Source organism: Tasmannia lanceolata, unplaced genomic scaffold, assembly GCF_043159265.1.
Source record: "Tasmannia lanceolata isolate RefF3 unplaced genomic scaffold, GAP_Taslan_0.1 ptg000013l, whole genome shotgun sequence".
NCBI lineage: Eukaryota > Viridiplantae > Streptophyta > Magnoliopsida > Canellales > Winteraceae > Tasmannia > Tasmannia lanceolata.
In genome coordinates, this window is record NW_027518690.1 from 14,808,083 (window position 1) to 14,880,171 (window position 72,089).

Genomic DNA, 72,089 nt, shown 5'->3' on the forward strand with positions numbered 1-72,089 from the left:
GCCAACATCAGTGGCCAATTTTTAATTTCATGACTCTTTGACAACGACCCAGAAAGTCACTTTCACGACCATCAGTGAAAGGAATTTGTTGGGTCTTACAAGGAGGCATATATGGCAACATGTCTGTGAGATCAAGACCGTTGATCTTGAAGAACATGGTGAGGCAACCAATCTAAAATCTATTTGGCCGTCCCTCTGATTTCTGTTCAGAGCAATGGTTCCGACCATGTAAACGAGGCAGTAGGGGCCAGTAAGTCTCTTTTAGGAAGGAAATCAAGACCATTGATCTTGTAGGGGGCCATGCTTGTGAAATCAAGATCACTGATAATGTAGGGAACACACATGGTTTTGGCCCCACCCGGAACAAACATCCCATGCCTAAGATAAAGGAATGAAAATCAACAGTTTTAAACCCCCTTATTTTTAGCAAAATCATAAATAAGGCTTGATCAATCAAGGGCCTGGGATCATCTGATCAAGTGCTCTCAGGGCTGATCACGTAAATGAGCCAGAAGTGGACCCCCATAAATATCCTTCAGAGACTATCTCAGGTGGGCCCATCATGCTTGATCATGGTACAAAATACTCCCAGATCACATGTTCGTGATGATCCAACCATACATGCTGATCATGTTGTGGCAATGAATTTTTTTTACTGTGGTCCATGAGCTGACATAAATGATCTCAATGCGGATTGAGGTTCCTGGGCAAAAGGATAGCTATCCTTGGAAGGTGGGTATGTTCTCAGAAAAGTGGTAGGAGACAATCTGGTAGCTCACATGGCACAATGTTGCAAAACTGGATCATCAAATAGTAAAGATCCTGGCCCATCCACATGACATTGGTGTGATCTAATCATTCAGAGACCATCTCTGGTGCAAATTTGCAAACTTGATAAGAGTGATTTTGGTACTTGAAGCCTGATCCTGGCCCATCCACATGACATTGGTGTGATCTAATCACATCACAGAGATGAAATGATCACTAAATCACATCTATCAGATGATCCCAAACAGAATATAGCAAAATTAGCAGTGGTCCACATTCAATTTCTATGACAGGTGGTCAAGTTGAGAATTGATGGGTGTAAATATAAACAGCCAAACCTGATATTCTGACTAAAAATGTGATTCAAGAAAGCAAAACAAATGTGCACCATGGAGAGATACAGAAGGCATCAAATCTGACAAAAGAAAAGGAAGAACTTCCAATTCAGCTAGAAGACATCACACATGAATTGACTCAATAAAACATAAATTAATCTCAATTTGCATCTCAAAATACCCCAAGTGTAATAACAAAGGGGCAGTGATATTGCTCTGCGTATGCTAGAAAAGATGCTTATGGTATTAAAACATCATATGACCTGATGGAGTTTGATATGTCCTCTATTATAACCGTGTCAGTGTAAGCAGCATCTTACTAACTCAATTCAGCTTCAAGCAGAGTTGGATATGTCCTCTATTATGCCTTTCCCGTCAAAAGCGTCAAAGAAAAAGAAGTTCTTGAGAGGATCCCCTTTACCCGATATCGCTTTAATGACTTCCTGAAAAATTCAAACAGCAAATGTATCAAAACAGAGCAGCAGAATGAGATTAACAAATCTGAGATTAAAAAAAGAAAGATAACCGTGATCTGCTCGAACACTTTTGGTCTTTGTCTATAGAAAAAAGCCATAGAAAAGTTCCCAATCCATGGTGGAGCAATTGCCTTTCAGAGGCTTGCAAAAGGAGAATTCCTCCCTTGGGAATCTTGCAAGTGATGAAACAAAGGACAAATGGTGAAGATACATTGAGTGTGGAATCCACACCCTCTTATCCAGTCTAAATGGGATAGGTAGAACTTGCTAAGGAGATCTAAAAACGATGATAGGTTGTCAATTTCAAAGTCTAACAACCCAATCTATTGACAGATCCCCCTTTCAAACACTAGCCCCTCTATAGGTTGCTAAAAGATACAGATCCGGGTAAGCATAGTGTAACAAAGACTATCATAGCCATAAATCTTCTTGAAACCTAGTACTCTCGCCCCTTCCAACTCCAAATCCATCTTTGATTCATACAAGGACAAAAGACGTAAAGGTGGATTCCTTCACTCCCCTCCTCCCCTCTTTTTTCTCCCACGACTTTATGTCATAGTGATTCTTTTTTCATATATGTAACTCCATAACCATTTACCCAAGTAGAGTTTTCGTCCTCAACCTTAGCTTTCCAATCCCAACGCCACATTGTTTCTTTGATCTACACACGTATCTCATACGAAACTTCATTCTCTCATTAGATTCTTCTCCTTACCAAAGAAAATTGCGTTGTTCCTGTAAAGTAGGGCAGCTTTTCATCCGTATCTTGGTGGGCCTAGTTCTTTCTAGTTACGTGTAGGAAGGGAGTAAGCATCTGAGCTAGTTTCATCACCAAGTTGTTTCAATTTATTTGCAATCTTAGTGGATATGTTGAAGAGAGGCATGAAATAGAGCAGAAAATTAGAGCAAAAAATTATAAGCACTGTGAATCAAGTTAATGAGACTAAAATCTTTTAGCTCAATCGCACCTTCACTATTGTGATAATTGTAATAAACATGGTACTGCTTTGCCAATCTTCCTCTGTTGTGGAATTCCGTAAGAAAAGTCATCACATCCTTTTTAACAACTTCCCAATATCTATGATAGAATGCCATTGTAACACCATCCGGTGCGGAAGCTTCATCTTTCCTCATGCTAAAAATAGTAGATCTCACTCATCAAATTTGTTTTCCAACTTCTTTTGTCATGATCTATGTTACACGGATTCTTCTAAATGGGCGATTTACCCATGTCGAACACGTGTCCGATTCTATAACTTTAGGATTCAGAGACACTTCTATATCTGTTTTGTTAATTTTTTAAATACCTACAACCAATTTACAATATCACATGTTTTGAGTTTTATCTATCTAATAGGAAGTGTTTTATATATTTATTTAACCTAACAAAATTTCCAATATATTACCTGTTATATCAGTACTATCATGCAAAAGAATCAGAATTAGATTCGATTAAAATATATTGGTGAATCAATGAATCCATTTTTTGGCGTTAGCCGAATCCGACACAATGTTACCGGGATCGCCCTCCGACCCGCGATCCGGGGTCGCCGACCCGAAACATGGGTCGTTTGTGAACCGGATAGCCAAAAATGGCGACCCGGGCGACCCGCGGGATGGGGAAAGATGCATAGATAGGTAACACTTTAGTGGACTAGGAAAAGAGAGTTGCACAATAGTTTATTAGTTTGTTCATGTTTTTACTTTCTTATTTGAGAACCGGGTAGTTATTTTCCGTTTGCTTTTATTCAAGATTGAGAATGCAATATATGTTGGTACTTAATCTAGTGATATTTGGAGATCTTCAAATTTTATATATTATGGATTGGATTGGAACTAGAATTTTCGTTTTGAATATATATGAATAGCATACACGAGGTTTTTGGTTTTGTTTATTAAATGTGTGTGTGTGTGTGTGTCTATATATATATATAGAGGAAAGTGTTGGTGAGCTTAAGCGCCCAATCACATGGGTCCCACATTTTCTGTGGTGATCCAAACCATTCATTTGCAAGGCCCTATCATAGATAGGGTGTGTACCAAAAATCAACTCCATAGGATCATCCTAACCCATCCATTTGTGGAGGTCAAAATGGACAGACATTATTTGTCCACAAATCTGCCCATTTTTGTCCTCCACAAATGGAGGGGTTAGGATGATCCTATGGAGCTGATTTTTGGTACACACCCTATCTATGATAGGGCCTTGCAAATGAATGGTTTGGATCACCACAGAAAATGTGGGACCCATGTGATTGGGGCGCTTAAGCTCACCATAAGTTTGGTGAGCTTAAGCTCACCAACACTTTCCTCATATATATATATATATATATATATATATATATATATATATATATATATATATATATATATATATATATATATATATATAGCACCAGAGCGACCCAAATTTGCGTTCCAAATCGACCAACGAGCCGAAATAGCAAACCGACTTAGCCTACCCTCATCGTACTGCGTACCGGGCTACCATCGTACCCCGTATCCGTTCCCGTACCGCGTTCCAGGTAACCTTGATCCGACACTAGGTACCCATGTTAGATTCCAACACTCATACCCGTACCCATGCAACATAGGTCTTGATTGATGTGTTTGAACTTTGAACTCAATCCCAGAAGTTTAGGCCTCTGATGATGTTATTTAGAATATAATTTAGAGAAAGTTTGAACAATTAAGTTCTTAGACAAACCGTGTGTAGTTTTTTCCTTTACATATCATATAATGTATATACTACCTACATAGTTTTATTGTGCCTCTAACTATATGGATACACCTCTATATATTTTATACTTACATGAACTAATATTTCTGTCATGCAGGCTGATTGGCGTATCAGTTATGCTATTTTTTAGTGTCAGACAGGAGACAACTCCCATCCATGTTTGAGGATGTTGGAGAACTGTCTTAGAGGCAGGTTCTAACCCATGAATGTTTCTAATCCAATAAATTGAATTCTTCATCCAAAACTACGAATCATCTCACTGGAAATAAGTAAACAAACTACTAAGATATAGAGGAAAGGGGTTTTCATTCTCAAATATGGGGGTTATCATTTTCTACCTCATAGCTCCGGTGATGAATCTCAACATGGTATATAATCCAGCAAGTTCACAAATGAAGAATATAAGAAATTAGAGATTCTATAGGATCAATGTAGAATAATATAAATTATTGATGATCACAGCCAAGATTTTAAATTTCGGTTTCGGCTGAAATTCCGTCAAGGAATAAAATATTATATTTAAATTGCAATTTTGACCTCGGTCAAAATAAATTTGGTACGTTTCGGGAATTTCGGTTTCGGAACGTTTCGGGAATTTCGGTGTTGACAATTTCGGATTTCGGTCGAAATTTAAAACCATGATCACAGCAAGATGACAGCTTCACTTATCTAAAGGTCATAAAATGGGCATCCACACCATCCGTTGGAGCAAGCAATAACAAGTGTGGGTGCTCCACACTTCCCATTTCATTTCAAGCGTCCCACAACTCCCGCCAATAGGATGGAAAAATACTCACCTTTTTACCCTTATAACAAAATTTTGTTGTACCTGGCCAAGAATCCCACCAACGATAGCACATACTGGTGGGTGCTCTGTGGTACCCACTAGAAGCCGTTCCAGGAGACCAACGGGGATATGAGATTCATTCAGTGACTGCATCATACCAAGAGAGGTTACATGTCAGAAGATGTGACACTCCAATATGTTAATCAAAATTAATTCCCACCAGAAGATAAACAAAATAGACCAAATCACCTGGGCCCCACAAAGCTCATTCCTCAGCTCCAAAACTCTAGGAAGATCAGCAATTGATGTTTCACCAGGATTTCGTCCCTCAGCCAGCTCAAACCTTTCTATCACTGCATAAGAACCAACAATGTCATACCATTCAAAAAAAAAAAAAGAACCAACAATGCCATTGCATTGGCCACTGGTTGGGACAGAATGGCTTACATAAATCAAAACTCTTGAACCAGAAAATTGTAGAATGTAATGTCGGAAATTGCTTATGTAGCCAAACAAACAAATGCAAGAGAATGCACCTTATTTTAAGTACAACATGTATCAGACATTTGGGCCGAACAGAATGCATAAGATGGGTGTGTGAAACAACCAATTACTCCAAAATCTTAAGCTGTTAGAGATGGCGTTATTTAATCTTTTATGCATTAACACTCCCCCTCACGTGTGGCCCCTCTTTTTAGGGTTCCCCTACACGTGGCACATGTGACCCCTCTTTTGGGTTGGCCATTGCATGCGGATTTCTAATATCAAGGAGTTTTCAAGCCAGGGCAATTGTTCCGATGCCATGTGAAACAACCCATTGCTCCAAAAGCTTAAGCTGTTGGAGATGGCGTTACTTAATCTTTAATGCATTAACAGAGTGCAATCAGTAAGTAAATTATATTTAGCATCAACATCAGCTTTCCTCAACACATTAAGGTGAGAAATGCCAACTGAAGGCTTTATGGAATTCTCAAAAAGTGAAATAATATCTGTAATAAAAAGTCCTTATAATGCGGACAGCCATGCTTGCACAAAACAAATACAGTGGGCAACACAATATTGGGTGATCTAAACCATTCATTTTTTGGGTCCCATGGTAGATAGGCCGTGCCAGAATAATCTTCTCCGCAGGATGATAATAACCCTCCAATCTTCGGAGGTTTAAAATGGAGAGAAATTATATGATGAAAGGCCATGTAAACACTTAAAGGTAGTATGATAGAAGTACCACCCTTGATATTTGATCCAACAGCAGCTCCTCAAAAGGTGATCTGTTGTTGGATGAAACATCAAGTATGGGATGATGACTACGTGTTCATACAGCCTTTCATCATATAATTTCTCTAAAATGGATGGCACGGTATAGAAACCCGCATAGATCAGGGTGTTAGGATCATCTTATGGAGAAAATTTTTGGGCCACGGCCTATCTACGTCGGGCTCCAACAAATGAATGTTTAGATCACCCAATAATGTGGGCCCCACTGTATTTTTTTTCTACACTTGCATGCACGGTCGTCCACCATATAAAAACTCCTGTAGTAAATAAGACGTGATTTTTCACTGTAATGCAAATGGCACAGAAAATAAGAAACCGTAATAGAATTATAGAATAAATATGTTAGTAAAGCAGAACCACAAAAAATACAAATAAGTCTGACGGTCGCATTTGTCCCACACTGATGTTGACAAGTAACAATGTCGACATCACAGAGCAGAATAGAACTCTCACTGGGAAGTGATAATTTCTACAAGTGCTCTGGATAAGCATAACATATGAGGGTTCAGAAAGAATTCCATAAAATGTATAAATTGCAACTGGATGATAAGCCAAAATGGAAAGTAACCTAATGTTATATATTTTTTAATACCATAAAATATAGCATATACCCATTAGATAGTCCAAATCATATGCTAAAAACAAAAGTTCTGACATAATGTTGAAAGGAATGAAAATTAATCCCATTGCAAGTTAGGAGTCTTCTAGTGCCATTTTTATGCGCATATGTGATGTGCAGATTGTAGGCCCGATAAGAGGCATATTTGCCCATTAGAACTTTTAGGGATTTATTTCCATGTTATTTAGTTTTTAGGATTCTTATTTCCATGTTATTTAGTTTCTAGGATTTTATTTTCCATGTTACTTTTAGGGCTTTTATTTTCCATGGAATTTTAGTTCAATTGCCTATACATAGGCCTCATGTATTAAGGATTTTAAGTTTTTTTTATTAATTGAATTGATTGAGATTTCTTCCCTCTGAAGATTATTCTTCCTCTTTCTCCTTCTATTCTACATCAATATGTGAAAGAGAAGAATAACATATCCATTCATGAAGCATTAATAACAAGAAAATGGAGCACTCGCTGTACCAATGGAGCCAAAGGAATCCATGGTTTTAAATTTTGAGCGAAACCGACATGAAACAACCGAAATGTTTCCATTTCCATCCCACCAAAACTATACTGAAACGGAAATGCATATTAAAACTAAAACTAGAAGTGTAATGGTGGTATACTATAGCAGCGTGTGTTTCATAATTATATTTATATGAATTACATATGAAGATGTGGTGTGTGCATTATATATAAATATTTATATGAATTACATATGAAATGTAGTATGTACCAAAGTTACCATGTTGGGAAGCGAAACGTGAAATGGAATGGGGAAACGCGGGGGGAGGGGGTGTCGATAGAGGATAAATGAGAATCAAAGAAGTGACAGAAAATTGAAGGGGAAACGCCTTAGGAAACACATTAGAAACATTTTGGAAATGATAGAGAAATGGCTAGGGAAAAACAAATGAAACACAAGAAAATAGAGATATGTGAGAAATACACCTAATTCGGTTTTATTTTTATTTTAGTTATTTTATATCTTATTACCCTAGTTTTTGTTTTGATTTGTATTTCTGTAAGATTTTGTGTGTTTTTGTGTGTTTGTAGATTTGAAATTTCTTTATTTCAAATTTTTATGAGCTTTTACTCATAAATACATCCTTTCATAACATTAAAAAAAATACATCAATTCATAATTTTTATTTAAATTAGAGTCAGATATCTATGATTTATGTATGCTCTTTAATTTATTTATTTTTTAGAAGAATGTTTTACTTCTTTTTTTTTTTTATTACTATATACTATTTGATTCCTCTTTAATATGCATTTTATAATATTTTGGTATGACTTCTTAAAAAATGATTCATGTACGTTTCACACATGTTTCCCATACGTTTTTCACGCGCTTCATGCATGTTTCACATAAGTTTCACGTACGTGTTTCGGAAACATTTCCCCAAATTTTTTGTCACATTTTGTAAACGTTCTCGAAATGCATTTCCCGGGAAATGCATTTCTCACTCCCTTAAGGTGTTTCTGACAATTATGGAATGTACTGAATTATCAGACATGCGTGAAGGATGTGCACGATTATGGAATGGGTTCTTCGTGAAGTCATCAAAACAAGAAGCTTCTTCTTCTTGAATCGGATTCACAAGTTGTGTCAATCATTCGTTCAAGATGTCAACTTGTCTCCTCAGTTGGTCAATCTCATCTTGGTTGTCCTATGGTGGATTGAGTAGTGCGGGGGCTGTTCAGTGTCTTCTTCTTGGAAAATTGATCACGAACTGTGCAAACCCTAATAGAATTGCGCTCTGATACCAACATTATGTTGACAAGTTGGAGAGATTTAGATCTCGAATATAATCAATCATATCTGTTAGACCCTCAATCTGAATGCCCGTAAAAAATCAAAATGAGACTAACACAATCAGAAGAAAAGAAAAGAAAAAGAAAAAAAAACAATGACATTATCACAGAGCTGACAATACAATCCCAAACTCATTAAATGAAGACTAAGACAATCAGAAATAGAAAAACTATGACATTACCACAGAGCTGACAATACAACGGCAAACTCATTCTCACAAAATTATCCCTTTCACTTATTTATTTTTCTGTTATAGAAAAACTACGACATTACCCCAGAGCTGACAATACAACGCCAAACTCGTTCTCACAAAATTATCTCTCACTTATTTATTTTTCTGTTATTTCTCTTCTACAATAGGAAAATTGAATTTGTATTTAAGTCTTAAAAAGCTTTGAGACTAAAATAGGATAAGAAATAAAAAACCAAAAAATAAATTTCCGAACCATAAAATGGTAGGAACTATTTCAATCCACTTGCAATTCACTGTTCCTATTTTGATTTTACCCCCCATAGTGTATGAGATAAATGTAGGCATTTCGATTAGGCATCTTCATCTCTCTAATCCCAATCATAATCTCTCTCTCGATCATCTATTTCATATCCTTTGGATCCTGATGTACGTAATTGGAAGTAACCAATTAGGTTTACAAGACCAATTTGTTCTCGTTCGACCTCAAAAGTGCCACAGATTTGTTGCCTATGAAAGTCGTCCAGAACATGTTCAAGAAAAGGATACTGAAACCGATGAAGAAGCAAACAACGACTCGTACCTCATTTTATCATTTTAACATTTAACATCTAATTATATTTCAATGGTGGCAGGTACACTTTGTTCAACATTCTTATATTGGAATCTAATGTAATTTACCAATGCTTTAATAATATTTTTTTAATATTACCAATGCTTTAATAATATTAGGCTTGTGTAAGTTACAAACCTCTCATAGCAAAGTACAATTTGGTCATCTTTCTAGGAAGACTTCTCCAAGGTATTGCAACCGCTTCCTGCCACGATGAATATTAAGAGGTATGTAGATATTCATAACAGACAACCACACATCAAAGTATAAATCTAAGCTAATTGTATGTACAAAAGCATAGAGACATTTATGTTTTATAGCCTTGAAAACACATATATATATATACGCGCACACACACACACACACACACACACACACACACACACACACACTAGTGAGAAAACCCGTGCGATGCACGGGGTGAGAAAGGAAACAATTAATCAGGAAAAGTAGTTTTTTCGTAATTGTCATATTTTTAAACCTCTGCTGTGTAGTTTTTTCCGTAATTGTCATATACAGGTACACTTTTTCGGTACTTTTTTCCGTAATTTTTCTACTTGACAGCATTTTTTCTGTAATTTTCCTCCAAAACTTTAGTACCTAATGATTATTATTGCTAGCTTCTTTCGGTACTTATTACTGCTAGCCACCTTTCCAGAAATAGTATTTTCGTGCAGTTTTCACCACGTCTAATAAGACAAATCTCTCAACACATACAATTGCAAAGGATGGGCGAGAAGTAGCCTTTGGAGAAGGTGGCTAGCAAATACCTATAAAACGAAAGATGGAGAAGAAAACGACACGAAAGAATGATGCAAAATTACCGTCGACGTGTTAATTCCACAGTTTTTTCAAATAATTCAGAAAATTCAAACCTTTTCTCTTCTGCTATATATATACTAGTAAAAAGCCCCGTGCGATGCACGAGCCGACAAAGAACTGTACAGACCACATCATAGGTTGATCCAAACCGTCCATGTGATGGAACACAACATCAATAGGTTGTGCCCGTAAAATCATTTCCATAGGCTGATCCTAGCCCTCCAATCTATAGAGGTTTCCATAATATGTTGTTCCTCTTAAGGTGCTTGAAATTCGTAAATATTTTTAAAGGTGTCCGGAATTCGTGATATCCTCAAAAAATTATTCAGAAAATGTAGTTTTTTCGTAATTGTCATATTTCTATACCTCTTCTTTGTAGTTTTTTCCGTAATTGTCATATACAGGTACCCGTTTCGGTACTTTTTTCCTTAATTTTACGACTTTCAAGCACTTTGTCCGTAATTTTCCTCCAAAACTTTAATACCTAATGATTATTATTGGTAGCTTCTTTCGGTACTTATTATTGCTGGCCACCTTTCAAGAAATAGTATTTCCGTGCAGTTTTCACCACGTCTAATAAGACATCTGAACACATACAATTGCAAAGGATGGGCGAGACGTAGCCTTTGGAGAAGGTGGCTAGCAAATACCTATAAAAACGAAAACGACAGGAAAGAATGATTCGAAATTACCGTCGACATGTTAATTCCACAGCTTTTTCAAATAATTCAGAAAATTCAAACCTTCTCTTTTGCTATATATATATATATATATAGGGAAAGGTGTGCGTACTCGGTCGAGTAGATAAGCTTATCTACTCGGTCGGGTTAAAAACAGTGGTGGCCCACATTTTTGGGGTGATCCAAACCATTCATTTGAAAGGCCCTTACCTAGATAGGGTGTCCACAAAAAATCAGCCCCATAGGATCATCCTAACCCATGCAACAGTGGAGGGAAAATGGGGGAAAATGGACAAACACAGCTTGTCCACAAATCTGCCCATTTTTCCCTCCACTGTTGGATGGGTTAGGATGATCCTATGGGGCTGATTTTTTGTGGACACCCTATCTAGGTAAGGGCCTTTTAAATGAATGGTTTGGATCACCCCAAAATTGTGGGCCCCCACTGTTTTTAACCCGACCGAGTAGATAAGCTTATCTACTCGACCGAGTACGCACACCTTTCCCATATATATATATATATATATATATGAGGATAGAGTTGCTGCGCTCGAGCACAAAAACAGGGTGGGGCCACATTTTGGGTGGGATCCAAAGCATTCATTTGATGGACCCTTTCATGGGTAGGGTGTCCACCAATAATCAGCCCCATTGGATCACCTTAGGGTGTCCATTTGTGGGGCCAAAAATTGACAGATTTGTGGACATTGTGAAAACTCAAAGATTAGAACCATCCCTTTGATGTTGTAGTACTCGAGCAAAGAAATGTGTGCCCCATGTCATCACCATGGCTTTAAATTTCGACCGGATTTCGGTGGGGACCGAAACCGAAATATGCCGAAATTCATTATTTCGCCATTTACCTAATTTCGGCCGAAATTTCGATTATGTGCCTTTTTTAATTTTTAAAAAAAAGTGTTACAAAATTTCGGCCGAAATTCGGTCCGGGATTTCGAACCAAATTACCAAATTTAGGACCGAAATTTCGGTTTTCGGTGGGGTTCGAAACGGTTACCGAAACCAAAATTTTAAACCATGGTCATCACCACCAAGTTAACTTCCATATGCTTCATTCATTTTTTTTTTTAAAAAGAAGCTTTCGTAGACTTCCTGTTGTACATTGGACATGACATGTGTATCATAGTTTTTGGTCAAACACAAGGGTTTGGGGGTTCTTCTGATTGAAAAAAAATCCCCATTTTTTGGGGGGTAAACGCAGATTTTGCAATTTGAGAAACCCTAGAGTTCTAGATGGCAAGAATTAAGGTTTTAGAAGCATCTACGATTAAAAATGAAAGAAAAAACCCTTCCATATGTAGGGGAAATTATGGTTTTTCTCCGACTGAGAAACCCTATGCTCTTGTCCAAGATAATGATTTGAGAGAGAGAGCAAGAGATAGAGAATGTTGCCAGCAAGATTGCTACTCAACGAGGGATACTACACACAAAGACGTGGGATTTTCTCAAGTGTTGTTTGCTAACTCTTCGGTCAACTCAATGAATTATTGAATTGTAATTCTAAAATTTTCTACGCATGGTAGAGAACTTTAGAAGGAATCTAAGCCATATTCGGTACTAAAATAAATTGCAAATTCAGGCAGAGTATTCGCCAGACGCCACAACTTTCCCGCTTGTAATAAAAAAACAGAATTTGCTATTTGGGTGGACATCTAAACATACCATGAGATTGCAATGTAGTGATATTAGGACATTGGAGGTATATTTCCATGAATTTTCAAAAAGAGCATACAATTATAGCTTTGTGTGTACAAAAAATCAACCCCAGAGGATGTGGGATCCATTTGGGCAGCATTAATGAAACCTCCCAGGTAAATGAGAAAAAAAATCAAATAATTAATTCCACGTCCTTTTGCGGACACCGAAAGACCAAAACTGATATTTATGATAACACCACAAATACATATTTTTTAGCTTATTTTTAATGATAAAGAGCTTTATTGGGGGGGGGGGGGGGGGGGGGGGGGGAATGAGGAACAAGGGGACCAACCCCATGACCGAGATGGTCAGAAGAAAAGAAGGAATGAAAAGAAAATGTATGCAGCAAAAGACCACTCGAGAGGGAAGAAAATCAAAGAGCTCTAGACTCTCCCGGTAGACTCCTTCCACCTTGCAAGTCTGTCAGTATCCCTATTGGCCGACCTTCAAACATAATGGAATGAAATGGACGAAGCTGCTACTTGGTCCATAATCTCGTCAAACCATTGCACAAATCACCAAGGAGGAGAGCGGCTACCCTTCAACCACCTAATCACATTTGGAGAGTCCCCTTCCACTATCACTCTATCAAGGAGGGATGCATCTAAGGTTCTTATACCTTGGAGGGTGGCCCTAACCTCTACCTCATTGGAATCTGCTATCCCAATGGGGCTTGAATAGGCCCAACTCGTCTTTAGAAGGACACCTACTCCTGGTGGTCCAAGGTTCCCAATACTAGATCCATCGAAGTTAAGTTTTAGCTGCCTGGGTTCTAGAGGTTCCCAATCTTGAGAGAGGGAATCTCTTAGCTCCCCACTACAGCAAATCTCCCTCTACCCATGCCATATGTCATATGCCGAGACAAACATGAAGCTAGGAAGCATCCTAACCCAGGATATTGTTAATGCTATGATACTAAAAAAGATGAAGTGAGAGCTTTTAACTTGACCTATAAACACTCGGGCATTTCTCTCTTTCCATAACACAAAATTGTGGCTAGCAATATTACATTCCAAAGTCATGGGTATGCTCCCCAGTGACGTGAGTTCGAATCCGCCGTAGTAATCCGATGCGCTTGATTTACGGGTGACTGCGAGCATCCATAGGGATTAGTCCCGCCCTAAAATGAGGTGGGGATACCCTATGTCATTAAAAAAAAGGATTACATTCTAAAGTATTTTACCTTTCTTCCTCCAAGGAACCTAGGGCTAACTCTCCAAAAGATCTGGTAATGTGGAGGGAAGACCCAAGTCATACCAAATCTGGTAACGATTTCACAGCACACATACCTGGCCAGTTTGCAATGTATAAACATATGGTAAATTGTTTCTCCCGCTTCCACACATAAGGCAACAATGGTCTACAACCAACATATGACGACTTCAAAGATGGTCCACAATGAATATTTTATCAAGCATCATTGTCCAATCAAAGGTGCATACTTGGGCCGAGCATGAATGCTACACACTCTGGCTAGGATTGAGGCAACAGGGCTAGATACAATATTAATGGTAGAATGATTAGAAGCTAAATATCCCGGAGGAGCACCAGATCCAAACCATTTCGTTTTTTCCAGACTTCTTGATGTAGTTTGCCTGAATAAATTCAACAGTCTCTCCACCCTATCCATCGCTGTCAAAGAAATTCCTCTTAAAATTGATTCTCCAAGATATATTATTCCCCTCTTGATGAAAACAATCCCTTACAAAAATTTCCTTATCTGCACTTTTTTAGCTTAATTGGCTCTTTTATTGGACAACACAACCCCCCCCCCCCCTCTTTCCGCGTCTTCAATCCACACCCCCAAACGGTCCCCAATACTAAGGTTTAGAATTACGCCTTACGCCACTAGTCATGAACTCATGATATTAGAAATTACACTCTATAGTTGTAGGAAACATTTACGACCCAATTTACTAAAATAACTTATTCCACCTATGCCCTTGTGGACCCCCAAAGACCAAAACTAATATTTATCATAACATATTAAATACACCTTTTTTAGCTTAATTGACCTTTTTATGCCTCCCCACCCACGCATTAAATATATCTTTTTAGCTCACTTGACCCTTTTATGCCGCCCACAACCCAACCCACAAAAAAAAAGGAAAAAGAAAAATGTGGTAAGTGAACGAAAAAACAATCAGAAGCAGCTCACCTATCCTTTTCTAAGTCACCTGGTATACGCCCCAGTGAAAAAAATACAAATGGATTGACAAAAAATTTCTGGAAACGAAATTCTACCACTACAACTTGTAGAGTTTTGAATAGAATAGAAAATTGATTCAATTCCTACCCAGCCTTTTGAGCTAGGATGATTGATACTTATCCAAACCAACTTGATCCTAACATGTTCCCTCATACGCCTTCTAGAATTCCTCAAACTAACTCAATATTTCCCTTTGAAATCCCAATTTACAAACTTGGCCCCGATACCAAGGTTTCGGATTATCTCACTTGTCATAATGTTAGAAATTAGTCTCCTAATCTATTCCCTCGAAAAATCCCCTTTTGTGGACACTCGAGGACCAAAAGTGATATTTATCACAACACCACTAATCCACCCTTTTTAGCTGAATTGACCCTTCTATTGCCCCAGCCCACCACGGTCTTCAAGCATTACATAGCATTTTGATCTTGGGAGATTGATACATATCGAAACTACCTTGATCCTAACTCATTCCCTCGGAAACCTTCTAGAATCCCTCATACTGGCCTCAATATACAATATTGGCTCCAATACCAAGGTTTAGTTGTAGGAAACCTTTACAAGCCCAATTTATCGCAAACAGCCTTCCTCTTAAAATGTTACAATTAAGACCCTATCCTAGGATAATGCTGCATGTCATGATACTATCCATCTCTTTACCTTAGGGCATACCCAAACTCACTAACACCCTCTTGAATTATAAATATACCAATAAAATACTAGCCACCCATAGAAGCCACATCTCATAATCATGGACCAACACAAAACTCCAAAAGAAGCCTAAAAAAACAATGAAAAAGGAAAAAAATGAAGTTAAACCCCTGTTAGATTTTCCAACTCTTATATTTATATGAATTGCACGCAAAATATTGTGAATTTATTATGTATAAGTATTTATATGAATTAAAAGTGAATCATTAGACATGCGTCACAGTGCATGTCACTAGGTGTTCGATGTTTTTAAACCACTATAGATGGTTGTCTTGCTTATGTGATGGTTTCTAAGTTTGTATTTTTTGAAATGATTTCTAAGTTTGTATTTGTGCTTATTCTATCATTTCCTAAAGTTTCATCTTTAAATTCTATCAACTACTACTACCTGCTCACATCCATCTATAATATATACTAAATGCGTTTCTTTTCCTTTGTCATCCATTTTCTTTCCATGGAAATTTTTTATTGGAAAGCTTTTTTTTATTGGAAAACTTTTTCCATAGAAAATTTTACTAGAATTTTTGCTATGATGTATTTTTTTACACCTCATGCATAGCATGGGTGAGACCCATCAATTTACAACACATGTTTTGATAAGGTGAGGCCCATCATTTTGCACCCATGCATAACATGGGTGGGGCTCACCATTTTACACATCATGTTTTCATATGGTAGGGCCATCATCTCTACCCAAGCCCATGCATTATATTTGGGCCCAGCATCTCCATCTAAATCCATGCAAGGTTGGGGCCCACCATATTACATCATGTTTTAATAGGATGGATCCCACCAGCTCCACCCAACACATGGTGTTGGGTGGTGCCCACCACTTTACCTCACATTTGATTGGGTAGGTCCCACGATCTCTAAACAGGCCTGTGCATAGGGCGGGCGTGTTGTTTTACACCCATGCATAGCATGGGCCAAGAATGCTAGTCATATAATAACCCCTTAAGTGTGCACTATTGCTTTTCCTGTAATGTCTTCCCATCATCTTTTATATTATTTATTGGCTGTTCTAAGGACAAATTTAACCCTCAATCAAAATTTGGTATTTGAACTAGCAACCAGAATACAATGGCTAGACTTATTTAAGTATCAACATTTGTGTCCTATTGGGGGAATGAAATTGAATGCACTATCTTGCCAATAGGTTTTACATTCATCCTAAAAATGGGATGATAGCGTTGAACTGGTTTCCTCAAATGTTTAAAGAAATGATTTATTTTTATTTTTTTGAAAATGAAAAGTTTAAAGAAAAGATACATAGCAAAGGTAAATAATAAAAGGAACTGACCAAGGCATACCTCAAAACTAGGATACTGCAACTGGCATTCAACAGTAGCATCGAGCTTTTTCTGCAAAAGGAATATTTGGCAAAATTATTTATTTACTTTTATTGATGACCGGGTGAAATCACAAGGAAAACTAGAAAAGCTAACCTACCCATTTATCTTGAAAATAAAACTAAATTTGAAATTCCAAATACAACAGTTTAGCCAGCAAAACCAAGTATAACGAATAGAAACTTATATAACTAACAATTCAACGGGAAAAAAAAATCAGAGAAGAAATAGTCATGGTTTTAAATTTCCACCGAAACCGACACGAAATGACAACATTTCCATCCCTACCGAAACCGAAACCAAAATGACCGAAATGCATAAACCAAAATCGTAAGACTAACAGTAGTATACTATATCACTATGTATTACATAATTATATGTATATGAATTACGTGCAAAATGTGGTGCATGTATTATGTACAAATATTTGTATGAATTACATGTGAAATTTTGTATGTACTAAATTACCAGACATGCGCGGCAGCACATGTTACTAGTTGTTTGATATTTTTAAACCATTATGGATGATAGTCTTGCTTATGTGATGGTTTCTAAGTGTGTATTTGTGCTTATTCTAGCATTTCCTGAAGTTTCATCTTTAACTTCTATCATATGCATATGTTTCCATATGTTTCCTTGATTTTACCGGATTTCCACCAAAATTTCCATCCGAAATCGAAATGTTTCAATTTCCATAGTGACTAAAACCAAAACCAAAATTTAAAACCTTGGATATAGTTGTCTGATCAAGGTCAATAGTAGATTAAACAATACCAGAAGCAAAGAAAATTTACAGAGATAACATGTTTACAATTCTTCTATGATTTAGCCGACACTTTGAATTTATTGTCGACACACGTGTCCTGCCGTGTCCGACACGACACGCGTGTCCACTTGTGTCGACACTCCTTTGGACACTTTTAAATGTATTGCTAGGAGTGTTAAGAGTTAATGTAGGCGTGTGGACACGTATTTGTGTGATGATCAATCATTTTATGTGTATGTACGTGTTAGCATTTCTAGATTTTAGATGTTGCGATGTCCAACAACTCATATCCATGTTGAAACTCGACATATGAATCCGCATCAACAAATATTATTATTATTATTTTATTTTTTTAAGTTAAACTTTCTACTAATATATACTTTCTATTTTAGTCGTGTCCCCGTTTCTAAATTTGGGGGTTTCCAGTGTCCGACACTCCATGTCGGTGTCGACGAGCGACACTCGTGTCCGTGTCCACAAATAATAGCAATTCTAATGGATAGTTTGGATTTCCATCTCCGTTTTCATATACAACGAAGAGGAAACAACATGGGTCACCATCAAAATGCTTATATCATAGAGCCATGGTTTCAGGTTTCGGTTTTGATATGTATTTTGGTCGTGATGGAAATGGAAACATGTAAGTTTTGGATGAAATTTTTTATACAAATCATGTAAAGTCATGAAAACATATGGAAACATGTACCAATAATGAACATTTAAGATGAAACTTCAAGAAGTGCTAGAATAAGCACAGATACACACTTAAAAACCACTGCATAAGTATAAAAAACCTACGTATAATGGTTTAACAAGATCAAATGCCTAGTGACATGAATTGTTGTGCATGCCTGATAATTCAGTACAAACCACATTTCACATGTAATTCATATAAATATTCATACATAATACATACATCACATTTCGCATGCAATTCATGTAAATATAATTATGTAACGCATATTGGTTTAGTATACTACTAATACACTTACGGTTTTGGCTTTTGTATGTGTTTCGGTAGGGATGGAGACTGAAACATTTAGTTCGTTTTGTGACAATTTCGGTGGAAATGGTTATAGCATCTAAAAGCCAAACTTAGCCAAAGAACATCAAATTGTGTTGTAGAAGACGGGACCACAGTTCATTCCATGAAGAAACATACAGGGTAAATGGCACTTGAATTATGTTTACTTCTACCCATATGTTTTAAATTATGTGGCATCATAAGCAAGACAACTTGTTGATAGATCAATAAATATCTACAGACCAGACCAAAAAACTTAGTTAAAGCTTCTACACCTACCTCGTCCATAAGCTGATCTGCGAATACTCTTAGAAGCACCTTCACAACCAGGTAGTTACAAGTTATAACACCTACCCATGTTCCTAGGTGATCACCAGAAATGAAACATAAAAATGAAAGGTCGTCCAGAGATACTAGGATGGAAAACTATTTCCCAAATAATCACGTGAATTGTCCTAAAAGTAGTATCGTCATTCCATAAGAATTTTAGAAATATTTTATTAATTCTATCCGCTACCGGAGGAGGAATTTCATAAAGAGAGAAGTAAGACAGAATATTTGAGGCTAAAAAGAGGATAATTCTGCTCTGGAGATACGAATGCTTCCCTTTCTAGGACTCCAAGCAGGACTCAATTTTCTTGGCAATGGATACCAATCATGCAGCTTAAGATCTAGTCCTTCAAAGGAAGACCAAGGTATTTAATTCTCAAAGAAGACGCACCAAATCCAAGGACAGTAGCCAGCAACTGACACTCAAAAATACTAATATTAATACCTCGGTTGATTCTCTGATTGGTGGTTTCCTCAATAAGGTAAATAATGACACTAAATCCAAGGAGCTCAAAACAAAAGAGGCTTCAGCAAAGACAATAGATCATCTAAATATCGGCGATGGGTGTTTTTTTTTAAGGGATCCCCATGCTAGGGTTGCGCGTGAACCCGACCCGAAAATGACATGGTTCGGGTTCAAAGCGGCTTAGGGCTGGCTTGGGTTTAGTTTTTTAAAACCCGAGTGAATCTCGGGTTGGGTCGGGTCAGGTTTGATGGCTAAAAGCATGAAACCCAAAATAACCCGGCTCTTCTTTTATCGCGTTAACTTTTTATGAAACGAAAATTTTCAAAACGATAAGATTTAAACCTGAAAATTCGTCGCACCAACACCCCCCCCCCCCCCTCGCTCTCTCTCTCTCTCTCTCTCTCTCTCTCTCTCTCTCTCTCTCTCTCTCTCTCTCGCCGGTAGGAGTTAGGACCAGGAGAAACCCAATGCGATATAATGGGTCGTACCTTTGCACGGGAAACTGTTGAAGATAGGGCTTCAATGGTGCCGGAGGCATAGTCTCCCTCCCTCTCTCTCTGTACTGGAAACTAATAGAAGATAAGGCTTCAATGGAGTCTGACGCATAGGTTCTCTCTCTATCTGTTTGGGTAAATTTGCTTTCTATATCCCTGTTGCTCCGTTTGCTATCTATCTCTGATTCTCAATCTGTAATCTTCGTTGCTCTCTCCACCCCTCTCTTTCTATCTATTTATAGGTCTGAGGAAAGCTCTCTTGGCTTCTCACGTTGTGAGAGTAGTAATTTATATTATATTGTTTAACTTTCCCCTAATATTAGCAGATTTTGGGTTTTCCAAAGTCTCGTCTAGTTTTAGAGTTTTCCAAAGGCCAAAATTTCATGTCAGTATTAGTTCTTGCTTTGAAAAAGAGCTATTGCAGATCAATCTACAATTCCTGTCTCGTTGTTAATAGTAATCTTAAATGTTGAACAGAGGATGACCCGGTACTTTGAAAAGTGCTCATATTGTCAGTAATTTCTCTTATTTTTGTAATTCCTCACCTGTTTGAGATTGTCTTTCATCAATGAAAATTGTTTTATTTTCAGTGGTTTCTTGTTAAAAAATTTTAGGAAACTGTTTCACCTCGTAGCGCCGATAAATCAGCATTTTTTGGTGAAGTGCTGAGATCTAAAAACATGTTTTTTTAGTAAAACTCATCTCAGCCCTTCACAGAAAGGTGAAGCTGTGAAGCGCTGATTCGTCGGTGTTGCGGAGGTGAAACAGACTCATTATTTAGTGGTATCTCGTCGCATGCATCTAGAATTAAAAAAACCCGACCCGACCCGACCCGACCCGACCCCGAGAAACTACCCCGGGTAGGGCCGGGTTTATGAATACCGGGTTTTACCAAAAACGACCCGACCCGACCCGACCTGACCCGAGACAGTTTCTTGGGTAGAGTAGGGTATTGGAAAACCCGACCCGCCCGACCCGAGTTGCAACCCTACCCCATGCCTGAGACATCTAGAAATACGACATCTAGAAATACCATAGTATCCTCTCAAACCTTCATTGATAAGGATAGAAAGTGAACAACTGAGCTAAAGAACTCAATCCATTTTCTCTATTTGAACCATCTTTTGTGATGTCCACAAAGAAGACATCATTCAAGCCACTTGTCTGTTTTCTCAAGATTCAACTTATTGAGCATACCACTAGACTCACTCCTCTAGGTAGAATCAAGAACTTCATTGCCCACCAATATTCCATCAAGAATTTGATGATTAGAGACGAAACATAACCCTCACCCTCCCTCCTCGAAAAAAAAGTAACCACCCACACCAGTCCCTCTCCATTTTTCTAAACAGCTAAGCCTCATTGGATTCTTGAGCATGACAATTTCTTGCCTCGACGATCAGCACAAAAGAATTTCTCTATCGAGAAGAAGATACTTGTGATCCTAACACATCTCCAAAAAAAGCGGAAAGCTTTGCAGGATTCTTGAGGAAAACTGGTTTCCCTTGCCGCTCGACTAATTGAAATATTTTTTTTTTATGACATAGGGTATCCCCACCCTATTTGGGGCAGGACAATCACTATGGATGCACGCAATCACCCGCAAACCACGTGCATCGGGTAAGCCCGGGGAGATTCGAACTTGCGTCTATGGGGAGCAAACCCACGACGCCAGCCGACGTGCCAACCCCATATGGGTTACAAATTGAAATCTTCTGTCATGATCCAACAATATTTTCGAAGGTATAATCATACATGAGTAGTACTTTTCATGAAAAATGGAATCTTCTTAAGTTTGAAATTTTGATCATAACCTAAGCACTTTGTTTGGAGATAAGAAGCTGTTTTGCTCTCTCTTGTTTGTGTGCACCATCTCTCATACCATTTTACTATTATCATAGTAATTAAAACCTCATACTTTATTCATTCATTAGGCCATTATAGTTATTAAATGTTCAAGTCTGATTTGTTGAATATTGTAAACTGTGTAACTAGCAAGTTTTGAGTTTTTTTTAACATTTATTGATTTTTTCTCTTATTTAGATCATTGAAAGAATGTTGTAGCAGCTCATGTCTAATTAAATTTAGCTAAATCAAATACTGGATAGTAGGATTCATTAGTTCATTGTCAATTTTTTCAATAAATTAATAGATTAAACATTGAATGATTGGAAATGGGAAGAACGATAAAAACGTAGAAAATTTAGCTGAGTGGTTTTGAACCATAAGTTCAACTGAAGGATAAGCCAAAACACAACTTTAAAATAAATAAACTATTCTTAAATAGTAATAGCCGTCATTCAATGTCCAAAATATCAATGCAGCCATCAAAACCATCCTTGTAAATAAAGAAGAAAATCACCAAGTTCTGAAAACAAGAACATTGGTATCCCATGCTCGACTAGAAATTTTATGATTCTTGCAAGCTAAGAGACCAGAAATAGAAAGTTGTCACGGTATCTGGAATGCATCAAATGAACACATAATAGAAGATGTTACGAAACTCTCCAAGCAATATTGTTAGAGTTTGTAACAAGTTGATAGTGTTTTAATATCGTTCTATCTTTTTTATCAAAAACTATTCAGCATTGGGTATGTCAAGGGTGATCGACTATAGGTAAATACATAGGGGATTATCCTGACAAAAAAGAAGAGCAAAAGGATGGTAGAAAAGCCGCACGGTTTCCCATATCAAGAACAAACCAATAATATTAAATAATTAAGAATAGCCACAATAAAGAGAATTAAGGAGCACCTTTGCATAAGTGTAGTTCTGCAAATCAACAAATATCTCACCACAAGAGTCCCTACAATCAACTGTATAAAATGCAATCCGCTTTGGTCTCTTCCGACATTTTTCATTTATCACTTTCTGTTATAGAAACACAGAGGGTAAATGAAAATGAACAAGAGTTCAAAACTGAAAGTGTTTATAGAAACTGCAAACGAATTACAACTTACAAGTATTGTGCATGTTAAGGATGAGGTGATTTGACCCCTTTATTTAGTATACATAGCCCACTTAATTGCATAAATCTCAAAACAGTCAATAGAAATACATGTGCCACATTTTTTGTTAAGAGTTAACAACAAAAGGAGGCACCGACAGAAAGGAAAACACATAATATTGACAGATTTGCTATAGTGCTCAAGAATATGGCCATGGTTTTAAATTTTGGCCGAAAACCGAAATTTAAAAATTTCGACCAAAATTTTAAGATTTACACCGAAATTTAAAACCTTGATTATGGCCAGTTCCTAGAACAAACTCAAAGGGAAGGCAACAAGGAAATGTTAGAAAGTTCGAGTTAAGCTTTTGCAAAATCAGATACAGATTTATACAATAATAACCTTGTACATGAACTAAAAATATTTTTTTTAATGGACATGAACTACAAATATTGTGATCTAATGACTAGTAATTGAAGATAGTTAGGTCCATTCAAATTCATAGAAGTAAGTTTTACATAGATCAGATACTCAATGCTTACTTTCACTAGGCCAAAGAACTCTACATGAATAGGGCAACAAATAGGGCTACCAATCCGCACCATAAGGCTGAGAAAAGTATTAATATACTACTAGAGTGAGTGCAAGCAACAAATAAGAAAGGAAATAGTTATCAGCAGATCTGGACAAGCAAGCCATTCAAAAAAAAAAAGCAGATCTGGACCGGCACTAGCTTCTATGCAATTGAACATAAAACAATTTTCCACAGTTAAGCTAACACATCAAACATCTTCACCACAGTTTTCAATCTCCAATCCTCTTTGTTTGAGTCAACGAAGAGGAATAACATCAACAAGACAAGCTGATTACAAAAACCCAGACAACCCCATTCATTTCTGCATATACCAAGTGAAAAATTTCTGCATACCAAGAGAAGAAAATCATAGATCATTCTAGATTATTATTAGCACAAGAACTAAGGTTGCTAAGTCTCCTCATTTCCTATTTACCAAAGTAATTGCTTCGGTGATTGTTTGGACGAGGATCCTTCCCCACTTCCAATTTATCTCGGCGATTGTTTGGACGAGGATCCTTCCCCACTTCCTATGGGAGGTTGGAAAGAAGTATGCTCTAGCATGTAAAGACGACCACTGATAGTCCAAGAATGGGAGCCTCCATCGGCTGTGTTGTTCAAGATGAATTTTGATGGCTCAAGCATGGGTCATCCCGGTCCCGCAGGCATTGGAAGAGTCTTGAGAGGCTCAAGTGGCAATGTTATTTGGGCCTTCTCGAGTACAATAGGAACAACAGATGCAAGCGAGGCAGAGGTTAGATCCGCATACCAAGGCATAAAGCATCTAGACCCAACCTTAACGAACAGGATTGTAGAAGGAGATTACATGAATGTGATTCAATGGCTTAGAGGGACGGTTGTCCTGCCAATGGAGGTTCGCCCGATATTTTGATGAGATTCAAGACCGGATAGGGAACAACGGATGCAAGCGAGGCGGAGGTTAGAGCCGCATACCAAGGCATAAAGCATCTAGACCCAACCTTAATGAACAGGATTGTAGAAGGAGATTACATGAATGCAATTCAATAGCTTAGAGGGACGGTTGTCCCGCCATGGAGGTTCGCCCGATATTTTGATGAGATTCAAGACCGGATAGGAAGCTCCTCAGTAATCTTTAATCATGCCAAAAGATTTGTTCAGTGTAGCAGATAGATTGGCTCGTGATGGGGTTGGGAGGCAAGGGTTAGAGATGTTTGATTTCCTCCCCCCATGATAGACTTTTATTATTTGTGTATCTCTTTAAGTTCTTTTTAATACTTTTTGATGTACTCTTTGGTTGACCATCTTGGTCTTCCCTTATTTTGAATGAAATTGCTACCATTCTAAAAATATATATATATATTATAGAAAAATCAGAACTAGATTTCTTGGATCAGTGCTCTGCTAAAATGTCAATCGAAGGAAGTTAGAAGAAAAAAGGAGAGAAGAGGGACAAATGAAAGAGGGAAAGAGAGAAGATATAGAGACTTGACGCCTCCTTGAGCAGTTCGACCCAGTGTGATACTACTAATAAAAGTCTCACTAACTATGAGTATGCCACCACTATGAGGTAAAAAGACAAGTATACCCCTTAGAACATGAAATAAAAAAACAAGAACAATAATGAAACTTTCAAAAACATGCACCAAGGAATTGCAGATATAACTAATATTAAAACTTAAAAAATGCACCAAACAAGCTAAAGTATTTGATGATTGCATTTGTTAAACCTTAGAAGATCTAAATTCAAAAAATGCACAGAAGTCTAGTACAAAAATTAATTGAGGTGATCTTGAAAGAAGCATGGAGGCGATAATCGGCAATTGGAGGAAGAAGAGGTCGAAGCGAGAGTAGGTGGAGACACAAAAAATCTTTTTAGGTAGAAATTATCCAATTTGCATATTAGGATATCGATAATCCGCATAATGCGAAAGGAGTAACCTATGGCACAACAACACACAAGATATGTCCTCCAAGAAGTGGAACCACCACATGTAACATATTTCTAGCTTGCATGACATAATCATAAAATGTGAAAGGTGAGAAGGATAAACAAAAACCATATACCAAAGGATTTTTAGCAGCATAAGTAACAGAATATTTATTGTACCATCACGCTTTCCAAAACAAACAATTAAACTTCATAAAGTATGGCATTGACGCCTACTTTTTCTTGTTGAAAAGTATTTACTTTATTTGTAAGAGATGAGCAAGCAACCACAACAGCATCGAACTTGTCAAAGAATTCTCCATCAAATCTTGACAAATCACCTGAGAGAGAGAGAGAGAGAGAGAGAGGAGATTAGCATGTATTAGGTACAACATTCAAGTTTCAATGCTCCAGTCAACAGTGATACAGCACAAAAAATGAGCATATTTAGTTATGCATGGAAGTCATCCATAACAAACAGCAAAGCAAGAATGGAACAGCACAAAAACCAGAAGACTTGGCATTTGGCCGAGGTCTATTATAGGCAATGTTACCTACAGTCCTAGACACAAAAGAGGCATAATGTTATTACACAACAGCTAACATTGCAAGTAAGCAACTAACACCAATAGTTTTAAATTTCGGCTGAAATCCGAAATTTCAGCCAAATATTTTGGTTTGGTACATTGAATTGGAAAAGTAAATTTTGGAATTTTGGTGAAATTTCATATTTTATCCCTTTTTACAAAATTCTTCCAAAATTTGTAAAATTTCCACCAAAATCAATGAAATTTTGGTGGTAAATTTTTAAAAACCGAAATTTTATAAAAAAAAAGTACAATTGTTGATGTTCTACATGATGGATGAGAGAGAAATAGAGAGAAGGAGATGAAGTGAGAGAGGGAGAAAGAGAGTGCGAGAGTTAGAGGAGAAGAGGCGTGAGTCTGGAATACGTTAAAGCATTCCCTCCCCCATAGGCTCTGTTCACTTGTTTTCCCGGGAAAGGAAAAGAAAAGGTTTCCCGGGATTCTGACGTGGCATTAGGAAAAGAAATCCAGGGAAACTGTGTAGGAAAAGGTTTCCCGCGCCTGTTCACGTGCGCAGGATCTATGCAGGAAAATGTCTCCCGAGAAACTGCTTGCCCACCTTTTATCACTAGTTTTCCCGGGAAAGCAAATCCGACCAAAATAATGGGATTTGGTTTCCCACACTAGTGAGAAAAGAGACATTTCCACGTCATTTTTGGCAATTCCATGTCATTATTTGACATATTCCACCCAGGCTTGTTATTTTCTCAGGAAAGCAAGTGAACACCAGAATTATGTCTTGTCAAGGTCTTGTCAAGAAAAAAGGAGTATGTTTCCAGGGATTTGCTTTCCCGGGAACGCAAGTGAACAGAGCCATACGATATATATTATTTTAATAATAGTCATATTATGACCATTATACCCTTAGTACATTTAACACTTCCCCTAAAGCTGGAAGGTATATATCATACATTCCAAGCTTGTTACAAGAATCTTTCAGTTTTGCACTACCCAATGGCTTGGTAAACAGATCTGCAAGTTGATCTGCAGATTGAGTAAACACTGTGCAGATCTCGCCACTCTGAATTCGATGACGAATGACGTGACAATCAACTTCAATATGTTTCGTCCGTTTATGGAAGACTGGATTTGTTGCAATATGAATTGCAGCTCTATTGTCACAATACAACCGTGCTGGAGATGTAGATGAAAAACCAATCTCTGCTAAGAATGATCGAAGCCATATTAGCTCTCCACTTGTATATGACATGGCTCTATACTCAGCCTCTGCACTTGACTTGGACAAACATCTTGCTTTTTACTTCTCCAAGACACCAAATTACCTCCTACAAACGTGCAATATCCCGTAGTTGATCTCCTGTCAGCAGGAGATCCTGCCCAATCTGCATCACTAAAACCTTCTACCTCTTCATGTCCATACTTTTTGAAGCATAGACCTTTACCTAGAGTACCCTTTAAATATTTGATAATCTGAATGACAGCAGCCCAGTGGGAAGCACGTGGAGCACTCATAAAACGACTAACCATACCAACTGCAAATGATATATCTGGACGGATGACGGTCAAATAGATTAGTTTCCCAACAGCCTTCTATATCGACCTGGATCATCCAGCAACTCTCCTTGATCAGGAAGAAGTTTAACATTTGGATCCATAGGGGTAGTCGTAGGTTTCACCCCCATTGAGCTTGTCTCCTCTATGATGTCCAACACATACTTTCTTTGTGACAAAAATAGTCCATGACGAGACCTTGCTACCTCAATACCAAGGAAATATCTGAGCTGGCCCAAATCTTTAGTGGAAAACGCTTCTTGAAGAAAGGACTTTAGATTTTGGATGTCAGACTTGTCATCTCCTGTAATTACAATGTCATCAACATACACTATCAGGAGAATATATCCATAATCAGATTTGTGACTGAACACTGAATGATCAAAGGCACACTGCTTCAACCCAAAACGCAAAACGGCAGCACTAAATCGTCCAAACCAAGCCCTTGGCGATTGCTTCAGACCATAAATTGCCTTCTGAAGGCGGCATACTGAAGAGCACATCTCCCCATGAGCAACATACCCAGGAGGTTGCTCCATATAAACTTCCTCTGAAAAATCGCCATGAAGGAAGGCATTCTTAACATCAAGTTGATATAGAGACCAACCACGATTAACAGCTAAAGAGATTAATACTCGTACCGACGGAATTTTGGCTACCGGTGAGAAAGTCTCCTGATAGTCAACGCCAAATGTCTAAGTGTACCCCTTAGCAACAAGGCAGGCTTTGAGACGTTCAATAGACCCATCTGGAAGTACTTGATGGCAAAGACCCAACGACAACCAACAGGTTGGGCACCAGAAGGAAGAGAAACCAACTGCCACGTTTTATTGGAGTGAAGTGCAGCCATCTCAGCATCCATAGCAGCCTTCCATCCAGGATGATTGAGAGCATCTGTAACTGACTTAGGCAAAGAAATCGAAGACATGCTAGAGATAAAGGACCGAAAAGATGGTAAGAGATGCTCATAAGTAACAAAATTAGAAATAGGATGAGCCACAGTACGTGATCTAGTCCGAGATGCAATAGGTGAATCATGAGTAAGAGAACAAATACCTGAAGGTTGACAATCCGACTGTGGAAGAGGATCAGTGGGCTGAGATGGCGCTTCAATCATCGAAAGAACGACCTGACGAGGTCCCCGAGTACAAGTTTTCAGTTTAGAATCCTTAGGGTCCACAGGAGAACTTGTGGCAACGTCTGGAGCACCCACAGGACCTGGCAGAGAATGACCCATCAATAAAGGAACAGGAAGGCTAGGGATGTCAACATGTAACTGAGGACCTGAGCCAGACAAATAAGGTTGGTCCTCAAAGAATGTAACATCCGCGGAAACATATGTCTTTCGAAGGTGAGGGCTATAACATTTATAATCTTTTTTGGGTTCGAGAGTAACCCAAGAAAATGCACTTCTCTGTCCAAGGGTCTAACTTGTCAAGTGCTGGAGACAATTTATGAACAAAACACGTACATCCAAAGACACGTGGCACTAAAGGAAACGGATCTCCATTTGGATACAAGACAGAAAATGGCGTTTGACCAGATAAAACTGACAAAGGAAGACGATTACTTAGGAAGCATGCCGTGAGGTAGGGTTGGCAATTTCACTCGGAAAAGCGGGGATCCGCCCCGCCCCGCCCCACCCCACCCCGCTTGGGGAGGGGATTCCCCGATTTGAGTGGGAAAGGGGATTTTAAAAATTCCCCGGTGCGGGGAAGGGGAGGAGAAGGGGATGGAGTTGGCCCCACCCCGCATTAATGCCATTTTTTTAAGTGTTTTTTTTTTTTTTGGGAAAACTACTAGAAACCCCTTGGATCAAAACATATCTACAAGATTCTCCCAAAATTTTCATAATTTCAATTAGTACAGTTTTGTCCCTGACATAGCTTTTTATGTTTTCTTTTACCCATAATCCATTGGGCATTGTCCCTCATTATATTAGTATATTACCCTTAGAAATCCCTAAAATCTCTCCCTCGAACCATCACTGTAAGGCAACATTAAATTCTTTGAAAATCTCCCTCCCCCAAATAAAGGCAACATCTCTCTGATGAGTGATGAGATTTTATATGGTGTGCGCTCGTATAGTCCACTATTTTTCAAAAAGTAATGTATGGGCTACGCCATAGGATGATCCAGACCGTCTATTTGATAGGCCACAATTTAAAAGTACTTTACAGGCCACACCATAGATCATCCAAACCGTCCATTTGATGGGCCACAACGTAAATAGATTGCGGCCCAAAAATCATTTCCATAGGATGATTGCAACCCTCCGATCTATAGAAGGTACCATAATATGCAATTCCTCTATAGATCAGAGGGTTGGGATTATCCTATGGAAATGATTTTTGGGCCACAACCTATTTACGTTGTGGCCCATCAAATGGACAGTTTGGATCATCCTACAATGTGCCCATCAAGTGGAAGGTTTGGATCATCCTATGCCTATGGTAGTATGGTGTGCCCATCAAATGGACGGTTTGGATCTTCCTATGGTGTGGCACGTACAGTACTTTTTGGCAAGTGGGATTGGGAATTAGGGATCTGCTAGGGACTAGTGATCAATTAAATGAATCTGAGAGCAACCACCTTTGTCCCCAGGTTAATAAAATGAATTAGACAAAATCTTAGCCTAAGTGGGTTGTGTGGCTACTCTCACATGCAACAGCCAAGCCGCAACATGCCTGAAGTGATTGTCCCTAGCAAATCTTTAGTTTTAAACCTAACATTTAACAAAGTAAAGTGAGAAAGTAAAGTGATTGTCCCCGAAGGATGCGGGGCGGGGATGGGGATTAGATATTCCCCGTGGGGAGGGGAGGGGGATTCCTCACCATCCCCGCAGTGGGGAGGGGAAGGGGAGGGGGAAAATTCCCCGCAGAGGGGAAGGAGTAGGGGACCCCAACATCCGGCCCCGACCCGCCCCGTTGCCAGCCCTACCGTGAGGGCTGCATCTCCCCATTGAATCTTAGGAACCTTCATCTGAAACATAATCGTACGAATCATATCCAACAAATAACGAATTTTCCTTTCAGCAACACCATTCTGTTGTGATGTGTGTGCATAGGACGACTGATGAATAATACCACGAGAGGAAAGAAAATCATGAAAGCCATTATCTACAGAAAAATATTCCTTAGCATTATCAGTACGCAAACAATTAAACGTACATTTAAATTGATTTTCTACCTCAAAATAAAAATTACGAAATGCATTAAACACTTGAGATCTATCTTTAAGTAAAAACAACCACGTGGATCTCGAATAATCATCAACAAATATGAGAAAATATTTATGTCCATTTAATGAAGTAGTTCTAGCTGGACCCCAAACATCAGAATGTATAAGCTCAAATGGACGAGATACTCGACTACTAACTTGAGAAGGGAAGGACACACGATGGTGTTTTCCCAGCTCACAGGACTCACAATGAAAAGATGGAATTGGAGTTGAAACAAATGAAGACTTCCGAAGCATATCCACAGGTGGATGACCCAAACGACAATGTCATTGATAGGCATCCACCGAAGTACGAAGAGCAACACCAGCACTAGCCTGATCAAGGTAGTAAAGGCCATCAATCTCAGGGCCCAAGCCAATCCACGTCCCAGTCTTCATGTCCTAAAAACACAATGAGAAGAAAAAAAGGAAACATAACAGTTAAGAGACTGCATTAATTGACGAACAGATAATAAATTAACAGGAAAAGACGGGACATATAGAACGGAAGACAAGTGAAGACTCGTCGAGATAGAGACTACACCCATGCCAGAAACAGGGGATGTAGTCCCATCAGCCAAGGAAACAGTACGAGGACCCATAGACGGAACAGACTAGAAAAAAGAGAGAATGTTAGGATTACAAGTCATATGGTGTGATGCTCCTGAATCAATGAGCCATGGACTAGAAGAACTACCAGAGAGAAAACATGAGGGGCTACCTTGATGCGCAAGTGTGGCAATGGGCTGCTTTCCTTTGTCCCGGATACAGAGAAATTCCTCAAATTCCGCACGAGGGACAACCAGAGTATCAGGCGTCACAGATGTAGCATCAGAAGAAGAAATACCATCAGAAACAGCAGTAGAAGCATTCACAGTTCTGTAGGGACGAAGCTCAGGGTGTAAATCATAGCAATAATCAACGGTATGTCCATCCATACGACAATGAGTGCAAAAACAGGGCCCACAGCCACCACCATCCCGGCCTCCCCCTATCACTCGGCCACCACTACGGCCACGTCCACCACCATCGCAGTCGCGCCCAAAACGACCACCACCACGACCACGATCGGCCCCAACATATGTCACATGAGCTGACCCATCCACCATAGGGTCACCATGTTGAACCTTTCACATACGCTGCACACGGGAGAAGACATCTGCCAGGGTGGGAAGCGAACCAGAACTAACAAGCTGCTGACGAAGCTGGAGATAGTCAGGTCCCAAAGAATCAAGAAACCGAACAACTCTCATCTCTTCTTGACGCTTTTTAAGAGCCTCAGGATCAACAACAAAGAGCAACAATAAGTCAAGCTCCTGACAGAGAGCAAGGCAATAACTGTAATGGGACGCTACCGGCTTGTCTCCTCGCTGAAGACCAAACCAATCTGAAAAACGATCACAGATACGGGTCAGATTATCCACCCCGGAATACATCGTAGATGCCTGCTCCGAGATTTCTTTCGAGGACTGAAGATACATCATGGAAGTAGCTATATGGGGTTCCATACAACTCCATAAAAATGAGCGAACCACAGCATCATCTTCACGCCACAGTTCAAATGACTTGTCAGTACTAGCCGGAGGAGGCCGCTCAAGAAAACGTATCTTCCTACGGCCAAGTAGATAAGTAGAGATAGCCATCTTCCACGGGGGATAATTTGTTCCATCCAATTTAATGGACGTCATCAAAAGAGGAGGCTCAACATGAGAGTAAGTAGACTGAGCATCATATGACAAAGGACGAGTCTCATCAACCTTAGGAGCAGATAGTTGCCGAGCGGAGGGGTCCACAGATTCCATACCAAGAGCAACACAACAGAACAACCAGCAAATATAATCCAACCATTAGCAAGTGTGAAGCCTCTACAAGAGATTAAGATCACTGCAAAGTGCAAACACTATCAATAAGGCTAAGGTCTTGAGGAGGAGGAGAGCTTATGTACAAGGAATACAAATCTTGGACGGCATTCTCATTGTCAATTAGTGAGTGGACTCAAGAATTGGAGAGGCCAAACTGAACATTTATGCAAAGACCTATATGGAATAAGCATTTGACATTGTCGAATGGTGTCCCATTTTGATTTTTTGATGGCAAGGATTGGATTAGAGAGTGGAAAAAAAATGAATAAGGCTTGCTTAGCTTCAGCATCATTTTGATCTCAATGGGAGCATGATTGGATACAAGGATAGTTAAATAGTATGTGAGGCCTTTGGCAGGGTGATCCTCTATCACCCTTCTTAATTACTATTGCAAAAGAAGCATTGAGCTCCATAGGCCGGTAGAGAGAGGTTTTGCGATGGAAACTTGATTTCGTCCATTTCGCATCCCCAATCCATGAACTAATATATTTGATATTTTATAGAGATTCTTGGGAGAAATCTAAGAACATAAGATGTGTCAATAGATGGATTCAAGCAGCGGCAGGCCTTAAGGTGAACTCTGGGAGGGGCAATATTGTGATGAATGTGGAGAACATATTAATCATCCCATTGAAAATGGTTGGGTGCGAAGTGGAGCATTTCCCCATATGTTATCTTGGTCTTGCTCTTGGTTTAGGGATCTCAACAAAAAAGCTTTGGGAACTTATAATTTAGAGAGTAGAACAGAAGATGGCTCTTTCGGAAGCTACTCATCATATGGAGCTAGGATAAGACATTATGGATTCTCTTTCAGATATTCTGATTCACCTTATGGCAATGCTCACTTGTGGGTGCAATGGTTGATAAGACAAAAAAATTCAAACAAAATTCTAAACAGGTAAAGGACAAAAGAAGGAAAATACCTCAAGCATCTTGCTAAATGGAAGAAAGTGGAAAGAAAAAAGGTGGTCTTGGGATCAGAAATCTAGGAGTGAGAGACAAGGCCATTTTGAGCAAATAAAATTGGAGAATGGACGAAAAGGAAGCCCTTTTGGGAAAGAATCATGATTTCTACGTATGTAAAAGTGGTGGGGGTGTGTGAGAGTAGAGAGTTCCCTAGAGGTGGAAGATTGGGGGCACGGTGGTATATCTGTCAGTTTAAGGCTAAAGAGGACTTCACATCGAATGTTAGGTTTATAATTTGAGGGGAGAGAATAAGGTTTGTGAAAATTTCTGGTAAGAAATGTTCTGTTTTGCCACGTTTTTCTAACCCTCCGTAGGTCGGTCCAAGTTAAAGGATCTGTTATTGGGGATCTCTCTGAGAGAGTAACATGCGTGGTGGTAGTTTTTTTTTTTGTGGGGGGGGGGGGTGTCTAGAGTAAAACCTTAAAGATGAACTGTATGAATCTTTTACAGCTATTACCATCGCTAGAACATGTGTATATTCTCACTAAGTCTATTGATATGATGATTTGGGCCACTAAGTTGCATGGTGGGCTTTCGGTTATGTCATCCTTTAGGTACCTTTCCGTGGAGGATGATTCCATTTCTCCAGCCCTGCGGTAATCTCTTCTTTTTTAATATATTTTTTGTTTCATTAAAAAGAAAAACAAACTGATGAAACAAGTAACTATGTTGTAAACCTTTAAGCATTACAAGGTTCAAGTGGCACACAATCCAGATGTTTAATATGTGATTTATCCAAAAACCAAACAGCATAAGATTGTTATGAATATAAGACAACAATGAAAGTCGACCTGTTGAGTTTCTACAATATATTAAACATCATGCACCTCATACATATCCAAATAAATCATAACATCTATGGGCCACACCTAATAACATTTTTATACCAGGAAAGTTAAAGTTTAAATAATGAAAAATGCACAAGAACTAACCATTAAAAAATAAAGTCACATGAACTTCATCTAGCCCATAAACCATGAGCTATTTTAACAAAGTTTCATAGCTGAAATCATAGTGATGGACAGTTGGTTAAGTCAAAACAAAAGCAGATCACAACATATGGACATTTTTTAATTTTTATAATACTCATAAACGTAAACAAATGATTAATACATATACATGTAGCCCAGCTTAGCTAATTCTATGACATATCCCAACCTTCTACCGGCCATTCCACAGACCTAACCCAGCCATAACAACATAGATTACCAAAAGTAGGCCCACAATTTCTACAATCCAGTTCCGAATGACACCATCCGCTTATTACCTAATATATTCAAATGAAGGCTAGATTGTATAAAAGTGTACCAACATTTAATTGAAGTACACAAAGGAACCAATAAGACTTGCCTTTCTCCACTGAAACATGGACCATTAGATTGAATTCCCTTAAGGAATCACAACAAACTTCAGCAAGAGATCTCCCACTATACATACTATCATCGGGAGGAATTAAGAAATTTGTTGAAACAGCCTCTTCTGTGACCAACCGATCATCCATCAAGGTCAAACTGCCAACTCCTGCAAGAACAATATTCTTGCAAAACTACAGCAACAAGAATAAAATAAGTATGTGATACATGTCGATCCAGAGAAATTACTGTCAAGATCTAGTCAAAATAACCATTAAAATCGAAATGGTACACAACAATATAAAAATATGTCACAGATTATATGATGAACAAAACTATGACCAAAAGCATCTATTCAAGAATTAACTAGAACCAATACTTTGGGGTGAAAAGGGAGGGAAAACACTAACACCGATAAAGCATATACATTTGAGGAAGTAGTGATGGAAAAACTTAATAAATATTGAAATCTAGTCAGTAAATTTGATTAAATTAGTTGTTGTCATGAAATTCAATTAATTACTTTTGTCCCTGGATTTTAGGATCTAAGGACTGTCAAGAAACTCATGTTTGTGTATCCCCCCCTTAGCTACCATCCCTTCACACATCTATTCAAGAACAAAACTATGATGAACAAAACTATGACCAAAAGCATCTATTCAAGAATTAACTAGAACCAATACTTTGGGGTGAAAAGGGAGGGAAAACACTAACACCGATAAAGCATATACATTTGAGGAAGTAGTGATGGAAAAACTTAATAAATATTGAAATCTAGTCAGTAAAGTTGATTAAATTAGTTGTTGCCATGAAATTCAATTAATTACTTTTGTCCCTGGATTTTAGGATCTAAGGACTGTCAAGAAACTCATGTTTGTGTATCCCCCCCTTAGCTACCATCCCTTCACACATCATAGTCGAACATCTTTATCACAAAAATTTCAGGAATGCAACTCTGGTTTTTTGCCTTGCTTGAGTACATGAGAGAGTAAGGGATACAAAAGGTGCAATCACCCCAGTCAACATCTTGTGATCCACAATTTGTATCCAACATTTCAAATTGAATCATAGAAGACCTAATCCATAAATCATTGTTGAATCATTTCCTACAAAATCAGACACAAAACATATAATATTGCGACAAACAGACAAAATTCTCAGAAGAATGGTATATTCTTTCTCCGGTTATTATTCAGGTTAATTTCTTTTAGTAGACATTTTGGGCTTTCTATCTTAAATTATTAAAGTTGTCGAATCTAACTCTACTATACTTACAAAACAAAACAAGAAAATAAATAAAGGGCAATGATAAATCCGCACCCCATGTAGAATAATTCACACCCCCTTAATGTGAATTGACATCAAAAGGAGTTTAAAGTCTGCCACATACCCTCCCCTTTAAGGAGGTGCGAAATATCTTCAAGAGGGTGCACATTTATCATCGCCCTAAATAAACACTATTATTACTTACATTTTACCATAAGCATTTGAACCATTGGCGCCTTTCCAAGATGGATTGGTAGCAAACTAGGGATCACATGAGGATTGGAGTAAATATGAAAAAGCTGGGACTGTTGGTAATTATTGTTGAATAATGTATTTGGTTAGTTTAGACATTACTTGTATTAGTTAGGGGTATTGTAGTCATTGTATGTTGTTGCCCTAGTTTGGGCCTATATATACATCATATTCATGAGGAACTCCCAAGTGGAGACTCTCCATCCTTCACTCATCTTCTTCTTCCTCTCTTCTAACCCTAATCCCATTTCTAACATGGTATCAGAGCCAATAGGCTGATCCTTCAAGAAGGAAAGAAGAAGAGTACCTCCCTCCATGCCATCGTCCCTTTCTCTCGTATCTCTCTCGTATCTCATTTTCCTCTCTTTATCTCTCTATAGTTTCTCCCTCAAATCTCAAATCCCTCAAATATCTCTCTCGTAGTGTCTCTCTTTCCTTGTCTTTAAAATCCTTTTTTTTTACGAAAATCTCTCTTGCTCGTGTCCTTTTTGCCAAGACCACAAAATCTCAAAAAAAAAAAAAAAGTCACTTCTTCTCCTCGCTCGTGTCCTTCCCTTCTCCTCCTCCTACTGCCCCTCTTCCCTTTCCCCTAACCCCTCCATTCCCTGCTACAGTAACCCACTACAGTAACTGCTGCAGTAACTGCTACAGTAACCCGCTACAAAACCCAAATAAAAAACAATCATTTCTATACCATAGAAATCTCACTCTTTCTCTTTCATTTCGTCAAACGTATTTCATTTTTAACCCATTTTCCCTCTATCGTATATCTCAAAACAAAACAAAAATCATGTTTGTATTACTTGTGTAAACCCATTTTGGGTTCTCCTCCACTCCAAAGCGCTCTTTATTTTCTCTTCTCTATAGCTTTTTTGGCCTATGGCCTTTGTCTTTCTCATCTCATCTTCAAGGTGCACCCCAAGTGTTTGATGAAATGTCTCAAAGGGGCTTTGTGCCTTGAAAGTGTTCTTTTTGTTTCAAGTTGAAGTCCTTTGGCCTCAACTTGAGGGGGAGTATTGTTTTGTATTGTTTCTTGTTATTCTCTTGTGCGTGTCTTGTTGTCGTCTTCTTATCATCTCTTTCTTTCTATTACCTTCTATGTCTTTTATATAGTTCTTCAAGGCGCGCACCAAGTATTTGATAAAATGTCTAAGAGAGGTGTGGTGCCTTGTTTGTCATCTCTCATTTGTCTTCTTCTCTACGGCGCACACCAAGTGTTTGATCAAATGTTCAAAAGCGGTGTAGTGCCTTGCTTGTATTCTTTTCGTTGCAAGTTGAAGGTATTTGACCTTCAACTTGAGGGGGAGTGTTTTCATGTAGTTCGTTGTGTCTTTTCTTAGGAGTGTTGTCCACTTTGTTGTCTTTTCTTGAGGGGGAGTGTTGTTAGTGTTGTCTTTGTCTTCTTGAGAGAGTGTTGTCTTGTTTTCATGTCTTGTTTTTCATGCCTCTTCGTGTTGTTCGGCTTTATGCTTTATCTCGTCACGTTATCTTCTTCCTCCTTTTCGGGGCGATGGCTTCCATATCCATCGTTGGTCGGCTCTCTTACAGGCGACTGTCTTTTCCCGTCGACCTCTCCTTTCCGGGGGATGGTTTCCCCATCATTGGTCGGCTCTTTTCAGGCGACAATGTTCATGCCGTCGACCTTGTCTCCAGGCGATGATGTCCCCATCGTTGGTTGGTTATCTTCCTCTTCTTATCTTCAGGTGACAATGTTCATGCCGTCAACGTTGTCACCAGACGATGGTTTCCCCATCGCTGGTTGGTTATCCTCTTCCTATCTTCTTATCTTTGCAGGTGACGATGTTCATGCCGTCGACCTAGTCTCCAGATGATGGTTTCCCCATCAGTTGCTATCCTCTTCACTTGGCGTTGTGCTGCTTCGCCAATGTTCGTTGTGCGCACCTTTGGTGTGCCCCTTTTGCTTGCTGGATTGTAGCTGTTCTTGTCATGGCGCCTCCATTGCCCTCGATATGCGGATATATACGCCATGCTCTCATTCAGAGAGAGGCCCTATTTGATTGCTCTCGTTGTTGTGCTACTTCAGGGGAGCTACTCTTTTGATGGACATTGATCTCGATGTTGTTCATGGTGGCCTTTGTTTTTTTGTTTATATTTTTCATTATGTATGTACCACACCAGCTTGAGCATGAGTGTTATACCAAGCTGGATGTGCATGAGCTTCTTGTACTTTTTTAGTTGTTGACGTAATTCTTTGTAGCAAGCTGGAGCTTCATAGTATATACACTCCAGCTTGAGGGGGAGTGTTGAATAATGTATTTTACAAAAGTATGGAATTACCATCACGCAAATTAAAATGATTGGCATATTAAAATTGTATGCAAAAAAAAAGGTTTTTATTTATACTTTTAAATGCATCTTATATAACATGGCATAGGTTTGACTCATTTTCTATCATCAAATCCGTATGGCAATGAGTCTCCATTTCTCTGTAAGGGGTACATGATATGTTTTCTTTTTCCATGTTAATGGATGAGAAGAACATAAGGGTAATAACTAATAAGGTCAATGATGTACAAGGTTCTAGGGGAGGAAACACTTGGAGGTTTGGAAGGGCTAGGGATCGTATTTTTGGGGTTAACTAGATGGAATCAAATTCATATTTCAACAAAAAACAAATTGGGAATTCCCAGATTTAGAAAAGTGTGTATTTTAGGAAACGAAAGGATCGGCAAAGATCTGGTGATTGGATCTTCACAAATTTTGTATATTTGCTAGGATTGAGGATGGTGATATTGCAATATAAGGTCAATCTGGCAGTTCGATTTGAGAACTGGGCAATATCAATAGTTCTGCAGATTTTGGGAAATCTTAGAATTGATCCCAAGTCCCAACACAAATCAAAATCCAACTGTTGGGGCTGAAATTTTAATATGTAAGATCCTAGGAGATGATTAGGAAACCCTCAAATTTTGAAAAAGATCTGGCTGTTGGATTGAAAGAAAAAAAAATTAACCGTGTGAAACTGTAAATCTCCAAAACTCGGAAAATTGCACTAATACTAAAACATATTGAAAGCAGATATGAGTTTCAGGGTGAAGAAGGAAAACTTAGGGAAATAATGGAATCATGAAGGAAATGTATGGAGAAGAAGATACTAGGGAATAGAGATAAAACTAGGGTCTTGCTCCACTAGTTGGCCAAAGGCATCACACCAATGGAGGTAATTTCACCTTCGATCATTTTTGGAGACTCACTCAAACCAACGCATTGCAAGAAGCAAAGAAAATTTCATTTAGAAAAATAACCACCATCCTATTAAAGTGCCTTGAGGCTATTTATATTATAGGAATTCATGGCCAACAATAGCACTGCCCGTCCAATTGAATGGAACTTACTTTCCATATTAGGAAGCAGCCTCCATGAATTGTCAGGTTTGCAAACTCCTACAAAATTTCCTATTAAATCTCAAAACATTTAAAAGAAATAAAACCTATAGAACCTACTCAATAAAATAGCATGTATTGCTTCATTACGTGGACCCAATCAAAATATTCAAATCCCCTAAAATCTTTACAACTTCATGTTTTTGATCAATTTGAGTGGGCCCACTTTCCAACCTTAACGAAAACCCAGCTTAGAATAAAAATCATCACTTGCAACTTTGGCCAAAGTCAAACTTGTGAAAAATGACCACCCTGCCCCTAAATTACAATGGGTTCTCCCTTTTCAATTTTTTCATTTTTTTGAGGTTTTAATGGTGGCCTGGACCCCACTTGCATCTAAATCTTTCTGAAGTATTTTCTTGATTGTCTTTGGTCAAGGATAGTCCCTAACAGTTAAGGTGCATGCGTGCGTGTATTTTTGGTCAAGGATAGTCCCTAACAGTTAAGGTGCGGGCGGGCAGGCGGGCATGGGCGTGTGTGGAAGTCGGAAGTGTAAAATGTCCGTCTCCAAAATAAGAGGCATGCCATTCAGTCTAGAGTGTGGCTTGCATTATTTGCAAGCAGATGAATACAGGGAGAAACAAGTGGCACTCACGCTGTCTTAGAAGTTAGAATGTAGGGGTTGAAACATTGAAGTCCTCAATTTGATCCAAACTCACCAAACAGAAAACAAAATCAACAAAAAGAAAGGAGCTGGAATTGCCACCCACTCCATCCCTCCTCTTTAGAAATTTCCATTGTTTCTTACAAATCATGGAAAATGTGGCAATTTAATAATATTTATACATTCTCTGACATGTCTTTTACCACTTCATGCAAATTGCATGTCAATTGATTATCTATTGGGGAGAGAGAGAGAGAGAGAGAGAGAGAGAGAGAGAGATTACTGTAATTTTCTAAGACTAATTACCTCAGCAATCGTGCCTTTCATTCCACTGACCAGGATATGAGACTTGCTAAGCCTAAAAATGAACAATAGCCATAATTAGGATGCACAGAAAATGAGATGAATGGTCTAAATAGGAACAAAAACAGTCAGATAAAAGAAAAGAAAGGAATTGGAAAGCAAAAAGAAGATATACCATCAAACCAATAAATGAAACTAGCTGTCATCCTTCAACAACTTAAGCACAAGAGAGAACTGCATTTGGTTTAAAAAGTAAAACCACCAGCTTACAAGCTATATTGGACTAATCTCAAGTGCAACAATCAATTAGATAATTTCATTATCCCCAAGAAAAAGAAGTCACATGACACCTCTGTACGTAAAATGCATAACTCAAACAATCTCAAATATTAGAATGCAAACAAATACCTCCTTTGAGCGTCAACACCCCATACACGAATTTGGCGATCATACAGCGCAGTTTCCTGTGCAGTCAACTCCTCACCGTCCATTTTAATCTGCAACCTAATTCAAAAGAAGCAATAATGTGAGGAGGAATATAAAAGTAAAAGAAACTTTAAAAAAAGTAACAAAGTCAACCAGCATATTAAATTATTAATTGATAATCCTGATAGAAAGAAATTACTAAAACAAGCATCTTATAAACTTATTAACGAATAATCAGGAGGGATATCAAGGTTTGACGACCATAGAAGTGGAACATGTGTATGCTGATTGCGACGGTCCACAATTAGGTCCCTCCATGGTTGGACGACCAAAGCCCACCAACAGGACAATCCTAACTCGGTGAGTGATGGTCTATTGCCCATGGAATGTCGACCGTAGAAAATGCAATTAATATGTGTTCACAATTTTTATTATTTATGTACGAAGTGGTACACATGTCATTTTCTATATATGACATGAATAAAAAGTGGGGAGATGAATGAGCGGCACCCAATGCCTTCCATGAAATTAATCACATTTCCTTATTTTTATCTCTTTTCTTTAATCCAAGATGACACTTTTCCTATTGCATTCTCAAATATCAGACCTGCTATTGGAATCTACTTATCTGAAACTTATGTTGGAGGTACTGACGTAAAGAGAGAGGGGCTTGAAGCTTGCCCTGTGACTTCACAGGATTGTTCAAGAGGGAAACTGTCATTTCAAAGGTCATGATTCACAGGCATTTGTCATGATTTTATTTACATTTTGCAGATAATCTGAGAGTTGTTTGAAGGGTTTTCTCGAACATCACAATCTGAAATTTGGGAGTCCAAATCTGAATCATTTTATATGCCCTCCCATGCTAGATGCTTCTTGAAAGAGGAATGAAGAGTTACAGGGTTGTTTCTTATGAGAAAAATGATGGATGTTGTCTCATCTTGTTTGGTTGAAGACCGAAAGAGCAGAGTTTTCCTTTTAAGCCACTTTAGTGTATTGTTTTCTCCTTTCATTTCTGGACTTGGTTACATTTGGCGCAACCAAGTTTAAATAAGGAACTGTATCATACCAACTAGGATATTTGGGCCACAGTAGCAAAATCATAATTCTCTAGACATGATACTGGAACAAGGTATAGCGTATCTTTAACTAGGAAAGATGTCAGTAAACGAATACAATGGTTTCTTAAGGAGCAAATGTAAAGAGTTGGACATTGCCATTCTATTTCTCCATTTTTTGAAGATATGACAAAGCAAAGTGGTCGAAGAATTATAGATTCCTAACAGGGTTGAACCAGATCATGAGTTGCAAAGGGTTCAAGTACTGGAAAAGGATGCCCGCCCACTGCGAGTCATTAATCATTATGTATCCGCACTCATAGTGAGGCTAACAAAAAAGTCACCACCAACAAAGGATGTATTGGTGCTACTATTCCAAAAGCTTGGCCATGGTAACTGATTCGAGAGCCGGTGCTAGTGGCAACTAGCAACAAGTGTAGTGGTGCTAGACATGGAAATAATTGAGGGAACTTGAGCCAAGAAAGACAAGTTGAAGTGTACTCATTTTGTAAAGAAAGGCACACCAAAGAGATGTGATAGGAGCAAGGTTTTAAATGTCGGTTTCGGAATGTGTTTCATTCCTCACCGCTGAAATTTCGGCGAAATCAATCGAAATTAAATAAGTAATATTTTATCCGGTACAAAATTTCGACGAAATCCCCGAAATTTCGGCAATTTCGGCTGAAATTTCGGGATAATATTAAATAATGAATAAAAGGCTGATTTTTTTGAGATATTCCTTAAATTTCGGCCCGAAATTTCAGGGGAAACGAAATTTCGATCGAAATTTCGGTTGAAATTTTGTAACGTTTCGACTTGACCCAATTTCTGTTTCGGTCTCGACCGAAACCCGAAATTTCGGTCTGAAATTTCGGTCCGAAATTTCCGAAATTTCATATTTCGGTCCGAAATTTCATATTTCGGTCCGAAATTTCATATTTCGGTCGAAATTTAAAACCTTGGATAGGAGCCACATCCCCACCTGCAAACGAAAGTGAGCATTTCTAGTGTCCATGTCTTTGAGGGGTAGCCTTCTGCTCACACTGTTACTAGTACTAATGACATCTATTCATAATAGGCCTTCGGTCACAAGACTATGGATCCCGAATATCAAGTTATTGATGATCTACACCAATTTCGTGCAGCTTATAAAGCCCATCTCAATCTAAATCCATTATTGAGAGGCCAAGTATCACTGATCCACTCACCATGCATCTCTGTCGTCTCTTGATACGTGTCACCCAAAATATACAAAGCATATCCAACAGTTACAATAACCATACATCCCATGACTTTCCATAACTAGATCCATGACTCCACTATTCACAACATTAAGGACTCTTAACTGACACACCTAATCTGATAATAACACTCCTAAATTCCCAAACGTGGCAACCCACGACACACAACATATACACGCCAGCCTCCCCACTAATGTTCTAGTTTGTTACATCCGCTACCACCTATGGTGAAATGTTGAAGAAGAGAAGAAGAGAGTGATTTGGATTTACTTCGAGGGAAATCCGAAGCCTTCTATCCTTTACTAGGAATTTTGGTTGTGCAAATCTGTCTTCTTCATTCATTCATGCCCAAAATATTCAAAGCATATCCAACAGTTACAATAACCATACATCCCATGACTTTCCATAACTAGATCCATGACTCCACTATTCACAACATTAAGGACTCTTAACTGACACACACCTAATCTGATAATAACACCCCTAAACTCCCAAACGTGGCAACCAACAACACACAACATATACACGCCACCCTCCCCACTAACATTAGACACGTATCAATCATCCTCCCTTACATCAACCTTGTCCTCAAGGTTGATTATTGTGTCTCTCTGATTCTTCTTCATGATCAATCTCACCGGCCAGGGTCCTTCTATGAGGAACAACCTTTGATTCTTGCATTTGTGGCCGAACCTAATCTGATAATAACACCCCTAAATTCCCAAACGTGGCAACCCACAACACACAACATATACACGCCACCCTCCCCACTAACGTTAGACACGTATCAATCCTCCTCCCTTACATCAACCTTGTCCTCAAGGTTGATTATTGTGTCCCTCTGATTCTTCTTCATGATCAATCTCACCGGACCAGGGTCCTTCTATGAGGAACAACCTTTGGTTCTTGCATTTGTGGTGTCGGTTAAGAGTCGTTAATGTTGTGAATAGTGGAGTCATGGATCTAGTTATGGAAAATCATGGGATGTATGGTTATTGTAACTGTTGGATATGCTTTGTATATTTTGGGCATGAATGAATGAACAAGACAGATTTGCACAACCAAAATTCCTAGTAAAGGATAGGAGGCTTCGGATTTCCCTCGACAAGGCTTGCTAATTCGTCAAGCTTGCTGTCATTTTGGGCTTGCTTAGCTTCAATAACAGCCAATCGTTGGCTTATCTCAGCTAGGATCTGCTGCAAAGAGGACTCATCACCGTGCTCCATTTGATACGTGTCTAACGTTAGTGGGGAGGGTGGCGTGTATATGTTGTGTGTTGTGGGTTGCCACGTTTGGGAATTTAGGGGTGTTATTATCAGATTAGGTGTGTGTTAGTTAAGAGTTCTTAATGTTGTGAATAGTGGAGTCATGGATCTAGTCATGGAAAGTCATGGGATGTATGGTTATTGTAACTGTTGGATATGCTTTGTATATTTTGGGCCGAGATAAACAAAACTCGTAGCGTCCAAAAAGGAAACGGAACCGCGCCTTCACGTTCTAGTTCCACGGGAGGCGCTATTCAATCTCGGACAGTAAAGCTCAATTTCCCAACATTTGAATCCAATGGCAGTTGTGAGAGATGTTGGCTTGAACATCTGGACATCCAAACGGATGTCATCCTGTAGTCCATAAATAAAACAGCTAATGAGAAACGATTCAGGCAGCCCTTCAGTTTTGTTAGACAACCTTTCGAACTCCGCTTGATAATCCCGTAAGAAACAGAATCTTGAAAATGTTGATTTTCAAATGGAGAGAAATGCGAGAATTGATGGGGACGCATATATTTTAGTTGAACACCATGCCAAGTTTTTCGATCAATCTGTCGTTTCAATGCGCCTCCACGAAAAAGCGCATTTCTTTCCAACTTCATTCGCAATGGATTTTGAAGGTGGGATTCAAATGATGGCGACCATTATGATATGGGACCCTGGTGGATTATAAGTATTTTCTCAACAATTCAACCTTGAGGAGAAGTTGTTTGTAAGGGGGGTGGAATGATATGTGCAAGTTAATAGTGTATATGGGGTTAGTTATTATCTAGTTATTATGTAGTGGCTATGTGTTTTAGAGTTATGCGGTTAGTTATTGGTGATGTGTCTTGTAAATGCGTAGATGGCCTTGTGATGTGGTATTCTCTTTTACTTGTATTTAAGTAGTTGTAATTGAATGAAAGGAAGGAAGAAAAGAATTCTACAGCAAAGGAAACTTTGTAGGAGAGTCATGGTTCCTCTCGATTTGAGCAATTAGGAGGTCCGGTTGCTTCGAATCAACCTCCCTTCCCTTCTCTTTTCTATTTTCTCTTTGTTTATTTCCGTTACGGCCAATTAGGCACGTAACATCTCCTTCCACCGCCTAGACAATTGATTTTTTTTTTTTTTGAAATGTAATAAAAGGTTCAATCTCCTAGACAATTGATTCAGGAGGCTCCAATCCCATGAAAGGCTAGAGAGATGGTTTCTCTTCTTTTTTACTATTTTTTTTTTTTTTTGAATGGTAGTATGATATAATAAAGAAGACTGAGGGAGTCCCCCTTACAGAACTAGAAGAGAAACAAAAACAAAATACAACAACTGAGAGATGAAATTAAGGAGGGAGAAAATCATAAAGAGTGAGAACTTGATTTGACACTCCATCTTTTGCTAACTTATCAGCCACCTCATTAGCCGATCTTCTCACCTGCTGAAAAGATACCGACATCTCTTGGACGAGGTCTTTTATCTCATCAAAATATTGAAGAAAACGCCAAGGAGGATCCCGCGAGCCTCTGAGCCATCTTATAACATTCAACGAGTCCCCCTCCACCACACATCTAACTGAGCGCCCCTTTAACAAACTTAAAAAGCCTTGATGCACTGCCCTGACCTCTGCCTCGTTCGAATCAGCCCTACCGATGGGCCCCGAAAAAGCCTGGAGGACTACACCGTTACTATCTCTTAAAACACCCCCAATCCCAGCTGGTCCAGGGTTCCCCATACTGGAACCATCGAAATTGAATTTAACGATTCCGGCAGTAGGGGGGCTCCATTTAGGGGTTAAAACAGGCCTGGTTTCCTGACTCTCGCAGACCAATGTCCACCCTTCCCACAGGTCATAGGCCGACACAAATCTGAATAAAGGGAGTGCCCTTGCCCAAGATATAATCAGAGTAATGACCTGAAAAAATAGTAAAAGAGGAGATTTAGTTTTCCCTACAAAAACTCGGGAATTCCTTTCTTTCCAGATGACCCATAAGAATGCCATGAGTGTCAGCCACCACAAACTCTTGCCTTTTCTGCCCCATGGTATACATTTCCATCCGACAATCAAATCTTGCAAGCCGGAGGGGAACACCCAATTGATGCCAAATCTTACTAGAATCTTCCCCCAGACCTCCCTAGCTACTCGACAATGAATGTCTCTTCTTTTTTACTATGAAACAACATATTAGAAAACTATCATATGGCTCCGTTTTTTTGGTTTACAAGAAGAAAACTCACAAGGTCTCTTCTTATAACCCTTGCAGTCTGTTCATATCTAAGGTCAAAGGAGGGGAAAGCTTATGGCTTAGTATGCCAAATGTGTTTTCTTAGGATGTCTAAATCCTCAGAAAAGATATAAGCACCGTTTAAAAACTCCCCAAGTTGATCATCGACTCTTGCAAGTCGGCTTTGTTTTACCTTGGCCCAGTTTACAGCTGAGCCTGAGTTTGGCAAAAAACTCCTTTGACTTGCCCGAGTTAATGAAAAATTGACGCTGTCAATCGCTGAGTTGCCCAGGTATACTCGATTTTACCTTGTCAATTTCTTGTCTGAGTCGGAATTTTTAAGCAATGGCCATAAGTGATATTCACCAAAAAAGGGAAGCATTATCTATTTATAGTAGTAACATTTCACGGATCTATTTATTTCTTCTCAGTTAGTAAACCTTTGACTCCCCCACTCCGACAAAAAGGATCCATAAAAAAAAATTTCCTCACCCAATCATCAACAATATTGATGATCTACCGCTTATAGCGAAAACTTAACATTAATTCCAGCAATGAATTGAAAGTTTACACTCACAAAGTACAAGTTTGCCAAGTTGTAGGCTGAGAATCGTCAATTATATCCCTTGTATCCATGTACCCCATCTATTATTTTGTTAATTCTTGTACTAAATTTTCATCTTTCAAAAAACAATTCTTGTACTAATTTTTTGTGCCACTGACTTGCCATTACCTCTCTGCAAAGCCTTGGCGCAACGGTAAGGTTGCTCCATTGTGACCTGGTGGTCACGGGTTCGAGTCACGGAAACAGCCTCTCTACAAAGCAGGGGTAAGGCTGCACATCAAGCCCTCCCCAGACCCCGCAATAATGGGAGCCTCGTGCACTGGGCTGCTCTTTTTTTGACTTGCCATTCCCTTATGCAAGGGTAAAGTCTTGCATCCTCATCCAATCAATAACTCTCTTCCTTAACATCCTTCTATTTCTTTTGTTATAATTTCATCCTAAATGGGAAGAGGCTAGGGTAGAGGAAATAAAAGCGCTGAGAACAAAATTGTAAACTAGAAAAGTTAGCTAAAGAGAAATATGTGATAGGGTGTAAGTTGTGTACACCCTAACGCAAAACCCCAATGGTTCAGTGGAATGATACAAGATTAAAAAAAAGCATGAAGCCAGAGTATTTACTCAAATTTATGGGATTGATTTCCAAGAGAAGATTGCTCCCCGCCAAATTAAATTCTGGTCACTTCATCAGTTGGATTTAAAAATTGTTTTCATCACAGTGACCTTTGAGAAGAGGTTACAAGGCTCTTCCTACTTGATTGCAACCTGAGGGGGGGAAGCTTTTATCAAAAAATAATAATAAAAGATTTATTAAGAATAAAACGGATCTAACAACACCACTTTTGGAGAACATATCTGTCAACTCATTTGCATTCCTAGGGATATGCATAAGAGAAATCTTCCTATCTCCACACCTATCATCAATTTCGTAGATATAAGTGCCCATCCTCCAAGGTCCCTTGCTGTTCCTTTTTGCCCATGCTATAACGTTCTCCGGATCCCCTTCAACCATAAGACCACCCTCCATTGTTTCATGGAAGATACGTAGACATGTAAGCAGCACACGCACCTCTGCCTCATTTGAGTCGCTTTTCCTACCCATCCTCCAAGGTCCTTTACTGTTCTTTTTTGCCCATGATATAATGTTCTCTGGGTCACCTTCAACCATAAGACCACCCTCCATTGTTTCCTAGAAGATGTGTGCAGACATGTAGACAGCGCAAACACCTCTGCCTCATCTGAGTCGATTCTCCCAATTGGGCTTATAAATGATATGATAATATTGTCGTTTATATCTATTAAAGTGCCTCCAATATCCACTAAACCAGGGTTTCCTTCAGAACATCCATCAAGTTTAGCTTTGCATATCCTACAGAGGGTGGCAAGAGGTACTTTCCATCTCGCACGGATCTTCCTTCTCAGGTTTTGGGCCATATGGATTCCTTCCATTTTTTTAAGGTGTATGTCTAAGAGCTGCCCCAAAAATCCTTGTTATTGTAAGCCCATTCAATCGTCCTCATCTTAACCTTCATTAGTAAATAGGACTACAGTTAGTCCTAAAACACTTGATTGTTTCTTTCTTTCTATAATGTCCAAGTCACATTACCTTCTTTCTATAATGTCCAAATCATAGTAAAGGGATAACAGCCCGTGTACTTTTCCCAAGAGATCCCAAACCTCTAGAGATATTTGACTTCCTTTCTCCATGATTGTTGTTTTATATTTGTTTCTATCATTGTATCTATCTTTTGTACCTTGGAGTTGACCAACTCGGTCCTCTCCTTTTTCTATGAATGAAATTGCAACCATCCTTCAAAGTCGGATATCTCATTAGGATTACTTGGAAAAACACAAGACAGCCCAAACCATTTCAAAATCATGTTCCATATACTTCTTGCTAAGTTGCAGTCAATGAAAATGTGATGGATTCCTCTTTGCTGTGGCAAAGATAACATTTGTTTGCTACCCTTGATTTCCTTCTTTCCAATCTATCTTGGGAATTGATCTTTTCAAGAATTGTCCGCAAAAAAAGGGGAGCGAGAGAAGAGGGGATGGTTTCAAATTCTGCTCATACTTTTCCAAAAAGAGGGGAGACGCTGCTCATACTTTTCCAAATTCTGCTCCAAAGGGCAAAGGTAGTGTTGCTTCCCCCAATAGATCATAGAAAAAAAAATTAATGGAGAAAGCTCTTAAAGGATCCGAAGCCCAAGGGTAATGGTACTTGCTTCGCCCATTATGTAGATCATTCATTATTTTTGAAGAAGGGTTGTAGAAATACTATTATAATGATTGTGTATGTTGATGACATTGTAGCAATTCAGGAGGTAAGAAAACTATTTTCTTTTTCTTTTTTCTTTGAACGAAGAAGCTAAAAAAATATATCTTGGCTAGTTTTTCTATATCAATGAATTAGGTCCTAAGAGAAATTTCTAGGGTTTCGAGGTTGCTACGTAAAAAATGTATTTTATATCTTAATGTATGTAGTAGATTTCTGATGGAGATAGGTAAAATAGGAGCAAAACAACTTGGTACTATAACAAAGTCATAAGATACATAACCAGAAAGAGAAGTTGGTGAGGAATTCCAGGTCTCATTAAAGACTTATATTGAGCAGTTAACATGTCTTATAATACTCACCTAAACATTGCTTACGTAGCAAGTGTAGTTATTTGATTCATGCATTATAAAAGAATAGCACATCATGATGTTGCAAATATAAATTTTAGAAACCTAAGGTTGCTCCAGGAGTATTTATATATGAGTCGTTGTCATATAAATGTTGAGGGCTACCCAGGTACTAACTAGAGTCACTAGACTACCTAAATGGTCCATTAATGGATAATGTATGCTCATTGGAGATACTCTTGTCACTGAAAGAGTAAGAAGCATGCTGTGTGGAAAGATCAACTGCAGAAGCAATAGTTCAATATTCTTCGTCTAAATTATTATTATCTCATATTATACATCATAATAATACATAATATTCAAATCAGAAAGTATCCTATCTATTCTTAGGTAAGCCTGCACACATAGTCTACATAATAACCCGAGAATAATTCGACAATTTGACTTGTCATTGATACCATTAAAATTACTGATAGACTGTGATTTGTGCACACAAACATGAGTTACTGAGAGACTATGCTTTGTGAACACAAACATGAGTGCCGCTTGTCAACACGAACACGGAGTATCGGACACGGCAAACCCCAAAAATTTAGAAACGAGGCACGGCTAAAATAGAAAGTATATATAATCAGGATTTTTGGATACGGATTCGTGTGTCGAGTTTCGACATAGACACTAAGTGTCTGACATGGCAACAGCTAAAAATCTAGAAATGGCGGCACGCCCACACACTTACATACATATAAACTTACTAATTACTATCATAATTTGCAAAAATGTAAATAAAGTATTCATTTAACAAACTAATAAATCTTAAGATTAATCAACTATAATCTAAAACAAACATAAGATAATCAAATAACAATGCATTCATCAACTTAATCTAGTTCTCTTCCATCTCCAATATGCACCAAGACAGGGATACATCGAATATAATATTAGAATAAGAGTTTGTCTAGGTTTTTAGATTTAGGGGAGGAGATATAACATCAAATAATAGTTAAAGAAGAGTTTATAATAAATCAGAATGTCACACGTGACACGGTACAAAAATGTGGTGTCACGCCCACATTAAGTAGAACACTTCTAGCAATACATTTGAAAGTGTCAAAAGGAGTGTCAACAAGTGTAGTGAACTTCAGCATCATTTGCAGGGTCTTAATAATATAACCAGATGATTTTCATTATGTAAGCTAAAAATTCATAACCCTAACACCAAACATTGTTTTGATATTGGCACCCCTCTCTGTATTCTCAAACTACACTGATTGGCTTCTCTTGTTGTTGCTGGGAATTTCGTATAAGACAACAAGAGAAGATTAGGGTTCAAATATCAGCCTCGAATCTCTCTAACCTAAATAAAATTATAAAAAAAAAAAACCCTAATGATCAAAATTAACATAGCATAACTTCAGAGTTGAAAAATCACATGGGAGGAACAAATAAATACTTAATTTTATATCATGAATGCTTTCCATTGCCACATAATCCTGATTCGAAACAAAATAAAATGGTAACTCACAGATTGAAAAAACAGGGTTACAAGAAGGTTCCTCTTTTCCCTCCCACTCGGTCTGAAATGGTGAATTTGCGTCGTGCAATTTGAATGGGTCTTTCTGAAAAAGCAGGGGCGGATTTGGAATTTGAAGGGGTGTTATTTTACGAGACGCCTTGATTGGCAACGTTCTGTAGACACAGGAATCTGGAAACCCAAACCCCAGGGTTTAACCCAACTTTGGCTCGGGTTAGGGTTAGGGTTAGGGTTGAGGCCTTGGGCGACCTAACCCGAACCCGACATCAGCTCGCTAATTTTATTGTCATGTTATTGAGACCCAAACCTGACCCGAACCTGACATCGTCTCCCTAATTTTATCTTCATTTTATTTACACCCGAACCTGACATGACACTGAACCTGATATCTATTTTTGGCAGTGATAAATCGACCCCAAAATATCTTAAATCGACTCGATTTAAGATATTTTGGGGTCGATATTTTTCGTATTTTTTCTGTTTTGACTCGATTTAAGATATTTTGGGGTCGATATTTTTCTTATTTTTTCTGTTTTTGGCCCCGGGCCAACCAGAAGCTGACCCAGCCGTAATTGGAAAATCGGTTTAGACAAGTTGGGTTGGGTTACTTTGTCAGATTTAAAAGTGGGCTAGGTTAGGGTTAATATCCAACTCGGGGTTTGGGTTGTTTTGAGTTAGGATTAAGGTAATGCGACCTCAGGTTGGGTTAGGAATGGTCTCAACTAGACCCAACTCAAATTTAACTCCTAGGTGTGTTTGGTTGCACAAAAGTGGGATAGCTTAAGGGTTTTGTTTGGCATTTGGGTGCCATGTTAGCAAAATACCCCTGTTTTGTTGCTGATATAGCATTGAAATTCCTGAAGACTACTCTAGGTATGTCTCTTAATTCATCATAGCTTGTCTTGTGATGTGTCACCCTATTCCCTTCCCTATAATATGCAAGCCTAGAACCACAAAGCAAGTGGAATTTTGTTTGGATTTCTCTCTCTCTCTCTCTCTCTCGTCCCTGTACCGGCAATGACACCCCCTAGCACTACTTGCCGAGGTAAGTTCCAGGCAAATCCAATGTTTATATCCCCCTATTGATTACTTATTCCACTACACTCCGAGTCTGTGACATCCAACCAAACAGAGCTGGGATTGCAGTATTCACTGCCCTTTAGTTTTTTACTTTGGCTCCCTTCTTTTTTATTTTGAGTTTGACCACTAAAAAACTGAAAAGTTGTACTAAATGGAGTTTGCAGCTTGATTCTCATCTTACCATAGTATGTAGATGTAGGGTCTGATGGTAACCACAAGGTTGTTATGCCTTGATTATGAGACCAATTGCAGTAAGGCCCCATATTAAATCTCTCTTTTACGTGCAAATCTGTGTTTCCTTCCAGTTTCGTAATTTAGGTCAGAAATTTGGTATTCTAACTTTGCCTTTGCTGACATATATTTAGTCATAATAAACATTTCAGTGATGAGATTGTGCTTTGATAATGCATGTTCCAAGCTGCAAAGGACTGTCTAGGCTTAGTTGTACACTTGGGACATTGGCCTGAAATCCATTGCACTAAGGGTTGATTCTAATCCAGAGGGAAAGTGTCAAGTGTATTAAGGATACATCATGCCTCTCCATGCCCAACACCTTGTCAAACATTTTTTAACGCCAATATATTAACTAAAATTAGGCCCACATAGAAACTTACACTTCTAGATTTGAAACAACTTACACTTCTAGATGTGAAACAACCAATTACACGTGGCACATGTGGCCCCTTTTTTGGATTGGCCGTACATATGGATTTGTAGTGTCAAAGTGTTGTTTTGAACCCAGGACCTGCCGCGAGGCAATAGTTCTGATACCATGTGAAACAACCAATTACTCCAAAAGCTTAAGCTGTTAGAATTGGTGTTTTTTTTTTTTTTTTGAAATGGCAGTTAGAATTGGTGTTGTTTAATCATTTGTACTTCAACACTAGTGACTTGCCTTTTGGATTTCAAGAGGACCTTCCACAATTTTCTGGATCTTAGCCCCTGTTTGGATTGCAGGAATTTTCTAGAAAAGTTAGAAAACGAAAAATATAATTTAAATTTCTTACTTTCTGACACACAAAAAAAAGAAAAAAAAAAAAAGATAACTTGGACCGATTCTATCAATTTTAACTTAGAGAGCCTTCAATTCCTGATAATATCCCTTAAATTAACCATAGTTATATTGTTTTCATCTAAATAATGGAAAGAAAAAAAATTCTGCCAAAAATGTTTTTTTTCTTGCAATCCAAAATGTTTTTTTCCTATAAATCCCTAATTTGTAAGAAAGTATTCCAATATTCACCAAGAGTCATGATTTAGCTAAGAAGTTCAACTTAAATTTTTTCTTAGTAGGTCTCTAAATACTTTTGTGATAAATTAGAAACTAAACTTTCTTTGACAATAAATGCCCTTTGAGCAACTATAAAAACATGTATTGTTTTTCCCCAAAACCTTTTGTTTTTATCCTTATTAAACTTCAATTGTTCTTAAATATTAGAATGCCATGTTTGGCAATAATGAATTTTTTTCCAAGGAAGATTAGTTTATCCAATAGTGAGGAAAGCTGGTGGAGGGAGTGAGGAGAAGGTAATAAAGGGCTGAAAAACAAGGAAAAAACACTCCACCTAAATTGCATGTTATTTTTTCCCTCTTTTTAGCCAATTCTCACCCTCTACTCATTCATGCCCTCTTTAAGTCTCTCCTTGCCTTCTCACTCAACCAATACTTACAAATATCTCCAATATTTTATAAAATATCGCTATGTTTTGTGATTTTTTTATAAAATGAGAGCCTTCCAAAATTTTCTTGAGATTCTGAAAATAATCATGAGATCTTCAAATTTTATTTTTCATGACAAAATATCTTGAAAATGTCACAATAAATTCATGATATTATTTTTTATCATATTTTTCTTAGCTCTTAGCTTTTATATATTTTAATTTTCCAGTTTTTTTCTAGATATAAACCCGAAATTAACAATAAATAAATAAATTATCTCGAGATACACCCATATTGAGAAATTTTTTAGGGAAATATTTGGACTATATATGGATCAACAGTCATTTAACTAAAGACACATATAGATTGTTGAGTCATCGCCGACTCTACACGTGCGTCGAAGGGGCTAGGTCGATGCGGACGAGCGCACGGGCTAACGCGGGCCCACACATGGATCTTTCCTAGTTAAACTAGGACCTTAGTTTTGGAAGTTTCTAATTTTGTTGGGTATTATTTGGTAGCCTTAGGAGGTTGGGTTCTTTTAGGAAACAAGCTTGGTTTTAGAAAGTGTTAAAGAGGTAGACTTAGAAAATGAGTTTAGTTTCTAATTTGGGTTGTTGACTTGTTGTTCGAGTTTTATTAGAATATGACTTGCTACTTGCTATACAAGTAATATTAGTTTCTAATAGGTTAGCTTCTTAATTAATGATTTTTTTAGGTTTTAGAAAGTAGTATAATTAGAGAAGGATTTTTGGAAAGTGGAGTTTCTAATATAGTTTGTTAGAATTAGAATAGGACTTTGTTTCTTTTTAGTCTGTAAAAGGAAGAAGTGTGAAAACATTAATGAGCTAGAGCGAAGAAGTTGTGGTGTAATTTTTGTGAATAAAATATTCAAAAGAGAAGCTTTTCTCTCCCTCTTTTGTGATCTTTTGTGTTCTTTCGGTTTTTGCTTCTTGTGCTTTGATCTTGGTTTCAACAAGTGGTATTAGAGCTTTGTGCTTTGATCTCGTTTTCAACATAAATTTCTTCAATCAAAATTCAAAAGTATATGGCCATTTTTGGCAACCATGATGTTTTTTCCATAATATATTAGTTGATATAGTGGTGAGAGAGAGGTAGAAGAGTGGAATAGGGAAAGAATTAAGAGGGCATGAGTGATGAGAGGGTGAGAAGTAGATGGAAAACGAGGATAATTTCATGGCTGCCAAACTTGGCCTTAATGTTTCAAAGATATGCAATCAAAATTTTCGGTTACTCTCTTATATTATCTGTACTTCTTAGAAGAAAAAAAATCCCAAGGCAATCAAATAAATGCTCCATCAAAAGTTGACAAGAAAACCATTTCCACCTCACTTTCTAGTTCGATATTAGTTGCGAAATAAATGTCTTCGCAAAAATGCTCCGTGTCAACGTAAGGAGCCATATGTTCTCAGACTGAGATGGGTTAATGACCCAATTATAATCTTCATTTGAAGACCAGATTGACCATCAAACATTTGAGGTTTCTCTTCTCGCATAGCATGGCAAAGAACAAGTCGGGGGTTGGTTGTCTTTGACCTCCGATCAAATAAACCTTCAAATCTACGAAAGATTGTTCTTTAAATCCACATAAAATAAGATTTTCTTCCTAGAAGAAAGTCAAAATACTTGATTTCAAGAAAACTCACCTACTCTTAAGTCTATTTAGACTCGAATCCCATTACTATGTGGACTAAGCCACTCTACCCCACTCTAACAATTATTAAAAAAAAATCCAATCAAATCTCAACTACCTATCATCTTAGAGTAGGCTTTTCAAGGAGCTCAGTCCCCTAACCGATCATGGAGATATGACTCACGTTATCTTCTATGAAAAAATCTCAGATAAAGAGATCCCCACCAATTTGTCCAACAGCTAAGCTAGACTGCAGAGGACCCACTTCAGCTGTTAAATCAGGTCTTCTCCACTAAAGCTGACCCAGTCAAATGAAAAAGAGGAGCACTTCAAATAATTTCTCTATAAAACTTTTTAGTAAGGAAATAATAAAGAATTAGGGAAATGTTATCAGCACTGCTGTATTTTGATGAGGGCACTCCTCACTTTATTAAAAGTACTGTATGGCTCGCCCCATAAGATGATCCAAACCGTCCATTAGATGGGTCACAGCCCAAATAGGTTGTGCCCCAAAAATTATTTCCATAGGTTGATCCTAACCCTCCGATCTATAGAGGGTAAGGATCAACCCTCTAACGTTCAGATCAGAGGGTTAGGATCAACCTATGGAAATAATTTTTGAGGCAAAACCTATTTAAGCTGTGGCACATCTAATGGACTGTCTGGATCATCCTATAGTGCGTGCCATACTGTATTTTAAATAAAGTGAGGAGTGCCCTCATCAAAAGACAGTAGTGCTGATAACATTTCCCAAGAATTATCCTTTTCTTTTCAGTTAAGCATCTTTAAGAGAAGCATATATGCCATTCCTGGCATGCACCATATGGTCTTGTTATGCATGTCTGTCATGATATAAAGGTGGTGAAAATTCTCACTGATGCATTTCTGTTTGAAGCATAGTTAGCAAAACTTCGTTTTTTTACGGCATTTTATAGATTCCCAGTTTAATACTTCGTTTAAAACTTTTAACAACAAAAAATTCCGTTGTTATAAGAGTTAAACGTTTACTAAACGCGTTTTTTGACCAAATTTCTAATTTTACCTTGCAATATTTTGTAAATGACAAAATTTTAAACGTAATTTATGTGTTTTCATTTATTTGACTGTTTTTTTTTACTACATTTTTTTTTGAGCCAATGCCATATTAAACTCGAATTTTTCTCATACTGCTTTGTTGTTTTTTTTTGAAAAGGGCAACATAATATATATATATATATATATATATATATATATATATATATAAAAACAGAACCGAGGTGGTCCTGAAGGAACAAAGATAATTCAAAGATAGCAGTACAATAATTCAATGAGGTAGATAGTCAAAGCACTCAAACGCGGCCCGAAAGACTCCTTTCTTGGCAAGGGAGTCTGCTTCCGCATTGGCTGATCTCCTGACATGGCGAAAAACTATTGAGGAGCCCTTAGATCTATCCTCTATTTCCTCTTAGATCTATCCTCATACCCCTTTGTTGTTGTATTACGTTTTGCTAACTGTGGGTTGTGGAGGAAGAAAAACTATATGGGTTGGATACTTGGATGACCCAACTCACAAGAAGTGGCTATTGGTGGTACCCTTGAAGCGTGCTGTCCAGGTTGACATCCATTCACTAGAGTGATTTTACTTCATGATTCTTGGGCCCAATTTTAGTGGATTTTACATATTTAGCTGATTCCCTTTATTCTAATCAAGTTCTATATCACATTGGACTTGTTAAGTCTCACATTTAATTTGCTAACCATAATTGAATTTGACGCATTGGAAGCAGTAGGAATGAAGAATATCGATCACTGTCTTCAGCCTTTAAAAAAAAGACCCATAATTCTCTAAAAAACAAAATTTCAGTGATAATAATCCAATGAATTTCATTATAATTTGTTTCCAATCCTTAAATGAATTTAAAGACTCTCAATCCAACTCTACATTCATACTGACAAAAATAGTAACTTTACTAAAATAGTAAGGGATTTGCTAGTAACTTTACTAAAATAGTAAGGGATTTGCTAGGGACCATCGCATAAGGCATTTCGTGTTAAATTTTGATTTTCAAAATCTTGTTTTTTTTCCTTGGAAAATAATTTCTAAGTGTGTTTTGGAAAAGAAAAAATTTTCTTTTAAAAAAACTTGCTTTTTTTTACGAGAGAGTGTGTGTGGAAGTGGTAGGAAAAATAGTCCCACATGGGAAGTAGAGAAAGAAAGAGATGGGCTTATATCGCTTTACACACATCTATTCTTCGTTTCATTTCACATTGGGTCTTAGTCAAGGGTGGAACCGTACGCGCGTGCGGCGTGGGCTGTAGGGTGCTAATGATGCTTTTTAGTCGCAAGGAGCAATTAGAGTACTTAATTTTTTCAAGATTCGATCTGAACCATCCGATCAAAGTTGGTGTGATCAGTCGGGTTGAGTGACCGAATGGTTCGGTCGGGTTGGGCCGTGGGTTCAGTCCAGTGTGCTCCAACGGCTAGTGCTCAAGCGGGTACGATCCGAACTGTCAGATCGCAGGGTAACGGCTAGTGGATGAGGATCGTTAGGTTGTGTCCCATTGTCCCAACGGTCAGAGCCTAAAGGGGGCAATCCGCACCGTGGATGGTTGATCTAGCGCTTACGGGGTTGGAGGGAGGTTTTACTCAAGCAAACAGTCACTTCAGGATCGATCTGGACCGTAGAATCACATATGTGTGCGATTTAACAGCTAGAATCAAACCTGCTCTGAATAGATACTTTGTAAAGGTGTGAATCAAACAGAAAAGTCACCAGAGACACCCATTCAAGATAAAATTCGAAAATCACTTTGGCATAACCAAATTTAGTGATTCCAAAGCAATTTCTCACTTCCTTATTTTTTTTTACTGTTTTTGGAAGTTCTCTTCAAGTGTACTATTGTTATGCAGAAACAGACACTTGAGTCTCACATACTTGAAAAATCTGAGGGTGATTCGGGTTTGGTGCAGTTTAGTGCAGAACGAATCAAGCAATCGGTTTGGAACCGGGCTTCATTGTGTCTTGGAGGCGAGTTCGTAGTCCCCTTTGCACACTACTGTTGGGGGTGAATATCGTTTTAAGGAAAGCGTTTACGCATCTTGAACCATCTTCTTTCATCTCTCTTCTACATCCACCATTATTTTTACTACAACATTTTGCGGACCTGCTGTTGCAAGAGAGAGCAGCCACAACAGATCAATTAAATGAATAAGACAAAATCTGTTGAAAAGTGAGCCTCTGTGGCTGATCTCTCATGCAACAGCATGTCAGTGAAATGCCTTCTGTGATATTTTAGTGAAGTTACTATTTTTTGTAAGTACGCACAGAGTTGGATTGGATAGACTTTCCTAAAATATTTAAATTCTACTCTATCTAAAACTCACTAGAAATCTCTAATTAAGTGAATTTTAATCTGATGGACAGTCAGGAGTGCTAAAACGACACAAATTTGCAAGATGAAAACTTAATAAAACTAGTAAGCTTTGACTTATATGTTATAACTGAAAATTGACCCTCAAATGACCTCTTTACGTGATGCATCCGAATCTCCAATGAATCTTTGTTGATTGAGACCCCTGTAGGGCTCGTCATTCTCTTTCCAACAGTATACAATAATAGTGATTCTGACTCCTGCATTTGCCCTTTCGACATGGTTTCTTCTGATCCAGTTATTCCAGATAGTAGGGGGGCAACTTATTGTACATCATAATTGCTACTCTAATTGGTGAAATGCATTGCCTTTCCACAACGAAACTACACAAACAATGTATATATCTAGTTTAGTCTTGAGAGTGTGGATCCTTGTGGCCCTTCTTACCATGAAAATATGACAGGAGTATCAGAGAGAATATTCCATGATTTATTTGAAAAATGTAGGTGTACCCATTAAATGATTCATCTCAATCTTCTTCCTGTGGATGATATGAACCATATATCATGTGGACAGAGCGATTGATGAACTGAAACTAAAATATCAAGCCAATTTGAATATTCAAAAGATTTGATTTTTGTCTTCCAAAGTGATGAGTAGAAGATAAAAAAGCTAGATTGATCTGCAAATGGACAAATGCCCATTAATTGGATAGTTGGGTACATGGGATCTCTGTGGTTTTTGAGTTGTCGCCACTCGATTGTTGGGCCCACCAAATGGCAGGTTCAGACCCCTTTGTATAGATTGCGTTCTGTGACCAATTTATTTTTATGGTACCAGTTCTTTGCCAACCTTTCACTGGTCCCTACATCAAACAAGTACACCACAAGCTTTCACTTCTAGAATTGAATGTTCTGTTTGGATCCATCTGCATTGCCTGTCTGGAGCAGGAACAGTAATACCTAGTTAATATGGTTGTTGGATTTGGTGCATGAAATTAACAAGACACAAGTTCACATTGTCTGTTGACTACAAAGAGTTTCTGATGGCCCTGTTCTCCACAGGGATAGCGGATAGGCTACCTTACTTGGATAATTTTATCTTGAATAAACCTCTAGGATTGGCTACCATGCAATTATTGTATAGCCTACCCATTGGTGCTGTTTTCGACCCGAATGTAGGATAGCAAGCCTATCCAAGGATAAAATAAACCCTGGCTTGGTACCCTTGAAGAATCATCCCAATAGATTTACTAGGGTAAAAACATACCTTTGGGGCTGTTCTCCATGGGACTAAAAAAAATCCTTGGATAAGCTATTCTTGGGATTGGTTACCCTACTTGGATAATTTTATCTTGAATAAACAATTGGGATCGGCTACCATACTTATAGTATTCCCTATCCATTGAGGTTATTGTTGACGCAAACAGAGGATAGCAAGGCTATCCAAGGATAAAGTAAACCCCAGCTTGATATCCTCATTGGGAACAACTCCAATAGATTTATCAGGTTCAAGACAATGCAATTGAGTTCTTTTTCAAGTTAAAATGCTACAATCAAAATTTAAAACTTTAGTCCAAAAGCTACAATGCCTTTCTGTGCCTATTTGTTTTATAATGAGCCCATCTTGAGTTAAGAAGTCCCCCTTGGTAGTCCATTGGAGCACCGAATTCGGTGCTCCATGTTTCCCAATTCATAGAAATGATGAGAACCACACATTTTCAGTTGGGGATCTGATGTAGAATGATCGAAAGAAGGACTAATATTTCGCCCTGATACCAAATCTCATGTAGGACGATCGAAGGAAGATAGGCTGGTCCCCATCAGGATTCATGAACCCATTGTTTTCCACCAATGGGAGCCCCACGGGGTACCTAAATTTGGTATCCCTGTGGTGGGATAATCATTTTTTATAAAAAAAAATTAAAATCTATAAAAATACAAAAAATAAATCAAACCATCATTGGGTTGCATCTGCATTATAGTCAAATCACTTTTAAAAACAATCGATTTAGCAAGCTTATCGGCTAAACCATGTGGTGGGGTCATCCTTTCCCTTTCTATTTGTTTGTTCTTTTCTATTGAATAAAGCTTGCTTTATGCATCACAACAAAAGCAAAAGAGAGACAAGCATATGATGGGGGCATCACAATGACAAGAAGGCCCCACTTATCTTATATCCTTTGACTTCCAAAGTGTTCAATGACTAAAGTTTTTTGCTTGGATGGTAAGTAGGCTTCGTCTTTTCTTTTGCTTTGTTCACCCACATAGGCAAAAAAAAGGCTGCTTGGATAGCAAGTAGGATCCTTTGCCTTCTTTTCTTTTACTTTGTGAACCCACATAGGCCAAAAAAGGCTGGTTTTCTTGAATTGCAAGACTCATTTTTCACCCTTTTCTCCCTATGTTGGCAATCAAAGGCAATGCCTTTGTGCACCCACATGAGCAGAGTCATTGAAAAGGCTAGTCTTTCCCTTTATTTAATGCAAATATTAAAAATTGGGAGTCCAAAGGTTCTTCTACTCCATGAACAGCTAGGATTTTACTTTCTTGGCAAACCTACTTTTAGCTCTTTTCCAACAAAGGCATGGAATAAGATAAATGTATTGGTACTGAAGATTTGATAAGATTTCATCCCCCACTTCCAATTCTTTTTTTATGGTTGCTCAGAAGAGTGGGGTTCTAAGCCTTTTACACCCTTTTTCTTTCTTCATCTACTCCACATCCTCTCTTCACTCACACCAAATTTCGGTGTATCCGAACCTAACAATCTTGGGATGGTCATATATGGGGAGAACCACTTAGTAGTTGGTGTGCCCCATTCCTGACTGTTTTCATGTGGTGACATTCACATAGGACAAGTGATCAGATTTGATGGTTTCTAATGAAGTTTTAAGCTGGAAATTGGCGAGGATTCCTCTTATTATGTACACCCTTTTTGGTGTCTGACTGCCCAATTCCTAGTAAAAAACAAAGGAATCTGATTATATTTTATTGATTGCCTGTAGCCAAGAGATATGGTACTATCAAAATTACAAATAATATGATCTAAGCAACAATGGTGTTGTGGGAATTGATTGACAATGATTACTGTTCAGATTATAGTTCCTGTAAGGCCCTGTTTAGATTGCAAGAAAAAATGTTTCTGACAGACTTTATTCTAGGTAAATTTTTTTTATCCTTTTAGAGGAAATGATACGATTATGGTTAATTTAAAGGGATATTATCATAAATTGAAGGTCCCCCAAGTAAAATTTAAAAAGGGTTGGTTCAAGGGGATTTGCTAGGGACCATCGCGTAAGGAATTTCACGGACTGGCTGTTGCATGAGAGAGCAGCCACATCAAATGAATTAAATGAATAACACAAAATCTGTTAAAAAGTGTTATGTGCATATAACTATGGTGCATATGGGTAGTTATAATCTAATTATTGTCTAGTTGTGGGAATGTGTTTTAGAGTTATGGGTGTTAGTTATGGTGTATGAGATTAGGGTAGTGGGAGTTAGTTGATGAAGATGTGTCTTGTTAGTGAGTGTTGGTTACTTGTTATGTGTTATGTAAGTGGGTTAATGGGGTAGTTATGTGGCACTACCTTCATTCTTGTATTTATGAAGTTTATGTTAATGAAAAGGGAAGAGAAGAATTTTATAGCAAAAATGAGACTTGGTTCTAGGAGTCATGGTTCCTCTCGAATCGAGCCATTAGGGGGTCCGGTTGCCTCGAATCAACCTCTCTCCTCCTCATTTCTATTTTCTATTTTGTTTATTTGTGTTACGGCCAATTAGGCACGTAACAAATTGGTATCAGAGCGGTAGATCTTGCCCCATGGCTGCGCCGTCAGAGATTTTGGAATCCCAACGCGATGATTTCCTGCAAATCAAAGTGAAGTTTTTGAAAATGATGGAGGAATGCCGGTGAATCACAGAAGGCTTGGAAAATATAAGCAAAGAGATCAAAGAAATGCGTAAAGACGGAGAAAAGTTAAATCTTGAGAAAGTAGATGCTCAGGTAGAGAAAGTTGTGAAAATTAATGGCGATGAGGATGAAAAATTATATTCCCATCCAACTTTGAGAGCAACAAATTTTGAAAGCAGGGTTCGCAAGATCACGGTCATCACTTTTGAAGAATACGGAGGTCTAAAGTTGACTGTGTTTCTCAATCGAAATGTGCCCGATAAGATTTGGGACCCCGACAGAATACAATCTTTTTTTTACAGTAATTCGACCTTGAGGACAAGGTAAATTCTAAGGGGGGGAGGAATGTTATGTGCATATAACTATGGTGCATATGGGTAGTTATAATCTAATTATTGTCTAGTTGTGGGAATGTTTTAGAGTTATGGGTGTTAGTTATGGTGTATGGGTTTAGGGTAGTGGGAGTTAGTTGTTGAAGATGTGTCTTGTTAGTGGGTGTTGGTACTTGTTATATGTTATGTAAGTGGGTTACTTGGGTAGTTATGTGGCACTACCTTCATTCTTGTATTTAAGAAGTTTATGTTAATGAAAAGGGTAGAGAAGACTTTTACAGCACAAATGAGACTTTGTTCTAGGAGAGTCATGGTTCCTCTCAAATCGAGCCATTAGGAGGTCCGCTTGCCTCGAATCAACCTCTCTCCCCCTCATTTCTATTTTCTATTTTGTTTATTTGTGTTACGGCCAATTAGGCACGTAAAAAAAAGTGAGCCTATGTGGCTGCTCTCTCATGCAACAACCATTTGCTCCAAAAGTTCAAGCTGTTAAAGTTGGTGTTATATTTATACTTCTACAAGGCCAAGTATCTTAAAAAATTGGCATTAATATGCATCTCTAAGTCATGATTAAAGGTTAACAAATTGCTTAATCGGCATGAATATTATTTCCAACATATTTATGAAGGCATTTTTTGATATATCTTGGTCAGGCATTCCAAATATCGAGAAAAAAAAAGAACAATAAATAAAGGGAAATGATATCAGCACATGCATGTTTTGATATTTTCACTATGGCATCTTGTCCTTTAGTATTTAAAGAGATGTGAAAAGGTTATTACAGTTCCCAAAAAGCTCTAACAATCCAATTAAAAAAGAAAAGACAAGCTAGGTCTTCAATTACTAAACATGGTTGTGCTGATATCATTTTCCTTAACGAGTGACCCCGGGGCACTCGTTAAGGTGCATTGAAAATGTAAATCTTCAATAATTTAACATAGGGATTAAGAGTTCTACATGACTTTTGAGTCTTTTCTATCAAATAATGTGTAGATTTACATTTCCAATGCACCTTAACGAGTGACCGGGGGCACTCGTTAACAAAGCCCTAAAATATATAGAAGGATTATTTAAAATTTTAGGTAGAGAGCTTTATAAGAAAAAGATAGGATAATCATATATCAAATATGTGGATTAAAGAAAAATGTGATCCCGTAGTAGTGATATTTTATTGAATTATTAAATAATGAAATATCTAGTAGAACAAAGAAATATGACCTCATAACTTCCCAATATTTTTCAATCCCTTCCACACAATTTTCATCCAAATTTCAGGTGGATCGTATTTCATATTTTCTCTTTCATTTTTTTCAAATTAAAATCCTTTAGATACAGTAAAAATCTGTGCTTATTTTCTAATAAGATTACTTTAAGTTAGTATTATATATTTGCAAACGGGAGATTAAAGCAACTTTGGAAGCCAAGGACTAAGATAGATATAAAGTTATTTATAAGGAAAATGATTTCAGTGCTCCAATGTTTTGATAAACATGTGCTGCACATGTTTGTCGTGTAGCATTTAAAAGCTTTAAGTGCTTTTTGAGAACTGTAATATTCCTCTGACAGCCTTTTAAATACTACACGACAAAAAATGGAGTTCATGTTTATCAAAACATTGGAACGCAGAAATCATTTCCCTATTTATAATTACTATTTGTATATAAAATTAGGGATTTGCTAGCAGGGGCGGAACCAGGAATTTTCATCTGGGGGGCCGGACTAGTAGTGAAAAAAATGCATGATATATATATATATGACCTCATAATTTCCCAATATTTTTCAATCCCTTCCACACAATTTTCATCCAAATTTCAGGTGGATCGTATTTCATATTTTCTCTTTTCATTTTTTTCAAATTAAAATCCTTTAGATACAGTAAAAATCTGTGCTTATTTTCTAATAAGATTACTTTAAGTTAGTATTATATATTTGCAAACGGGACATTAAAGCAACTTTGGAAGCCAATGACTAAGATATATATAAGTTATTTATAAGGAAAATGATTTCAGTGCTCCAATGTTTTGATAAACATGTGCTGCACATGTTTGTCGTGTAGCATTTAAAAGCTTTAAGCGCTTTTTGAGAACTGTAATATTCCTGTAATATTCCTCTGACAGCCTTTTAAATACTACACGACAAAAAATGGAGTGCATGTTTATCAAAACATTGGAACGCAGAAATCATTTCCCTATTTATAATTACTATTTGTATATAAAATTAGGGATTTGCTAGCAGGGGCGGAACCGGGAATTTTCACCTAGGGGGCCGGACTAGTAGTGAAAAAAAATGCATGATATATATATGACCTCATAATTTCCCAATATTTTTCAATCCCTTCCACACAATTTTCATCCAAATTTCAGGTGGATCGCATTTCATATTTTCTCTTTTCATTTTTTTCAAATTAAAATCCTTTAGATACAGTTAAAATCTGTGCTTATTTTCTAATAAGATTACTTTAAGTTAGTATTATATGTTTGCAAACGGGACATTAAAGTAACTTTGGAAGCCAATGACTAAGATAGATATAAAGTTATTTATAAGGAAAATGATTTCAGTGCTCCAATGTTTTGATAAACATGTGCTCACATGTTTGTCGTGTAGCATTTAAAAGCTTTAAGCGCTTTTTGAGAACTGTAATATTCCTCTGACAGCCTTTTAAATACTACACGACAAAAAATGGAGTGCATGTTTATCAAAACATTGGAACGCAAAAATCATTTCCCTATTTATAATTACTATTTCTATATAAAATTAGGGATTTGCTAGCAGGGGCGGAACCAGGAATTTTCACTTGGGGGGCCGGACTAGTAGTGAAAAAAAATGCATGATATATATATGAGGAAAGTGTCTCTAGTCGGTCGACTAGAGAACCTTCTCTAGTTTGCCGACCAAAAACATAGTGGGCCCACGTTGTTTGGATGATCCAAATCATTCATTTGATGGGCCCTGACATAGACAGCATGTGCCCAAAAAATCCTCTCCGTAGGATCATCCTAACCCTTAGATTTGTGGAGGTTAAAATGGATGCATATAAACCCTATAGATAGGGTGTTCCCAAAAACACAGTGGTCCCACGTTTTTTGGATGATCCATGTCATTTATTTGATAACCCTTAGATTTGATGGGCCCTCAATTTACATCAAAAGGGATGCAAATTATCCTACATGGGGTTCGAATATATCATCGCCCAATGAAAAAAGTCAATTTTTTTGCCCATATGGCACATTCCCCTCAAGTCTCTCCTTCTCTCACCCTCCTTACCCCTCTGGCCCTCTCACCACATTATAAACTATTTTTCCATGTAAAAAAAAAATTCATGCTGCCAAACACGGTGTTAATGTTCCAGAGTCCAAAACCCTCTAACTTCGACCCTGATCTCAATCGGCCCTCTCAAGTCTCAAACCTCTCTCCTTTTCCCTCTAAAAAAAAGGAAATCAGAAGAGGAAAAGAACCCTAGAAAACCTAGAAAAAAAATGAAATAAAAAGAATAGAAAAGAATTAGAAACCTTAGAAATACAGGGGGCGGGGTGGGGGGGAGAAAAGAATAGAACAAACATTTTCTCCTTCTTCTTTTCCTTCTTCTTCTTGTGTGACGGAGATTGAAACAACTCAAGCAATTTTTTCGTAGAAACCCTTCTTGAGCGCTCAAGGAAAAGGGGAGCCGAAGAGTTCCAAAAAAAAATAGAAATCCTAACAATATGAATTCAATTGGCAAAAGAAAATATAAGTTTTATTCGTTAAGTTTTAGAGGCAAAGGGAAACGTAAAGGGGGTGAATTTATCCTCGATAGTAGTTAACCTTTCTCACAAAAACGTCGGATGGGGAAATATCACTGCCCTTTAATAAAATCCCTATTTTATAGCGATTTTGCAAATCTTTGGAGGGCCATGGCCCCCACGCTATACGTATTTCCGCCCCTGTTTGCTAGGGTCCATTGTCTCCATTCACAAGGTGGCTGGTCTGATATGCGACAAACCAGCCGTGAAATGCCTTTTGCGATGGACGCTAGCAATTCCCATAAAATTATTTGCAAATAAAAGCACATGCATAAAAGTAGGGCTGCAACAGGGTCGTGTTTTTCAAAACCCTAGCCCAACCCTGGATCCCATTATCTCGGCCCTGACCCGCCCTGACCCTGAGTCAGGGCCAGAAAACTTCAACCCATTACCCGCCCTACAGGGTATTGTGCTGGCCCTGGCCCGCCTTGATTGGGCAGGGCCGGGCGGGGCCGGCCCTAATTAACCCTAGTGCAAATACCTATTAAGAGTGCCAAAAATAAAGCAACCACTTATCATATGGAACAAAATGATCAATAAACAGAGAAAGGGAACAAAATAAGACAATATGAATTCAACAACATGACGGGCAACAGAGACAATTAATAATAATAATCTAAGAAACATCAATCCAAGATAATAGAAAACATTAGCGAAAGAAACATGCACAGATGGTTCAATTCTATAATAGAAAACTCAGGGTCGAGCCAGGTCAGGGTACCCGAGGCATTAACCCAAAACCCACCCGACCTGAGTCAGGGTCTAAAAAAATGAACCCTGACCCGCCCTCAGGGTTAGAAAATCTAGCCCTGACCCTGTTAGGGCTCAGGGCGGGTCAGGGCTGACAGGGCCAAACTTGCACCCATACATAAAAGATTATATATTACACACAAATTTTATGAGTATCCAAAAAGACCCTTTAACTCTCTCTTTTTGGTGGAAGAGAGAAATTAATGAATAAAGTTAGGGACTCCCTCTCTCTCTCTCTCGTGAAGGTTTAGTATCAGAGAAAGTGACTATAAGCCATGTTTTCATATGGCATTGTTTTCATATTATTTTTCTTTGCGATTTGAAATTTAGAAAATGATATTTCAACCTCCTCTCCCCACTTTTATATCTCCTTTTGTATGTGTACTCTTGAAAATGACTTTATTTTTTCGGAAAAGACAAACAAAAGACTAGAAATGTGAATGATTAAAATATTGGAATGTAATTTCCTTGAGATTTTCCCAAAGGTAGCTATTAGCCATAAACTAAGGCCTTGTTTGGATTGTACAAATATTTTGGAAAATTTTCCTTGAGATTTTTTTGCTTTTCTGTTGTTTGATTACACGTGAAAAAAATGAGTCGAACCAATGTCGTCCAAATTTTATTCAGCGGAACCTTCCATTTATGATGATATTCCTTTAAATAATTCATACACATATCATCTTCTTATAAATCGTGGAAATGAAAAAATTTCAATTTATCATAACATCCCTCTAAATTAATCCTAATCATGTACTATTTTCCTCTAAATTATGGGAAAAAATTTCCCAAGAAAGAAATTTCCGTCAGAAATGTTTTTCTTCTATTCTAACCAGTGCCTAAAGTTTATTAATCGGATGGGTAGAACCGTAGAAGTTCTTTCAATCTATACTAACCGTGCTGCCACGTGTACAGTTTAGTGTGCGCAACTAAGTTCCTATTTTTCAGTCGCGACTGATCTTAGACTTGTCTCAAAGAATGGTCTTTAATGAAATAATTTTTTTTTTCTTTTTCCTCATTTTCCACGTGTCAACTGGACTGGTTGCGGAAAAGGAATTTTCTTGTTCCCAACCAATGATTTGTAGAGAATATTCTTCTGGATCGGACGGTTCAGATCAGTTGGATTTGAGCAATGAAAATTAGCCACGTGGCACTTAATACTGCTAAAATGTACAGATACTTTGGGGGTTTTTGCAAAAGAAGCCTTCTACTTTGATTTATTTGCAAAAAGAGTCTTCTAGTTTGAAAATTTGCAAATATAGTCACTTAGGTTTGTTTGAATTTTGCAAATCGGGTAATGCTATCATTTTGTGACCAAAATACTCATGGTAGATTTTTTTCTCTTTGCAAAAGACCAACATGTCCTTACACGTGAAAAGATGAAAATTATCTTGTAAAAGACCAAAATACCCGCGATGCTCATTGATATATTTAGATTAGGGTGAGTCTGAGTCCCACCATCGCAATTCAAACCCATGCATCAGGTGGGGCCCACCCAGGGGGATGCAGAAATTTTGCACAAGGGGGCAAAAATTATAGTAATTTTTTATCTATCTTAAAATTAAGACAGAAAAATTTCTATATGAAATTTTGCATGAGGGGGCAAAAATTATAGTAAATTTTGCACAAAGAAGGGAGATAAAGATGGTAAAATTAAAATTTTAAACTTATTTTCTATCTAAGGAATGATTGGAAAGGGGGGGCATATTTTTTAAAAAAGGGGGTAAGTATTAAAAATATTAAAAAATAAAGAATTTTTTTTTTTTTTCCAAAAAATTAAGGAGGGCAAGTGTCCCCCTTTCCTTTCAAGTGGCATCGCCCCTGGGCCCACCAATTTGCCTCCCATTTTGATGGGGATTTTGGTTCTTTATAAGGTAGTTTCCATCTTTTCACGTATAAGAAAATTTTGGTCTTTTGTGAGTAAAAATAATCTCCCATGGGTATTTTGGTCACAAATTGATGGCAATTTGCAAATTCGTTTCAAATGTGATGACTCTATTTGCAAATTGTCAAACTAGAAGACTGGTTTTGCAAAGGAGCAAAGTAGTGGACATCTTTTGCAAAAACTCCCTTTTTAAAAAAAATTCTTTATCTGACGAAAATACCCTTCTCGCAATTGAATACGAAGTGAGATTATGAAAGAACTTTGATATGATACTCAACCACAATAAGAGCAGGCCAAAGTACGGGTGGGGACCACAATTCGATGATCCAAACCGTTGATCTGACCAAATGCACAGCTAGATTAAGAGCAGGCCAAGCTGCAAGTGGGGACCACAATTTAAATGATTAGAACTGCTCATCTCACATATGCACGGTGAGATTAACAATAAGGGACTGTTTGGATGCAGCGGAATGGTTTTCCATGAAAAATTAATTTTCCAACATGGGGTTAACTCATTTTCCATGAAAATTTCTTTATAAAGTAAAAAAAAATCTCCTAATTTTGATTTATGTAGAATTTTTTTAATGAAATTTTTTCCTATGGGCATGCTTGACAATCACACACACACAAAATAAATCATATGCTCGTATATAAGTGTGCTTTCTTCTGGCCAAAGAGGGTCCTTGGGTTATTGTTTTATTTTCTCTTATGTATGTGGGAGCTTATTCCCCTTTTCCTGGCTATCGAGCCCCCTTAATCTCTGTACATTTTCATTATTCTTAATGATATCTGGTCGGGTTCTTGCCTAACCCCAGCTTACTCAAAATAATAATAATAATAAAATCATAGAATATTTGTTTACAACCTCATGACATGCTCTCCTCACTTACATACACATTGCTTTCAAATAAATAATCCATGAATTGTTTTTCATGGTTGCCAAACATGGTATAATTTTTCTTTTCCTAGACCCACAAGGGCCCGTGGTGTGCACGGGACTATGAAATTATGAAAGGCAATTATTATCTTAGTTGAACGGTGAACCCCCATGTCTAGAGAAATGATATATTCAACCTTTTTCCTTCCTTGGGCCACCCACTTGTAGTGTAAAGGGTAAGGGTGTCAATTTTGGCTCAGGCTCGGAGGCTCGCTCGAGCTCGGCTCGAATCCTTAACGAGCTGAGCCGAGCCAGCTCACCAGGCTCGTTAAGCTTAACGAGCCGAGCCTAATTTAGGCTAGGCTCGGCTCGGCTCGGCTCGTTAAGAATTTAATATATTTAAACATATATATATATATATATATATATATATATATATATATATATATATATATATATATATTAATTTATACATTAAAAGGGTTGTCCAGGGAGTGAAAGGCGGGGGCAAAATATGTCACTTCATTTTTGGAACCCCATTTGTTACTAGGACCACCCCCCATAGTGTAAAAAAAGTAGTCAAATTACACTAGTAGGGCTGTCCAGGGAAGATGAGGGGTGTGAACATAATATAACCCGAGCTTGGTAAGGCTCGCGAGCCTGGCCGAGCTGAGCCGAGCTTTTGAGCTTAACGAGCCGGGCCGAGCCGAATTTGGCTCGGCTCGTTTACACCCCTAGTAAAGGGGTAGTCATAAATAATTAAATACCCCATAGTGGGGCTGGCCAAGGGAAGAAATGGGTATCACTTCCCTATGTCTCTGTCTCCCAATTTACTAACAAATAACAAAATTACCTTGTAGAAATTGAAATGAAAAACAAAATCAAAGTCAAATAGTTCACGGGAAATCAAAGTTCTCCCCCTTATGCTAATAGAATGATAATCAGAGAAAGATTATGCTTC

The 72,089-nt window shown here is 38.0% G+C and overlaps 1 protein-coding gene across 4 annotated transcripts; it reads right to left on the minus strand.

Moving 5' to 3' along the window:
• Nucleotides 1-1,077: 1,077 nt before the first annotated feature.
• Nucleotides 1,078-52,195, minus strand: LOC143889873 (SUMO-activating enzyme subunit 1B-1-like). Of its 4 annotated transcripts, none has more exons than XM_077394255.1 (11): nucleotides 51,844-52,195; nucleotides 41,352-41,440; nucleotides 40,947-40,998; nucleotides 35,113-35,308; nucleotides 25,854-25,957; nucleotides 22,940-23,056; nucleotides 17,066-17,116; nucleotides 9,756-9,822; nucleotides 5,356-5,459; nucleotides 5,149-5,253; nucleotides 1,078-1,546 (listed from the first exon to the last, which is right to left on the minus strand). In XM_077394255.1, exons 2-11 carry the CDS (start codon nucleotides 41,432-41,434, stop codon nucleotides 1,439-1,441), a joined length of 987 nt encoding a protein of 328 aa, XP_077250370.1. In that variant the 5' UTR covers nucleotides 41,435-41,440; nucleotides 51,844-52,195; the 3' UTR covers nucleotides 1,078-1,438. The 4 variants fall into 4 exon arrangements, with proteins under 4 accessions (XP_077250370.1, XP_077250368.1, XP_077250371.1 ...); XM_077394253.1 differs by having other exon boundaries at nucleotides 41,352-41,447; nucleotides 51,844-52,190; XM_077394256.1 differs by having other exon boundaries at nucleotides 25,878-25,957; nucleotides 41,352-41,447; nucleotides 51,844-52,184.
• Nucleotides 52,196-72,089: the final 19,894 nt, after the last annotated feature.

Bases quoted from the DNA above. Each gene is read 5' to 3' on its own strand.
- LOC143889873 (XM_077394255.1), bottom strand. From the start codon at position 41,434: ATGGACGGTGAGGAGTTGACTGCACAGGAAACTGCGCTGTATGATCGC. The intron at 23,057-25,853 runs GTAGGCGTCAAT...TTTCTATAACAG, and splicing joins ATACTTTTCAACAAGAAAAA to AAAGTGATAAATGAAAAATG. The intron at 17,117-22,939 runs GTGCTCCTTAAT...TTCCTTTTGCAG, and splicing joins AGAACTACACTTATGCAAAG to AAAAAGCTCGATGCTACTGT.